General features: G+C 53.9%; 1 protein-coding gene across 5 annotated transcripts; it reads right to left on the minus strand.

The window, feature by feature from the left end:
- Positions 1–558: 558 nt before the first annotated feature.
- Positions 559–45,107, minus strand: LOC132835972 (volume-regulated anion channel subunit LRRC8D-like). Of its 5 annotated transcripts, none has more exons than XM_060855142.1 (4): positions 44,730–45,107; positions 17,135–17,365; positions 4,831–4,907; positions 559–3,415 (listed from the first exon to the last, which is right to left on the minus strand). In XM_060855142.1, the coding sequence occupies exon 4, from the start codon at positions 3,411–3,413 to the stop codon at positions 906–908; it is 2,508 nt and encodes an 835-aa protein (XP_060711125.1). In that variant the 5' UTR covers positions 3,414–3,415; positions 4,831–4,907; positions 17,135–17,365; positions 44,730–45,107; the 3' UTR covers positions 559–905. The 5 variants fall into 5 exon arrangements, with proteins under 5 accessions (XP_060711125.1, XP_060711127.1, XP_060711126.1 ...); XM_060855144.1 differs by lacking the exon at positions 44,730–45,107 and adding an exon at positions 21,274–21,515; XM_060855143.1 differs by lacking the exon at positions 17,135–17,365.
- Between the last annotated feature and the right edge of the window lie 25,647 nt (positions 45,108–70,754).

Here is a 70,754-nt window from a genome sequence, read left to right on the forward strand (position 1 = left end):
GGATCAGATGGGAACTTCACGGAAACACACTGACAGAGCTCTGGGAATGCAGCAGGGAGTTGGGATTGACAGGGCTGCCCTCCAGAGAGGCAGCACAGGCTCGTTGGGCCAAATGGCCTTGTTCTGTGTATTGTCTCTTTTTGACTGTGAGTGAGTGTGAGTGTGAGTGTGAGTGAGTGTGAGTGAGTGTGAGTGTGAGTGAGTGTGAGTGAGTGTGAGTGAGTGTGAGTGTGTGAGTGAGGGTGAGCGAGGGAAGGAGGATATGATTCAAACTGTCGGCTCTGGCAGGAATCCCCAAATTCATCCCCATCGTCCTGTCCCAGAATCTGGATTCTAACCCCCTCCCCAACATCCACTCCGTCCCCTCAGAGTCAGGATTACCCCCAGCAGCCCAGTTCCCCCCCTTCCCCACTCCCCCCACCCTCCACAACACCCTCCCAGGATCAGCATTCCCTCTCTCCCCCCTTCCTCAGAATCAACATTCCCTTCCCCCCCCTCTCCAGGATCAGAATTCCCCCTCCCCCCCAAGGATCAGGATTCCCCCCCCCCTCGGGGGTCTCAGTGAGTCAGAATCCCCTCTCTCCCACCCCCCCCGGATGTGGTCTGGAGGGTCTGTAAGATTTCCCAGATCCACACGTGAATTCCCACCTCAGACTATCCTACGATGAAGCCTCTAACTAACGCTCCGAGGTAAGTGTTGGCTGGAATCACCGGCCGGATATATACATCGAGAAGACCATTGGAAGTGCCGACGTGTTGGAACCCACCCTGAGAGAACTTCAGGAGATGGGAAGCTGTCCTGTCACCCAGCCTGAGGAGAAGCCTGACTTATTGTGAGGTCTGTCCTGGTACAACACAGGGACCTCTGGGCCCCACTGAGAGGAGGCCCAGACTCCCAGCGGAGGTCAGACAATGGAGGTAAAGTCTTGCTCGGTGAAGTGCTCTTTGACCTCAGTGGGGAGGTGATCGAACAGAAGGTCTTCAACGATCAGACTGTTCTTTCTGAGCAACAGGCAGCTGCCGATCTCGGGAGGAATCCTCTCCAGGTGGTTCCCTTTCAGCTCGAGGTAGGTGAGCTGTGATAACTGTCCGATCTCTGGGGGGATGTGGGCGATACAGTTCTGACCCAGCTGCAAGGACCTCAGCTTGAGGCAGCTGAAGAGTTGGAGGGACAGGGTCTCCACCTTGTTCTTGGTGATGGAGAAGTGTTGCAGGTTCTGGAGCAGGTGGATGTCAGGCGGCACAGCCGTCAGCAGGTTGTGGCTGAGGTCCAGGTATCGCAGCTTCCTCAGGGTGAACAGGGCAGCGGGCAGGGTCTCCAGCTTGTTGTTGGACAGGTACAGCTGCTCGAGGTTCCTGATCAGACCGATGGTGGCGGGGATGCACGAGATGGCGTTGTGCCACAGTCTGAGGCAGGAGAGCCTCTTGAGGTGCTGGAAGCTGACGATCTCCTCGATGCTCTGGATGCCGTTGGCTTTGAGGTCCAGCTTCTGGAGGTTGCTGAGGCTGAAGATGGCGTGCGGGATCCTGCCGAGCTCGCAGTTCTGCAGCTCCAACTCCGAGAGGCTGGTCAACTTCTTCAGGTTGTTGAGGACCAGGAGTCTCGTCCCGTCGTTCTGGATGACCAGCCTGGACAAGTGCGTGGCCAGCTCCATCACGTTCGAGGGGATCTTGGAGAGGTTGCTCTTGACGATGAGGACTTTGAGGTGCCGCAGCTCCTTGAGGGACTCCAGGCCAATGGCCTTGTTGGTCTCCGAGTTGAGGTTGCCCGAGAGGTGCAGCTCCACCAGGTTCTTGAGGGAGTACACCCAGAGGGGGATCTCCCCGATGTCGGTGAACTTGACGTGCAGGATGTGGAGGTGCTCCCGCAGGAAGTTGAAGGCGATTTGGTCCACCTTCGCCGGGCAGTGGTAGAGGTAGAGCTCCCTCAGCCCCACCATCTGGGACATCTTGGCCGGCAGCCGGACATCCGGGATCAACTCCAGCTTCAGCACCTCCAGGTCGCTCATGTCGAAGACCGCCTTGGGGATGCCGGACAGCATGAACAGCTGCAGCTCCAGCTTCCCCTGAGCGTTCTTGGAGACGTGCTGCCGCAGCTTCTCGTATGTCCACTCGTGGTTGAGGTTCATCTCCAGCAGCTTGCTCTCGCAGCCCTCGGACAGGAAGATGGCGAAACGCTTCGAGTAGAGCTGGTCGTACTGGTCCACCATGTGCAGCAGGAAGGCAAAGTCGTTTTTGACGTCAGGGATGTCGCTGAAGTTGCTCTCCTCGCGCACCTTCTCAAAGGAGTACTCCTTCAGTGACCCTCGGAACAGCCAGAAGAGGGTATAGAGGCAGACCAGGCCGTACAAGGCGATCAGGATGATGTAGGTGATGAGCAGTTTCTTCAGCATGTAGGCCATGCTGTGGGTGCAGAAAAAGACGGAGTAACCCGTGACGTTCTTAATCTTGGGCTTGCAGACGTGCTCAAAGGTGATGGAGTCGACAAAGGTGAAGGTGTAGCACAGGATGACCAGGAACTTGAGGGCTTTCACCACTGTCTGACCGACGTAGAACTTGTAGATCAGGTCCCCGTCCTCTGTGTGAGCCCGAAACCTGCGCACCTTCTCGAAGAGAGCCTTGGCTTGCTCTCCGTCCTGCTTGTCCAAGATGTTCATCGAAGGTGAGCCACTGACCGCCGGCTCAAAGGTCACCTCGGGGTGAGAGGTCAGCGAGGAGCCGGTCTCCGAGATCTCGCTGGGCTCCAGGGTGGCCGACTTGAACATCTTGGTCCGGTTCTGGCTGTTTTCCGAATCCTCGTTGGCGGTCTCAGAGACAGCCTTGGTGGTCCATGGCGACTCGAAACACTTGCCCAGGATCGCGACAAAATGCTCGACTTTGGAGGAGGTCTTTGGGAACTTAAACCAGAAGTTGCCGCCGGCCAACAGGATGATGGTGTGCACCAGGGCGATGTACGGGAAATACTTGGAGTACCAGGGCAGGGCTTTCTGGTAGCACACCTGACTGATGTAGACGTACTGCTGGAAATCCAGGTTGGTTTTGTAACCTCCGGCCCTCAGTCTCCGAGCGGAGGATGGCGATTTGGATCCTGCTGGCCCCAGCTGGTCTCCCGCAGCTCCTGACGGACGCCTGCTCCCACAGTCGGATGTCTCCTGCCCCTCAGGGGGGTGAGGACGGGGTGGTGGGGGCACCGCGCCAGCGGAGGAACTCCGAGGCGTGGCGTTCAGAGCCCGTACGTGGTCGCAGGGCAGGCAGACCACCTTGTCCTGGGAAATGAGCAGGGTGGCAGACAGGAGGGATACCATCAGCATCACCAGCACCAGGTAGTCCATCAGCACGTCCCACCAGGGCTTCAGCAGGCGATGGGTGGGCTGTGTGTCAGAGAGGGTGGCCAGCTCCATCAGGGTGATCATCCCTGCAGAGAGCGACAGGAACACAGTCAGGGGGGGAACACAGTCGGGGGGGGGGGAAACACAGTCGGGGGGGGAACACAGTCGGGGGGTGAACACAGTCAGGGGGGGGGAACACAGTCAGGGGGGGGAACACAGTCAGGGGGGGAACACAGTCAGGGGGGGGGAACACAGTCAGGGGGGGGAACACAGTCAGGGGGGGAACACAGTCGGGGGGGGAACACAGTCGGGGGGGAACACAGTCAGGGGGGGAGAACACAGTCGGGGGGGGAACACAGTCGGGGGGGAGGCTGGGGGGGAACACAGTCAGGGGGGAACACAGTCAGGGGAGGGGAACACAGTCAGGGGGGAACACAGTCGGGGGAGGGGAACACAGTCAGGGGAGGGGAACACAGTCAGGGGGGAGAGGCTGGGGGGGAACACAGTCAGGGGGGAACACAGTTGGGGGGGAACACAGTCGGGGGGGGAACACAGTCGGGGGGGGAACACAGTCAGGGGGGAACACAGTCGGGGGGGCGGGGGGGGAACACAGTCACCAGAACCTGCACTGCACCAACGCAACCACCCCCACCCCATCGCCCCCTGACCCCACCCCATCGCCCGCTGACCCCACCGCCTTCATCCCCTGACCCCACCCCATCACCCCTGACCCCACCCCATCGCCCCCTGACCCCACCGCCTTCATCCCCTGACCCCACCCCATCGTCCCCTGACCCCACCCCATCGTCCCTTGACCCCACCCCATCGTCCCCTGACCCCATCCCATCGTCCCTTGACCCCACCCCATCGCCCCCTAACCTCACTGCCATCATCCCCTAACCCCACCCCATCGCCCCACCCCATCGCATCATCCCCTAACCCCACCCCATCACCCCCTAACCCCACCCCATCACCCCCTAACCCCACTGCCATCACCCCCTAACCCCACCCCATTGCCCCGTAACCCCACCACCCCCTAACCCCACCCCATCACCCCCTAACCCCACCCCATCACCCCCTAACCCCACCCCATCGCCCCCAACCCCACCGCCATCATCCCCTAACCCCACCCCATCGCCCCCTAACCCCACCGCCATCATCCCCTAACCCCACCCCATCGCCCCCTAACCCCACTACCCCCTAACCCCACCCCATCACTCCCTAACCCCACCACCATCGCCCCACCCCATCACCCCCTAACCCCACCGCCATCGCCCCACCCCATCACCCCCTAACCCCACCCCATCACCCCTTAACCCCCCCCTTCCTGTACCACACCCCCCTCCCCAGGGCCGGCCTGATCTAGTTGGAAGCTCCAAGGTTGACTGGTTGATAAATGTGATGTTCGGACAGCCGCGGGACTCTCGGGGTTTGATTTCAGTCCCGTTCAGTTCCTCAATACAAACCCCAGGAGAAACGTGGAGTTAGCCCCAGCACAGACCTGCTGCAACGCTGAGCTTCCGGAATGTTCCAGGTCAAACCTCCACTCGGAGCGGTGACCCCAGCCCAGGGGATTACCTACAGGAGGCAAGTGACCGAGTTAATGTGCTGAATACACCCCTCCACCTCCCTCGCCCCCTCCACCTCCCTCGCCCCTCCATCTCCCCCACCCCCACCCCCACCTCCACCCCCACCCTCACTGAACCAGCTGGAGTCCTTGTCTTTGCGTCTTCTGTCCATCTCAGTCCCTTCGTCGGGAGAATTCTCACCAATTTCTGCCTGGAAACATTGCAATGTTTTGGCCCCGACCACTGGCTGGGACAGAATTCTACAGGCTCCCCCCCCTCCACCCCACCCCTACCCCTACCCCTAACCCCACCTCTACCACCCACCCCTACTCCCCACCCCTACCACCCACCCCTACCACCCACCCCTACTCCCCCTTTCTCTTGGTGACACATTGACCAACCAAAACTGCGCTCCTTTAGTAAAGATGAAAGATTTAACAGCGCGGTTTGTTCAATATTATCGTTTCAGTGTATGATACGGTGATTTAAACTCCGGGTCCCGTGATCCTGCTCTACAATTACTTGATGGAGGAGCAGCGCTCCGAAAGCTAGTGCTTCCTGTTGGACCATCAGCTGGTGTTGTGGGATTTTTCACTTTCTCCCTGGGCGGAGACATTTATCCCCATCTCCGTTCCCAATTGCCCACTGCTGCAGTTTTAGACACTGACCCCTAGTTCCCCAGCTCTCAGGAAAGCCTTGCCTGGAGATAACGTCTCTCTCAAAGTGAGGTACAGGGGTAACGTCTCGGAACACAGGGCTATGCCATCTATCCCTCTGTCCTGAAAATACTCCAGGACTGCAGGGTGGTCAGCAGAGAGAATTTCATACCCTCACCACCCACCAAGTCTCTGTCCTAACCGGCTCACCCGTTATCCTGAGTCTGTGTCCCCAGGCCAGGGAGGGGAGCGTCCGTTCGGCAGGGGCCCTGGATACACTTCAGCAAGATAACCCTGTCAGTCTTCACAACAGGACAGAAACCAGAGTTACTTCCTGGGCCAAGGGTGGAAAGGACAGTTCATGTGGTCTCGGATTGTATTACTCTGAGCAGAGAGGATCAAGAGGGGGGTTCCTAATCAAAGAGTTTAACGATGGAACCGCAGTTTGCAAAGAGAGGTCACAGCTGTGAATGCGGTCTGTGTGTGTGTGTCTCTTTCTGTCTGTCTCTCTGTCTGTCTCTCTCTCTCTCTGTCTCTTTCTCTCCCTGTCTGTCTGTCTGTCTCTTTCTCTCTCACTCTCTGTCTGTCTGTGTCTGTCTGTTACTCTGTCGCTTTCTCTCTCTCTCTCGCTGTGTCTGTCTGTCTCTTTCTCTCTGTCTGTCTGTCTGTCACTCTGTCTGTCTCTTTCTCTCTCTGTCTGTGTCTGTCTGTTACTCTGTCTGTCGCTTTCTCTCTCTCTCTCGCTCTGTGTCTGTCTGTCTCTTTCTCTCTGTCTGTCTGTCTGTCTGTCTGTCTCTCTCTCTGTGTCTCTCTCTCTGTGTGTCTGTCTGTCTCTTTCTCTTTCTCTCTGTCTGTGTCTCTCTCTCTCTCTCTGTCTCCCCTCTTTTCCAGCATGTCTAAGACATGGAGCAGCTGCAGGATTTCACTGTCAATAAAATGGAGCAGGAAAGTGGCCCTGAGCGCGGGAGAAAGGCCCTGACCTGAAATACCCACTCTCCCGCTCCTCGGATGCTGTGTTTTCCCAGCACGATGTCTCATTGACTGGATTTCCACCGTCTGCATTCCTCACCTTCCCCAAGCTCTGGGATTTCTCTCAGTATCCCAGGCTGGCAAATCTGAGTGGGATTTTGTTAAATGGATTGGGGGATTGGGTTTCACTGGTGATTATCCCCTTAAGGGCAGGTAAGAGTCAACCACATCCACGAAGGCTAGAACACTCCCCTCCTGAGAGATGGGAGCGAGCTCTCCGGGTTTTTACAACAAGCAGCAGTGGCTACATCAGGGGGGCGGGCAGCAGATTCAAGCCAGTGTCCCCCGGATCACTGGGTGACCGTTCGGGATGACCTCCTGGAACTGACCAGGAACCATGGAGTTTTGTGGGGACGTGCTGGATCAGGGAGTGAAATCAGATTTCTGTTTCCCGAGGGACAGGAACTTTACGCTGGAATATTCTTTCCCAACGCCTCACCCCAAGGTGTCGAATCAGGAGTAGGCCAATCAGCCCATTCAGTGAGAGTCTGATCATCCTTAATCCCATCTTCCCACACCTCCCAGAGAAAGGCTCTCTCTCTGGTCCCCATCCCAACCCCCGTCAACTCCTTCAGTCCCTATGTTAAACTCTTCAATTAGTAACATCCCTCGCTGCTCAGAGTACTCCAACCCCAGACCACAAACTGTCCCAAAATTTAATGATTCAGGGCAGCACGGTGGCACAGTGGTTAGCACTGTGTTCAATTCCAGCCTCAGGCGACTGACTGTGTGGAGTTTGCACGTTCTCCCCGTGTCTGCGTGGGTTTCCTCCGGGTGCTCCGGTTTCCTCCCACAGTCCAAAGATGTGCGGGTCAGGTGAATTGGCCATGCTAAATTGCCCGTAGTGTTAGGTAAGGGGTAAATGTAGGGGTATGGGTGGGTTGCGCTTCGGCGGGTCGGTGTGGACTTGTTGGGCCGAAGGGCCTGTTTCCACACTGTAAGTAATCTAATCTAAGCTCAATTTTGCGATCTGACCCATCCTTTCTTCCCCTTGGTAGCGAGCAGTCTGTCACCCCTCCTTCACAAACATTCACAGCCTCTGCTTCCACCAGGGTTAGAGGGAGAGAGAGTTCCAAAGATGCAAAAGTAGAAACAGTCTGTTTCACATGAGATTCAATCACGGTCTCAAAAACGATTCCCAATTTCAGATTCTCCCAGAAGAGGAAGTATCCTTTCCACATCCACCCTGTCCACATCCCTCAGGGATTGGATCCATTCCAGGGAAGTGATCCTGTAAAATCCTCACAAACAAATCCACTCCTCACAAACATTCCTCAGAACACAATCTGCCCACTCTCTGCAACTGGACCCTCAGTTTCCTGACTCACCGTCCACAATCAGTGAAGATTGGGGACAATATTTCATCCTGACTAACACACAACACTGGAGCCCCCCCCCAGGGGTGTGTACTCAGCCCCCTACTGTACTCACTGTATACCCATGGCTGCATCGCCAAATACCAGACTCATGCCATTTACAATGTCGCTGATGATACCACCATAGTCGGTCGAATCTCAGATGGTAACGAAACAGGCTACAGACGGGAGGTGGAAGACCTAGAGAAATGGTGCATTGAGACCAACCGAGCTCTCAATGTGGGCAACACCAAGGAACTCATTATTGACTTTCAGGGGGATGTTACTCATGCCCCCTCCCACACATTAACAGCACAGAGGGGGGATGGGTGGAGAGGGTCAAGCTCCTGGGAGTGGTCATCCACAACAAGCTTTCTTGGAGTCTCCATGTGGACGCACTGGTTACAAAGGCCCAACAATGTCTCTTCCTCCTCAGGCAGCTGAGGGAATCTGGGGCATGACAGTGAACCCCCTCGCCAATTGTTACAGGTGCCCCATCGAGAGGATTCTGTCTGGGTGTATCACTGCCTGGGATGGGAACTGTACCGTTCAGGTTCGGAGACAGTTACAGAGAGTGGGGAACTCTGCATGGACAATCACTAAGGCCACCCTCCCATCGATAGACTCCATCTCCCAGGCCCACTGTCAGGGAAAGGCCACCAGCATTCTCAAAGATCCACCCCACCCTGGCAATGTTTCTCTACACCCTCTACCATCGGGGAGACGGTACAGCAGCCTGAACACACACACCAGCCGGTTTCATAACAGTTTCTACCCCACTGTTGTTGTTAGATACTGAATGGCCTCACAAACTCTTAACACTCACCTGTCCCTGGGTTTTGGTTTTTGCTGCTGTTTATCTGTTATTTCCGTAACTCTGTACCTGCTCGCAAGACAAAGCTTGTCTCGGTAAACTCAACTCAACTCAGTTCAGAGAGTGAACCGTCTCGGAACGGTGTCTAATGCATTTATGTAGTGCCTTAAATCAGGTGATGAGGACAGTGTTTAGTACTCCTGTTGGAGACACTCAGTCCCCCGTCCAGCTGAAGTAAGAAAATCACAGCGATATGATATAACTGGTGATTAACCACGGACCAACTGTACCCCATCCCGGACCATCCATTACTGCCTGAACACTGCACAGTGCAGCCTGTCCCTACCGAACGAGAGGCTCTGGTTTCAGATCGCTGACCAGGAAAGCCCCCTGCTTCTCACTGATCATCCAGGCCTGGCTGGGGACCACAGCAAGGAACTCCAGGTCCAGAGGCAGCGACACTACCCACTGCCCCACCAACCTATCACACAGCTGTGTGATCACAGAACGTGACGGCCGATTCCAGCTTCCTCACACTGAGGGGGGAGGGGGCAGGGACCCCCACACGGGGCTGAGGGAGGGAGGGAGGGAGGGAGGTCATCATCACGTGGGGACTGAAGCCAGCAGCACCACCGCCCCCCACCCCCCACCCTAAGGGCACAGCGTTTGGAGAGACAGTGGGGACATTATCGGGGGACAGGGGGCAGAGTGGGGAAGGTATAGGGGGGCAGGGGGGTGTGGGGGAATGTTACTGAGGGAAAGGGGGCATTATTGGGGAGGGGCCATTATTGGGGGGGAGGGGTGTTATTGGGTGGAAGGGGGCATTATTGGGGAGAGGGGGGCTTTATTGGGGGAATGGGGTGTTATTGGGGGTAATGGGGCATTATTGGGGGAGGGGCCATTATTGGGGGTAATGGGGTGTTATTGGGGGGAGGGGGGAGGGGGGAGTGTGAAATGCAGGTTTGAGGTTACAGTCTACAGATGGATGTTTGGGAATGGTGTCCCGGAAAATCCCTGTTCTGCCGGGAATGTGTAACCACAGGGGGCCTTGTTGGGGAGGAGGGTCAGCCCCCTCCCTCCCTCCCTCCCTCTGTCCCTCTCTCTCCCCCCCCCACCACCCCCGCTCCAGGAGCTGCTGGGTTCAGGAAGGGAGCTCCATCACGTGCCCAACGATGGTGTCTCTGGGAGGGAAGGGCAGGTACGGGCCCTCCCTGTGACTGATCGAAGGCCCCTCACAAACCCCCTCCCCCAGGGTCACGGCTCAGTGGGTGACACGGGAGGGTCCCCTGGGAACAGAGCCAGGGGCCAGGGGCAACTGGCCAAAGGTGAAGGGCCAGAGGCAGTGACCACAGCAGAGATACTGACCCTCCCTGCCCCATGGGCCAGAGCTCCACCACCTTGACCATTCCCCACAGGGAGCTGCTGGGACTGGGCCACAGCCCAGGGCTAGGGGAAGGAACAGTACCACCAGGAACTGACCCTCCTCCAATCAGCTTTATACCAAACCTCGCACACGCTCAGTGCAGGAAAGGGGTGTGGCCATGGGGGGGGGAGGGGAACATTCCAGAGGGATTTCCCCACATTCCCCAGGGGGGTGGGGCAAGACTGTGCTCAGAGGAGAGCAACAGTTTTCAGACAATCCCAGTAGGTGTGGTGCTCTGCTGGTGTGTGTGTGAGAGAGGAGGGTCTCTGCTGGGGACAGGCACAGGGAAAGATCTACATTAACCAGCAGAGACACAGACCCCACACTGTCACTACCAGCAGAGACACAGGCCCCCACACTGTTATTACCAGCAGAGACACAGCCCCACACTGTCACTACCAGCAGAGACACAGGCCCCCACACTGTCATTACCAGCAGAGACACAGGCCCCCCCCACACTGTCATTACCAGCAGAGACACAGGCCCCACGCTGTCATTACCAGCAGAGACACACGCCCACCCCCCCACACTGTCATTACCAGCAGAGACACAGGCCCCACACTGTCATTACCAGCAGAGACACAGGCTCCCACACTGTCATTACCAGCAGAGACACAGGCCCCCACACTGTCATTACCAGCAGAGACACAGACCCCACACTGTCACTACCAGCAGAGAGACAGGCTCCCACACTGTCATTACCAGCAGAGACACACGCTCCCACACTGTCATTACCAGCAGAGACACAGGCCCCACACTGTCATTACCAGCAGAGACACAGACCCCTACATTGTTATTACCAGCAGAGACACAGACCCCACACTGTCTTTACCAGCAGAGACACAGCACCCCACACTATCATTACCAGCAGAGACTCAGGCCCCACACTGTCATTACCAGCAGAGACACAGACCCCCACACTGTCATTACCAGCAGAGACACAGCCCCCACACTGTCATTACCAGCAGAGAAACATGCCCCCACACTGTCATTACCAGCAGAGACACACGCCCCCACACTGTCATTACCAGCAGAGACACAGGCTCCCACACTGTCATTACCAGCAGAGACACAGGCCCCCACGCTGTCATTACCAGCAGAGATACACGCCCCCCCCCCCACACTGTCATTACCAGCAGAGACACAGGCCCCACACTGTCATTACCAGCAGAGACACAGGCTCCCACACTGTCATTACCAGCAGAGACACACGCTCCCACACTGTCATTACCAGCAGAGACACAGGCCCCACACTGTCATTACCAGCAGAGACACAGGCCCCACACTGTCACTACCAGCAGAGACACAGCACCCCACACTATCATTACCAGCAGAGACTCAGGCCCCACACTGTTATTACCAGCAGAGACACACGCCCCACACTGTCATTACCAGCAGAGACACAGACCCCCACACTGTCATTACCAGCAGAGACACAGCCCCCACACTGTCATTACCAGCAGAGAAACATGCCCCCACACTGTCATTACCAACAGAGACACACGCCCCCACACTGTCATTACCAGCAGAGACACAGGCTCCCACACTGTCATTACCAGCAGAGACACAGGCCCCCACACTGTCATTACCAGCAGAGACACACGCCCCCCCCACACTGTCATTACCAGCAGAGACACAGGCCCCACACTGTCATTACCAGCAGAGACACAGGCTCCCACACTGTCATTACCAGCAGAGACACAGCCCCCACACTGTCACTACCAGCAAAGACACAGCCCCCACACTGTCATTACCAGGAGAGACACAGGCCCCCACACTGTCATTACCAGCAGAGACACACGCCCCCCCACACTGTCATTACCAGCAGAGACACAGGCTCCCACACTGTCATTACCAGCAGAGACACAGGCCCCCACACTGTCATTACCAGCAGAGACACAGCCCCCACACTGTCACTACCAGCAGAGACACAGCCCCCACACTGTCATTACCAGCAGAGACACAGACCCCACACTGTCACTACCAGCAGAGAGACAGGCTCCCACACTGTCATTACCAGCAGAGACACACGCTCCCACACTGTCATTACCAGCAGAGACACAGGCCCCACACTGTCATTACCAGCAGAGACACAGACCCCTACATTGTTATTACCAGCAGAGACACAGGCCCCACACTGTCTTTACCAGCAGAGACACAGCACCCCACACTATCATTACCAGCAGAGACTCAGGCCCCACACTGTCATTACCAGCAGAGACACAGACCCCCACACTGTCATTACCAGCAGAGACACAGCCCCCACACTGTCATTACCAGCAGAGAAACACGCCCCCACACTGTCATTACCAGCAGAGACACAGGCCCCCACGCTGTCATTACCAGCAGAGACACACGCCCCCCCCACACTGTCATTACCAGCAGAGACACAGGCCCCCACACTGTCATTACCAGCAGAGACACAGACCCCCACACTGTCATTACCAGCAGAGACACAGCCCCCACACTGTCATTACCAGCAGAGAAACACGCCCCCACACTGTCATTACCAGCAGAGACACAGGCCCCCACGCTGTCATTACCAGCAGAGACACACGCCCTTCCCACACTGTCATTACCAGCTGAGACACAGGCTCCCACACTGTCATTACCAGCAGAGACACAGGCCCCCACACACTGTCATTACCAGCAGAGACACAGCCCCCACACTGTCATTACCAGCAGAGACACAGACCCCCACACTGTCATTACCAGCAGAGAAACACGCCCCCACACTGTCATTACCAGCAGAGACACAGGCCCCCACGCTGTCATTACCAGCAGAGACACACGCCCCCCCCACACTGTCATTACCAGCAGAGACACAGGCCCCCACACTGTCATTACCAGCAGAGACACAGCCCCCACACTGTCATTACCAGCAGAGACACAGACCCCCACACTGTCATTACCAGCAGAGACTCAGGCCCCACACTGTCATTACCAGCAGAGACACAGACCCCCACACTGTCATTACCAGCAGAGACACAGCCCCCACACTGTCATTACCAGCAGAGAAACACGCCCCCACACTGTCATTACCAGCAGAGACACAGGCCCCCACGCTGTCATTACCAGCAGAGACACACGCCCTTCCCACACTGTCATTACCAGCTGAGACACAGGCTCCCACACTGTCATTACCAGCAGAGACACAGGCCCCCACACACTGTCATTACCAGCAGAGACACAGCCCCCACACTGTCATTACCAGCAGAGACACAGACCCCCACACTGTCATTACCAGCAGAGACACAGACCCCCACACTGTCATTACCAGCAGAGACACAGGCCCCACACTGTTATTACCAGCAGAGACACACGCCCCACACTGTCATTACCAGCAGAGACACAGACTCCACACTGTCATTACCAGCAGAGACACACGCCCCCACACTGTCATTACCAGCTGAGACACAGACCCCACACTGTCATTACCAGCAGAGACACAGCCCCCACACTGTCATTACCAGCAGAGACACAGGCCCCACACTGTCATTACCAGCAGAGACACACGCCCCCACACTGTCATTACCAGCAGAGACACAGGCCCCCACACTGTCTTTACCAGCAGAGACACAGTCCCCACACTGTCATTACCAGCAGAGACACAGCCCCCATACTGTCATTACCAGCAGAGACACAGACCCCACACTGTCATTACCAGCAGAGACACAGGCCCCACACTGTCATTACCAGCAGAGACACAGGCCCCCACACACTGTCATTACCAGCAGAGACACAGGCCCCCACACACTGTCATTACCAGCAGAGACACAGGCCCCCACACTGTCATTACCAGCAGAGAGACACACCCCCACACGTCATTACCAGCTGAGACACAGACCCCACACTGTCATTACCAGCAGAGACAGACGCCCCCACACTGTCATTACCAGCAGAGACACAGGCCCCCACACACTGTCATTACCAGCAGAGACACAGGCCCCACACTGTCATTACCAGCAGAGACACAGACCCCCACACTGTCATTACCAGCAGAGACACAGGCCCCACACTGTCATTACCAGCTGAGACACAGACCCCACACTGTCATTACCAGCAGAGACACACGCCCCCACACTGTTATTACCAGCAGAGACACAGACCCCACACTGTCATTACCAGCAGAGACACACGCTCCCACACTGTCATTACCAGCAGAGACACACGCCCCCACACACTGTCACTACCAGCAGAGACACAGGCCCCACACTGTCATTACCAGCAGAGACACATGCCCCCACACTGTCATTACCAGCAGAGACACAGGCCCCACACTGTCATTACCAGCAGAGACACACGTCCCCACACTGCCATTACCAGCAGAGACACAGGCCCCCACACTGTCATTACCAGCAGAGACACACGCCCCCACACTGTCATTACCAGCAGAGACACAGACCCCTACACTGTTATTACCAGCAGAGTCACAGCCCCCACACTGTCATTACCAGCAGAGACACAGACCCCACACTGTCATTACCAGCAGAGACACAGGCCCCACACTGTCATTACCAGCAGAGACACAGGCCCCCCACACCGTCATTACCAGCAGAGACACAGACCCCACACTGTCATTACCAGCAGAGACACAGGCCCCACACTATCATTACCAGCAGAGACACAGGCCCCCCACACTGTCATTACCAGCAGAGACACAGCCCCCACACTGCCATTACCAGCAGAGACACACGCCCCCACACTGTCATTACCAGCAGAGACACAGGCTCCCACACTGTCATTACCAGCTGAGACACAGACCCCTACACTGTTATTACCAGCAGAGACACAGCCCCCACACGGTCATTACCAGCAGAGACACACGCCCCCCCCACACTGTCATTACCAGCAGAGACACAGACCCCACACTGTCATTACCAGCAGAGACACAGGCTCGCACACTGTCATTACCAGCAGAGACACAGACCCCTACACTGTTATTACCAGCAGAGACACAGCCCCCACACTGTCATTACCAGCAGGGACACAGGCCCCACACTGTCATTACCAGCAGAGACACAGGCTCCCACACTGTCATTACCAGCAGAGACACACGCCCCCACACTGTCATTACCAGCAGAGACACAGACCCCACACTGTCATTACCAGCAGAGACACAGGCTCCCACACTGTCATTACCAGCAGAGACACACGCCCCCCCCACACTGTCATTACCAGCAGAGACACAGACCCCACACTGTCATTACCAGCAGAGACACAGGCTCCCACACTGTCATTACCAGCAGAGATACAGGCCCCACACTGTCATTACCAGCAGAGACACAGGCCCCACACTGTCATTACCAGCAGAGACACAGGCCCCCACGCTGTCATTACCAGCAGAGACACAGGCCTTCACTCCCTTGTCTCCAGCAGAGTCTGTGCTATTCCGCAGCTCTGGGACAGCTTCCAGTGGTTGGCGTGTTGTGAAAGGTGATCCTGTCACTGACAACAACAACCTGCATTTCCATATCCCCTTGAATGTGACAAAACGTCCCGGTCAGCTGATTCACGGAATGGTCATGGTTGAGTGTCCGATGAAATGGGGTTACACTGGGGGGATAATGTGGCCTGGTGCCCTGGAGCCTGGTCAGAGGTCAGCCCTCAAGGAGTATTCCATCGGGGGTCGTGAAGGAGCGAGGCGGAGCAGGGTGGAACGGGGATTCCGGAACATTCCGGCTGTTGAACCGAAGCTGCAGGAGCAGTTGCCATGGCAGCGTGTTGTTGGGCCCGGGGTGTGGAGGTGGGAGCAGGGGGTCAGTGGTACTCAGGGAACGGTGGGATTTGGAAACCAGAATGGGAATTTAAATATCCGGGGGACAGCGCACCCTTCACGATCTCAGGGGGTCATGGCCGTCTGGGAACTGAAGAGAGTTGGGGACAATTGCTACAGAGGTTAGGTGCAGAGATAATGGGGGAGCGGGGAGGGGTGTGGGTGGGCAGTAAAGAGAGACTCTGTGTGGAAGGACAGGAGGGTAAATTGTGGGGGTCTAGCTCAGTGTGGAGGGAGTGTTTCTTAAAAAAGTTATTGGTGGGACGTGGGGGTCACTGGCTGGGCCCAGTATTTATTACCCTGTCCCCAGTTGCCCCTTGAGAAGGTGGGGGTCACTGACTGGGCCCAGTATTTATTACCCTGTCCCTAGTTGCCCCTTGAGAAGGTGGGGGTCACTGACTGGGCCCAGTATTTATTACCCTGTCCCTAGTTGCCCCTTGAGAAGGTGGGGGTCGCTGGCTGGGCCCAGTATTTATTACCCTGTCCCTAGTTGCCCCTTGAGAAGGTGGGGGTCACTGGCTGGGCCCAGTATTTATTACCCTGTCCCTAGTTGCCCCTTGAGAAGGTGGGGGGTGGGGTTGAGCTGCCTTCCTGAATCACTGCAGCCCCGACGCTGTAGGGTAGACCCACAATGTCCTGGGGGAAGGGAATTCCAGGATTCTGACCCAGAGATGGGGAGGGGCTCAGTGGGGAACTTGCAGGGGGTGGTATTCCCAAATACCTGCTGCCCTTGTCCTTCTCGATGGAAGTGGGTGTGGGTCTGGAAGGTGCTGTCTGAGGATGTGGGGTGAATTTCTTGTCAATGCTGCACACTGCTGCTCCTGAGCGTGGGTGGGGGGGGGGGAGGGTGGGGGTGTTTGTGAGTGTGGTACCAATGGAGCTACTTGAGTGGTGTTGGAGCTGCACCCATCTAGGGGCGTGGGGAGGACTCCATCCCACTCCTGCCCTGTGTCTCGGAGGATGTGGGAGTCAGGAGTTGGCTTACACAACGCAGTGTTCCTCGCCCCTCTCCTGGTCATGTCTCCAGCGTGTGGTGAGTCCTGTTGAGTTTCTGGTCAATGATAACCCCCAAGATAGGGGTTGAAAGTGGGTGAGCCAGTGATGGCAGTACCACTGAATGCCAAGGGGCTGTGGTTAGATTGTCTCGTACTGGAGATAGCCATAACCTGGCGAATGTTACTCACCCCTCGTCAGCCCAAGCCTGGATATTATCCAGATCTTGTTACGTTTGGAGACGGACTGTTTCAGGATCTGAGGGTCCGTGAATGGAGCTGAACGTTTTGCAAAATAAACGTTGCCACATTCAGAAGAAAAGATCGCGTCAAAGTCCAACTTGGCTCCAGTGAATATCCAGTTCGGGAAATTTGGAGGCAGTGCAGGAATTGAACTGGTCAATCTTTATTTTCTTCGTCCATCTGAAAAGTTTGAAATTCTTTAGTTGTGGAATTTATTTTACTGCTCGGAGTATAAGGAGTGAGGGCAGATGGGTTTAGGGTCCAGGTTAGCACGTGGGACTGCGTGTGGTCGCCATTACAGAGACTCGGTTGAGGGAACAGCAGGACCGACAGCTTCATTTTCCAGGATTCCGATGTCTCAGGCGAGACGGAGGGGGATGGGGAAGGGGTGCAGGAGTTACATCCCTGATTACAGACATTTTGGAGGGCTCAACTCGGGAGGGCATATGGGTGCGGAGGAGGTGCCCCAGGAAGTTGCCTGGTTCGGAGGGTGCCTCGCTATGAGGAGAGGTTGAGCAGATTAGGATTATTTTCACTAAAACGACACGAAGCTGAGAGGGGACTGGATTGAGGCTGACAAAATCATAACGGGTGGAGACAGGGTCAATAGTGAGAAGTATTTTCCCCCAGAGTGAGGGACTCAGTTACTAGGGGGAAGGGGTCACGTGGTTAAGGTGAGAGGGGAAGGTTTAAGGGGAATATGCATGGAAAGGTCTTTACACAGAGGGTGATGGGTGCCTGGAGCACGTTGCCAGCGAGGTGGTAGAGCTGGGCACAATAGTGTTATTTCAGATGTATCTAGACAGATATCCGAATGAGCAGGGAGCAGAGAGATACAGATCCTTAGAAAATAGGTGACAGATTTAGATAGAGGATCTGGGTCAGCACAGGCTTGGAGGGCCGAAGGGCCTGTTCCTGTGCTGTAATTTTCTTTATTCTTTTTAGTTTTGTCCTTTGAAAGATGCGATCACTCGGATAGGATAATCCCGCCCAATCGCCTGTGGGAATTCCCAGTGGAGATATGATCCCTAGGAACAGACCCGTGAGCAGATCATGGAACGATATTGAAACAACAGGGTGGTTGCCGAGGGTGATTTCACCTCCCCCAACAGTTACTGGGACTCCCGGAGTGCCAGGAGTACCCGGATTTGAGAGGTGCGTTCAGGAGGGATTATTAAAACATTACGGAAATAATCCATCCAACTCCAGAAGGAGCTATATTCGGGTTTGGATGGGGAATGACGGTGGCTCAGTCAGCCAAGTTTCAGAGGGGGAGCATTTTCGGTACACTGGTCCGGATTCCACAAGGTTTAACATCACGATAGGAAAGGAATGCAGGGGAAGGTGCCGGGGGTGGAGGTTGGGTTGGTGGGGGGTGTGGACCTGACGAGGGAGTCACGAAGGGAGTGGTCTTTTCGGAACGCTGACAGGGGAGGGGAGGAAAATATATCCTTGGTGGTGGGGTCCGTTTGGAGGTGGCGGAAATGGCGGCGGATGATACGTTGTATGCGGAGTTTGGTGGGGTGGTAGGTGAGAACCAGTGGGGTTCTGTCTTGGTGGCGGTTGGAGGAGCGGAGCTCAAGGGCGGAGGAGCGGGAAGTGGAGGAGATGCGGTGGAGGGCATCGTCGATCACGTCTGGGGGGAATCTGCGGTCCTTGAAGAAGGAGGCCATCTGGGCTGTGCGGTGTTGGAACTGGTCCTCCTGGGAGCAGATGCGGTGGAGACGAAGGAATTGGGAATATGGGATGGCGTTTTTACAGGGGGCAGGGTGGGAGGAGGTGTAGTCCAGGTAGCTGTGGGAGTCAGTCGGTTTATAGTAGATGTCTGTGTTGAGTCGGTCGCCGAGATAGAGATGAAACCCTCCAACCACAAGGAATGAACTCAGATTTCTCCAGCTTCCTCATTTCCCCTCCCCCCCACCTTGTCTCAGTCGATTCCCTTGAACTCAGCACCGCCCTCCTAACCTGCAATCTTCTTCCTGACCTCTCCGCCCCCACCCCACTCCGGCCTATCACCCTCACCTTGACCTCCTTCCACCTATCCCACCTCCATCGCCCCTCCCCCAAGTCCCTCCTCCCTACCTTTTATCTTAGCCTGCCTGGCACCCTCTCCACATTCCTGATGAAGGGCTTATGCCCAAAACGTCGAATCTCCTGTTCCTTGGATGCTGCCTGACCTGCTGTGCTTTTCCAGCAACACATTTTCAGCTCTGATCTCCAGCATCTGCAGACCTCATTTTCTCCAAAAAGACTTTGACTGTCCATCTGATCCAAGCAGGGACAATTACAACACAAAACTGACATTTGGATGGGTACATGGATAGGAAACGTTTGGAATAATATGGACCAATCGCGGGCAAGTTCAGTTCAGGAAACCGAGTTGGCATGGACAAGTTAGAACCAGAGGGTCTGTCTCTGTGTCTCTGTGTCTCTGTGTGTCCGTGTGTGTCCGTGTGGCTGTGATTGTGTGTGTCTGTCTGTCTCTCTGTCACTGTGTGAGTGTGTGTCTGTGTGACTGTTTGTGTGTGTCTCTGTGTGGCTGTGACTGTGTGTCTCTGTGACTCTGTGTCTGTTTGACTCTGTGTCTATGTGTGTCTGTGTCTATGTGTGTCTGTGACTGTGTGTCTGTGTGTCTCTTTGTCTCTGACTCTGTGTGTCTGTGTGTCTCTGACTCTGTGTGTCTCTGACTGTGTCTGTGTGTGTGTGTCTGTGTGTGTATGTGTCTGTGTGTGTGTCTCTGACTCTGCGTGTGTCTGTTTGTCTGTGTGTGTGTGTCTCTCTGTGTCTCTGACTGTGTGACTGTGTGTCTGTGTGACTGTCTGTGTGTGTCTCTGTGACTCTGTGTCTGTGTCTCTGACTCTGTGTGACTCTATGTGTCTGTGTGTCTCTGACTCTGTGTGACTCTGTGACTGTGTCTCTGTGTCTCTGACTCTGTGTCTGTGTATCTCTTTGTCTCTGACTCTGTGTCTCTGTCTCTGTGACTCTGTGACTCTCTGTCCGTGACTCTGTGTGTCCCTGTGTCCCCGTGTGTTGTATGTTGATAAACCTGACGGTAGATAAATCCCAGGACCTGATGGATTCCTCCCAATAGTTTGAAGGCGGCAGGAAGGAAACTGCTGGGTCTTGTACAAAGTGTTTGTATTCTCTCTCTCCCCAGGTGAGGTTCCTGGAGACCGAGAACCGTTTAAGAAGGGAAACAGGGCCAATCCAGGATATTAAAGGCTGCTGAGCCTTATATCAGTGGGAGGGAAGTTATTGCCGAAGATTGTGAGGGAGAGGATTTACTCACATTTGGAGAAGGATGTGCTGATCAGGGAGAGTCAGCATGACTTCATTCAGGGAGGACTTGTCTCTCAAACTGGACTGAGGTTTTTCAGAGGAAGTGACCAAGATAATTTTGGGGATAGAGAGCGGGGACGTTGTGGATTTGGACTTTACTGAGGCCAGGCAGCTGATGGTAGGCTGGGCCCGAAAATCTAACTCCATGGAATCCATGCTGACTTGGCAGGTTGGATATTTATTCTGGATTAGTGGTGCTAGAAGAGCACAGCAGGTCAGGCAGCATCCAAGGAGCAGGAGAGTCGGCGTTTCATCAGGATTGAGGTAGGGCTGTTTGGAGCACTGATGTCCAGAGGGATCTTGGGATCCATGACCATAGCTCCATGAAAATGACAGCACAGTGGATAAGATGGCCTACAGCGTGTTTGCCTCCAACAGTCAGGGCACTGAGTGTGAACCTTGGCAGGTCCTGCTGCAACTAAACAAAACTTTAGTCAGTCCATATTTGGAGTATTATGCGCAGTTCTGGTCACCACACTATAGGCAGGATGTGGGCGCTTTGGAGAGGGTGTGTAAGTGCATTACTGGGATAATACCTGGACAAGAGGATGTCAGCTATAAGGCCAGGTTAGACAAACTTAAATAGGACACTGAGGAGCAACCTGACAGATGGATATAAAGCTATGATGGGCATGGATGGGATAGACAGTCACAGTCTCTTTCCCAGGGTCAAAATTGTAAATATTAGGAGGGAAAGGTTTACAGTGAGATGAGAGAGGTAGGTTTTGTAAACAGAGGTTAGCAGGTACCTGGATTACTCTCCCAGTGAAGGGAGTAGACGCAGATATAACAATCATGTTGAAGTAGTAGTTTGGAGAATGTGAGGACTGCAGATGCTGGGTCTTTCTCTGAGAAGATTTTAACCAACTGCGAATCCTCTTGCAAGGATGTCGTCCTTGAAGAAGCTGTCTTCCTCCAAAGGGATCAGACCTGAAACGTAGATTCTCCTGCTCCTTGGATGCTGCCTGACCTGCTGCGCTTTTCCAGCAACACATTTTCAGCTCTGAGGTAGTTAGACAGACAATGGACAGGCAGAGTATAGGGGGATATGGACCATGTGAAGCAGATGGGATTACTTTCAAACAGCATCACATTTGACACAGTCATAGAGTCACAGATGTACAGCACGGAAACAGACCCTTCGGTCCAACCCGTCCATGCCGACCAGATATCCCAACCCAATCTAGTCCCACCTGCCAGCACCCGGCCCACATCCCTCCAAACCCTTCCTATTCATATACCCATCCAAATGCCTCTTAAATTGTACCAGCCTCCACCACTTCCTCTGGCAGCTCATTCCATACACGAACCACCTCTGCATGAAATCGTTGCCCCTTAAGTCTCTTTTATATCTTTCCCCTCTCACCCTAAACCTATGCCCTCTAGTTCTGGATTCCCCCACCCCAGGGAAAAGACTTTGCCTATTTACCCTATCCATGCCCCTCATGATTATATAAATCTCTATAAGGTCACCCCTCAGCCTCCGACGCTCCAGGGAAAACAGCCCCAGCCTGTTCAGCCTCTCCCTGTAGCTCAGACCCTCCAACCCTGGCAACATCCTTGTAAATCTTTTCTGAATCCTTTCAAGTTTCACAACATTCTTCCAAGTTCTGTTTGTGTGCTGTACTGTTTTGAATTAGCGGTGAGAGTCATTCCCAGCTCACTATACCGCAGCTACCATCGGCTCATGGTTTGGATGGTATTATTGATGTGATGAAGAGGACCCCAGCGTAAAACGGTCCCGTGACAGAGACGCTGGTTCAATGGCTGCTGACTGTCTAACGTCGGGCACTTTCAGATTGAAGGTAAATGGGGGAAATATTTACAGGTTACAAACTAAAACACCAGTAGGAACGTTTACAAATCAGATTCAGAACTAAATAAAGTGGCAATACAAGGCCCAGGCACTCCCAGGTCACCAGGAGACCGTGAGGACAGCAGGTGCTGGAGGTCAGAGTGGAGAGTGTGGTGCTGGAAAAGCACAGCAGGTCAGGCAGCATCCGAGGAGCAGGAGAATCGACGTTTCGGGCAGGAGCCCTTTAGTCCAGCTCACTGACACATCGCAGCATTCAAAGCTCAGAATCTAGCTCTTTGGCTCTGAGCCTGAGCTCATCCAACAACCAACACGTGCTGCAGATGTGGTCCCTATGAACCTGAACGGGATCCTCCCAGACCCATTCCCCTCCCCTGTTATCCTACCTATACCCATGGCCAATCCACCCTACCCTGCACATCCCGGAACACTATGGGACAATTTCCCATGGCCAGTTCCCCCTAACCTGCACACCATTGGACTATGGGAGGGAACAGGAGCACCCGGAGGAATCCCACGCAGACACGGGGAGAACGTGCAACCTCCACACAGTCAGGTACATTAATGTTCTGGATGAATGAAGGAATTGGGAGCATTGTTGCTAATTTCACAGATGACACAAGCTAGGTGGAGGGACAGGTAATGTTGAATAAGAAACTGGGAGATTGCAGAAGGTCTTGGATGGGCTGGGAGAGTGAGCAATGAAACGACAGATGGACTGCAATGTGGGAAAATTATGAGCTAATGTTTAGGGTAGCTCAGGTTGGGGTTTAGGGTGTAGGTTTGTAGCTCAGGTTGGGGTTTAGGGTGTGGGTGTGTAGCTCAGGTTGGGGTTTAGGGTGTGGGTGTGTAGCTCAGGTTGGGGTTTAGGGTGTGGGTGTGTAGCTCAGGTTGGGGTTTAGGGTGTAGGTGTGTAGCTCAGGTTGGGGTTTAGGGTGTGGGTGTGTAGCTCAGGTTGGGGTTTAGGGTGTGGGTGTGTAGCTCAGGTTGGGGTTTACGGTGTAGGTGTGTAGCTCAGGTTGGGGTTTAGGGTGTAGGTGTGTAGCTCAGGTTGGGGTTTAGGGTGTAGGTTTGTAGCTCAGGTTGGGGTTTAGGGTGTAGGTGTGTAGATCAGGTTGGGGTTTAGGGTGTGGGTGTGTAGCTCAGGTTGGGGTTTAGGGTGTGGGTGTGTAGCTCAGGTTGGGGTTTAGGGTGTAGGTGTGCAGCTCAGGTTGGGGTTTAGGGTGTAGGTGTGTAGCTCAGGTTGGGGTTTAGGGTGTGGGTGTGTAGCTCAGGTTGGGGTTTAGGGTGTGGGTGTGTAGCTCAGGTTGGGGTTTACGGTGTAGGTGTGTAGCTCAGGTTGGGGTTTAGGGTGTAGGTGTGTAGCTCAGGTTGGGGTTTAGGGTGTAGGTTTGTAGCTCAGGTTGGGGTTTAGGGTGTAGGTGTGTAGCTCAGGTTGGGGTTTAGGGTGTAGGTTTGTAGCTCAGGTTGAGGTTTAGGGTGTGGGTGTGTAGCTCAGGTTGGGGTTTAGGGTGTAGGTTTGTAGCTCAGGTTGGGGTTTAGGGTGTGGGTGTGTAGCTCAGGTTGGGGTTTAGGGTGTAGGTGTGCAGCTCAGGTTGGGGTTTAGGGTGTAGGTGTGTAGCTCAGGTTGGGGTTTAGGGTGTGGGTGAGTAGCTCAGGTTGGGGTTTAGGGTGTAGGTGTGTAGCTCAGGTTGGGGTTTAGGGTGTAGGTTTGTAGCTCAGGTTGAGGTTTAGGGTGTGGGTGTGTAGCTCAGGTTGGGGTTTAGGGTGTGGGTGTGTAGCTCAGGTTGGGGTTTAGGGTGTAGGTTTGTAGCTCAGGTTGGGGTTTAGGGTGTGGGTGTGTAGCTCAGGTTGGGGTTTAGGGTGTAGGTGTGTAGCTCAGGTTGGGGTTTAGGGTGTAGGTTTGTAGCTCAGGTTGGGGTTTAGGGTTTGGGTGTGTAGCTCAGGTTGGGGTTTAGGGTGTAGGTTTGTAGCTCAGGTTGGGGTTTAGGGTGTAGGTTTGTAGCTCAGGTTGAGGTTTAGGGTGTGGGTGTGTAGCTCAGGTTGTGGTTTAGGGTGTGGGTGTGTAGCTCAGGTTGGGGTTTAGGGTGTAGGTTTGTAGCTCAGGTTGGGTTTTAGGGGGTAGGTTTGTAGCTCAGGTTGGGGTTTAGGGTGTAGGTTTGTAGCTCAGGTTGAGGTTTAGGGTGTGGGTGTGTAGCTCAGGTTGGGGTTTAGGGTGTGGGTGTGTAGCTCAGGTTGGGGTTTACGGTGTAGGTGTGTAGCTCAGGTTGGGGTTTAGGGTGTAGGTGTGTAGCTCAGGTTGGGGTTTAGGGTGTAGGTTTGTAGCTCAGGTTGGGGTTTAGGGTGTAGGTGTGTAGCTCAGGTTGGGGTTTAGGGTGTAGGTTTGTAGCTCAGGTTGAGGTTTAGGGTGTGGGTGTGTAGCTCAGGTTGGGGTTTAGGGTGTAGGTTTGTAGCTCAGGTTGGGGTTTAGGGTGTGGGTGTGTAGCTCAGGTTGGGGTTTAGGGTGTAGGTGTGCAGCTCAGGTTGGGGTTTAGGGTGTAGGTGTGTAGCTCAGGTTGGGGTTTAGGGTGTGGGTGTGTAGCTCAGGTTGGGGTTTAGGGTGTAGGTGTGTAGCTCAGGTTGGGGTTTAGGGTGTAGGTTTGTAGCTCAGGTTGAGGTTTAGGGTGTGGGTGTGTAGCTCAGGTTGGGGTTTAGGGTGTGGGTGTGTAGCTCAGGTTGGGGTTTAGGGTGTAGGTTTGTAGCTCAGGTTGGGGTTTAGGGTGTGGGTGTGTAGCTCAGGTTGGGGTTTAGGGTGTAGGTGTGTAGCTCAGGTTGGGGTTTAGGGTGTAGGTTTGTAGCTCAGGTTGGGGTTTAGGGTTTGGGTGTGTAGCTCAGGTTGGGGTTTAGGGTGTAGGTTTGTAGCTCAGGTTGGGGTTTAGGGTGTAGGTTTGTAGCTCAGGTTGAGGTTTAGGGTGTGGGTGTGTAGCTCAGGTTGTGGTTTAGGGTGTGGGTGTGTAGCTCAGGTTGGGGTTTAGGGTGTAGGTTTGTAGCTCAGGTTGGGGTTTAGGGTGTAGGTTTGTAGCTCAGGTTGAGGTTTAGGGAGTAGGTTTGTAGCTCAGGTTGGGGTTTAGGGAGTAGGTGTGTAGCTCAGGTTGGGGTTTAGGGTGTGGGTTTGTAGCTCAGGTTGGGGTTTAGGCTGTAGGTGTGTAGCTCAGGTTGGGGTTTAGGGTGTAGGTGTGTAGCTCAGGTTGGGGTTTAGGGTGTGGGTGTGTAGCTCAGGTTGGGGTTTAGGGTGTGGGTGTGTAGCTCAGGTTGGGGTTTAGGGTGTAGGTGTGTAGCTCAGGTTGAGGTTTAGGGTGTAGGTGTGTAGCTCAGGTTGGGGTTTAGGGTGTGGGTTTGTAGCTCAGGTTGGGGTTTAGGGTGTAGGTGTGTAGCTCAGGTTGAGGTTTAGGGTGTGGGTGTGTAGCTCAGGTTGTGGTTTAGGGTGTGGGTTTGTAGCTCAGGTTGGGGTTTAGGGTGTGGGTGTGTAGCTCAGGTTGGGGTTTAGGGTGTAGGTGTGTAGCTCAGGTTGAGGTTTAGGGTGTGGGTGTGTAGCTCAGGTTGTGGTTTAGGGTGTAGGTGTGTAGCTCAGGTTGGGGTTTAGGGTGTAGGTTTGTAGCTCAGGTTGGGGTTTAGGGTGTAGGTGTGTAGCTCAGGTTGAGGTTTAGGGTGTGGGTGTGTAGCTCAGGTTGTGGTTTAGGGTGTAGGTGTGTAGCTCAGGTTGAGGTTTAGTGGGTAGGTGTGTAGCTCAGGTTGGGGTTTAGGGTGTAGGTTTGTAGCTCAGGTTGGGGTTTAGGGTGTGGGTGTGTAGCTCAGGTTGGGGTTTAGGGTGTAGGTGTGTAGCTCAGGTTGGGGTTTAGGGTGTAGGTTTGTAGCTCAGGTTGAGGTTTAGTGGGTAGGTGTGTAGCTCAGGTTGGGGTTTAGGGTGTAGGTTTGTAGCTCAGGTTGGGGTTTAGGGTGTAGGTGTGTAGCTCAGGTTGATGTTTAGGGTGTAGGTGTGTAGCTCAGGTTGGGGTTTAGGGTGTAGGTGTGTAGCTCAGGTTGGGGTTTAGGGTGTGGGTTTGTAGCTCAGGTTGGGGTTTAGGGTGTAGGTGTGTAGCTCAGGTTGGGGTTTAGGGTGTGGGTTTGTAGCTCAGGTTGGGGTTTAGGGTGTAGGTGTGTAGCTCAGGTTGAGGTTTAGGGTGTGGGTGTGTAGCTCAGGTTGTGGTTTAGGGTGTAGGTGTGTAGCTCAGGTTGAGGTTTAGGGTGTAGGTGTGTAGCTCAGGTTGGGGTTTAGGGTGTAGGTTTGTAGCTCAGGTTGGGGTTTAGGGTGTAGGTGTGTAGCTCAGGTTGGGGTTTAGGGTGTGGGTGTGTAGCTCAGGTTGGGGTTTAGGGTGTGGGTTTGTAGCTCAGGTTGGGGTTTAGGGTGTGGGTGTGTAGCTCAGGTTGGGGTTTAGGGTGTAGGTGTGTAGCTCAGGTTGGGGTTTAGGGTGTAGGTTTGTAGCTCAGTTTGGGGTTTAGGGTGTAGGTGTGTAGCTCAGGTTGGGGTTTAGGGTGTGGGTGTGTAGCTCAGGTTGGGGTTTAGGGTGTGGGTTTGTAGCTCAGGTTGGGGTTTAGGGTGTAGGTGTGTAGCTCAGGTTGGGGTTTAGGGTGTAGGTTTGTAGCTCAGGTTGGGGTTTAGGGTGTGGGTGTGTAGCTCAGTTTGGGGTTAGGGTGTAGGTTTGTAGCTCAGGTTGGGGTTTAGGGTGTGGGTCTGTAGCTCAGGTTGGGGTTTAGGGTGTAGGTTTGTAGCTCAGGTTGGGGTTTAGGGAGTAGGTTTGTAGCTCAGGTTGGGGTTTAGGGTGTAGGTTTGTAGCTCAGGTTGGGGTTTAGGGTGTGGGTCTGTAGCTCAGGTTGGGGTTTAGGGTGTAGGTTTGTAGCTCAGGTTGGGGTTTAGGGAGTAGGTGTGTAGCTCAGGTTGGGGTTTAGGGTGTAGGTGTGTAGCTCAGGTTGGGGTTTAGGGTGTAGGTTTGTAGCTCAGGTTGGGGTTTAGGGTGTGGGTGTGTAGCTCAGGTTGGGGTTTAGGGAGTAGGTTTGTAGCTCAGGTTGGGGTTTAGGGTGTAGGTTTGTAGCTCAGGTTGGGGTTTAGGGGGTAGGTGTGTAGCTCAGGTTGGGGTTTAGGGTGTAGGTTTGTAGCTCAGGTTGGGGTTTAGGGTGTAGGTGTGTAGCTCAGGTTGGGGTTTAGGGTGTAGGTTTGTAGCTCAGGTTGGGGTTTAGGGTGTAGGTGTGTAGCTCAGGTTGGGGTTTTGGGAGTAGGTTTGTAGCTCAGGTTGGGGTTTAGGGTGTAGGTTTGTAGCTCAGGTTGGGGTTTAGGGGGTAGGTGTGTAGCTCAGGTTGGGGTTTAGGGTGTAGGTTTGTAGCTCAGGTTGGGGTTTAGGGTGTGGGTGTGTAGCTCAGGTTGGGGTTTAGGGTGTGGGTCTGTAGCTCAGGTTGGGGTTTAGGGTGTGGGTGTGTAGCTCAGGTTGGGGTTTAGGGTGTAGGTTTGTAGCTCAGGTTGGGGTTTAGGGTGTGGGTGTGTAGCTCAGGTTGGGGTTTAGGGTGTAGGTTTGTAGCTCAGGTTGGGGTTTAGGGTGTAGGTTTGTAGCTCAGGTTGGGGTTTAGGGTGTAGGTTTGTAGCTCAGGTTGGGGTTTAGGGTGTGGGTGTGTAGCTCAGGTTGGGGTTTAGGGTGTAGGTTTGTAGCTCAGGTTGGGGTTTAGGGTGTAGGTTTGTAGCTCAGGTTGGGGTTTAGGGAGTAGGTGTGTAGCTCAGGTTGAGGTTTTGGGTGTAGGTGTGTAGCTCAGGTTGGGGTTTAGGATGTAGGTTTGCTCGCTGAGCTGTAGGTTTGATATCCAGACGTTTTATTACCTGGCTAGGTAACATCATCAGTGGCGACCTCCAAGTGAAGCGAAGCTGTTGTCTCCTGCTTTCTATTTATATCTTTCTCCTGGATGGGGCTCCTGGGGTTTGTGGTGATGTCATTTCCTGTTTGTTTTCTGAGGGGTTGAGAGATGGCATCTAGATCTATGTGTTTATTTATGGCGTTGTGGTTGGAGTGCCAGGCCTCGAGGAATTCTCTGGCATGTCTTTGCTTAGCCTGTTGCAGGGTAGATGTGCTGTCCTAGTCGAAATGGTGGTTTTTTTCCTCCATGTGTAGGGCTACGAGGGAGAGATGGTTGTGTCTTTTTGTGGCTAGCTGGTGTTCATGTATCCTTTCTACATGTTTGTCCTACGTAGTGTTTGTGGCAGTCCTTGCATGGAATTTTGTAGACCATGTTGGTTTTGTCCATGGGTTGTACTGGGTCTTTTACATTTGTTAGTTTTTGTTTGAGAGTGTTGGTGGGTTTGTATGCTACTAGGATTCGGAGGGGTCGTAGTAGTCTGGCTGTCATTTCTGAAACTTCTTTGATGTATGGTAAGGTGGTTAAGGTTTCTGGTGTGTCTGGTCTGCTTGTCGTGGTTTGTTCTTGAGGAATCTGCGGACTGTATTTTTTGAGTATCCGTCCTTCTTGAATACAGCGTATAGGTAGTTCTCCTCTGTTTTCTGAAGTCCGTCTGTGCTGCAGTGTGAGGTGGCTCATTGGAATAGTGTTCTGATACAGCTTCATTTGTGTGTGTTGGGATGGTTGCTGGTGTAGTTAAGTATTTGGTCAGTGTTTGTCGGTTTTCTGTATACGTAGGTTTGGAGTTCTCCGTTGCCCGTTCTTTCGACTGTGACATCCAGGAATGCGAGTTTGTTGTCGGTTTCTTCATCCTTGGTGAACTTTATGCCTGTGAGGGTGTTGTTGATGATGTTAAATGTCTTGTTTCATTTTGTGATGACAAAGGTGTCATCTACATAGCGGACCCAGATTTTTGGTTTGATGGTTGGTAGGGCTGTTTGTTCTAGTCTTTGCATTACCGCTTCTGCTATGAATCCTGATAGCGGAGATCCCATGGGTGTGCCATTGGTTTGTTTGTAGATTATGTTGTTGAAGGTGAAGTGGGTGGTGAGGCACGGGTCCACTAGCTTCATGGTGTTTCCGTTGGTAATGTGATTGATGGTGGTTGGGGTGTGTGTGATGGTCTGTTCTAAAAGTGTGGTCAGTATTTCCTTTGCCTGGTCGATGTTGATGGAGGTGAACAGTGCTTAGACTTAGACTTAGACTTACAGTGTGGAAACAGGCCCTTCGGCCCAACAAGTCCACACCGACCCGCCGAAGCGCAACCCACCCATACCCCTACCCCTACATTTACCCCTTACCTAACACTATGGGCAATTTAGCTCGGCCAATTCACCTGACCCGCACATCTTTGTGACCGTGGGAGGAAACCGGAGCACCCGGAGGAAACCCACGCAGACACGGGGAGAACGTGCAAACTCCACACAGTCAGTCGCCTGAGTCGGGAATTGAACCCGGGTCTACAGGCGCTGTGAGGCAGCAGTGCTAACCACTGTGCCACCGTGCCGCCCGTGCTGTTACGTCGAATGAGATCATTGCTGCGTCTTCCTCTATTTTGGTGTTTTTGATGATTTTTAGGAATTCCTGGGTGGAGTGGATGGAGTGCTGTGACTCTGCTACTAGGTATTTCAGTCTTGTGTGTAGTTCCTTAGCCAGTCTGTAAGTTGGTGTTCCAGGGAGTGAGACTATGGGTCTGAGGGGGGCTCTTGGTTCATGGATTTTTGGTAGTCCGTACAATCGTGGGGTATTGGTCCCGTTGGGTTTCATTTTGTGGAATTCTGTCTTGTTTAATTGTCCGGAATTGTGTAATGTTTTTAGGAGATATGGAATTTTGTTTCCTAGTTGTGGGGTCGGGTCTAGCCCCACCTGTTGGTAGGTGTTGGTGTCTGTGAGTAGTGCATTGGCTTTCTCGATGTAGTCCCTTCTGTTCAGGATGACTGTGGGCCGACCTTTGTCTGCAGGTAATATAACCATGTTTCTGTCTTTTTTTGAGGTTTTCCACGGCTTTCCTTTCTTGTGTGGTCAGTTTGCTTCCTTCCCTCTTTCGGCTTTCAACTCATCAAAAAACGAACAGGAAATGACATCACCACAAACCCCAGGAACCCCATCCAGGAGAACGATATAAATAGAGAGCAGGAGACAACAGCTTCGCTTCACTTGGAGGTCCCCACTGATGATGTTACCTAGCCAGGTAATGAAACGTCTGGATATCAAACCTACAGCTCAGCGAGCAAACCTACACGCTAAACCTCAACCTGAGCTACACACCCACACCCTAAACCCCAACCTGAGCTACAAACCTACACCCTAAACCACAACCTGAGCTACACACCCACACCCTAAACCACAACCTGAGCTACACACCCACACCCTAAACCCCAACCTGAGCTACAAACCTACACCCTAAACCACAACCTGAGCTACACACCCACACCCTAAACCACAACCTGAGCTACACACCCACACCCTAAATCTCAACCTGAGCTACACACCCACACCCTAAACCACAACCTGAGCTACACACCCACACCCTAAACCTCAACCTGAGCTACACACCCACACCCTAAACCACAACCTGAGCTACACACCCACACCCTAAACCCCAACCTGAGCTACAAACCTACACCCTAAACCCCAACCTGAGCTACACACCCACACCCTAAACCCCAACCTGAGCTACAAACCTACACCCTAAACCCCAACCTGAGCTACACACCTACACCCTAAACCCCAACCTGAGCTACAAACCTACACCCTAAACCCCAACCTGAGCTACAAACCTACACACTAAACCCCAACCTGAGCTACAAACCTACACCCTAAACCCCAACCTGAGCTACAAACCTACATCCTAAACCCCAACCTGAGCTACAAACCTTGTATGAGGTTATGTACTTTGGTCAGGAGGATAGAAGCATTTCTGCTCCTATACCATATAGTCATGGAGTCATAGAGCCATACAGAACAGAAATAGACCCTTTGGTCCAAATCATCCCAGCTAGCACCCAGCCCATATCCCTCCAAACCCCTCCTATTCATATACCAATCCAAATGCCTCTTAAATGTTGGAATTGTACCAGTCTCCACCACTTCCTCTGGCAACTCATTCCATACACGCACCACCCTCTGTGTGAAAAAAATCTTATGGTCACTCATGAGGGAACATCCTCACTTTGGACTTTATGATGGGGAGGGGGGGAAGGTCATTGATGAAGCAGCTGAAGGTGGTTGGGGGCGAGGACACTACCCTGAGGGACTCCTGCAGAGATGTCCTGGAGATGAGCTGACTGACATTGTCCGTGTGGGATGACTCTGGGAGTGTGGCTGTCAGACTGTTGCCTGTGAGTGAGTTCTCCCAGTGTTGGATTGGTCAGTAGATGTCAGGGTGGAGAGGTTTGTTGGACTGTCAGAGCGGTTTTGTGCAGTTGTTGTGTCTGATGCCCTGTGTTGGTGTCGGGTGGTTGTTTAGATTGAGTGGCTGTAGTTCCTGTGGGAGTGGAATCACCCACAGATCTGACCGACGTTTGTAAACCAGATGGGGATTTTATTTAAACAATTGTCAGTGGGTTCACGGTGATCATTATGCTCCTGTTTCCAGAGATTTTAGTGAATTGATATCTGCCCGTGGTGGGATAGGAACCCAGGGTCTCCAGAACACTAACGCCCAGTTTCTTGTTTAACAGGTCTAGTGACAATCCCACTGAGGGTCATGTGAGGGTGTAACTGTGTGCGCAGGCAGTGGGGGTTGGGGCGGGGGAGAGGGGGGTCGGGGGAGAACTGGATGGCCTGGAATTTGTTCTCAGAGACCACCTGAAGACGTAAGGATTGGGGCAGACCCTGAGGGGAGTGGGTGTTGGAGCAGGTCATACACCAGTTTGATGATCAGGGGAGTGGGGACCACACAGCCCCTCTTTCTCCTCAGTCATTGAGCCACCTCCAACTCAGGCTGTCTGTCTGACCATCACCAGAATGTCAAAAGAAAACAATACATCACAGGAACAGGTCCTTCAGTCCATCAAGACTATCCCAACACCTGACTGCTTTCTACAAACCCTTCTCCACGGTTGGTATCCCTCTATTCCCTGGCTTTCTGTTATTCTATTAAGATGATCCTTTAATGTTTCTCTTATATCTGTCTCCACCAGTTCCCCTGGCAGCACGTTCCAGGGACTCCCCGCCCTCTGTGGAAAAAACCTGCCTCACACGTTTCGTTTAACCTTTCCCCCTTTAACCTGAAACCTATGTCCCTGAGTAATTGACGTTTCTACCCTGGGGAAAAAAGATTCCCACACTATCCGTTCTCCCCATGCCTCCCAGAATATTGTAAACCTCGAACGGGATAATTATTTTTCACCAGCTCTTAAGATTTAATTAACAATGTATTACCACATAAATAAGCCAAATTGTCAAATATATAGAGAAGGTGAACCTGAGAATACCAAGTCATGGTCTCCTCCTGCTCACCATATCCACAGCTCAAATGTTCCGGCTTATACAATTACTGACATGCAAGTTTCAGTGAAGGTCTTTCTGTAAATATTTATAACCCTGTGGAAATGTTTAGAGTTTGGGAGTGAGATCAGCTGGTTATCTCTGCACCTTGTTCAGGGTCTGAGTGGTGATGTTCCATGTGATAACCCTGTGGTTCAGTCAGGGTGAGGCTTGGGCCTAGCTGAGTTACCAGGCAACACACATCCTTGGGGACGGAAGTCAGGCCGGCCCAGCAGCCAGACACCCATCTGTTGCCGAGACACCGGTCCATGCTGGGACATAAATGGACCATATTGGGGGCGCGTGGGGGAAGGGTGAGGGGGTTGTTGGGAAGACAAGCCAGGAGATATTCCCATTGTTGCTCGGAATAATGGCTGGTCGGTCAGTCCGCAAAGTGGACGGAGGAGAACACTGAGATTCAGGGGCTGAATAAGCTCCAGGGACAAGGAATGGCAGTGAAATACATATCACAGTGTGACCAGGCCCCGATGGGAGATCGTCTGCAACATCATCACCACGGCATCCTCCACCATCTCCCACCCAATCTCCGCCTCCCCCAACACGTCATACAACCCCCCGGGGTAAATGAGAGGTAGTTAGGGGAGTCTGGACCCCTACCCAGACCAGGGGGTTTCCAACATTTCCCAGTGCCCTCGGCGAAAGACGATGGAGGGGCAGGGTAGGGGGTGATGGAGGGTCTGGGGGGTGTGTGAACAGACAGCACTGTGCTGTGTCTGGGTGTAGGGTCAGGGTCAGGGTGGGGGGGGTGATGGAGGGGCTGGGGTGTGTGTGTGTACAGACAGCACTGTGCTGTGTCTGGGTGTAGGGTCAGGGTCAGGGTGGGGGGTGATGGAGGGTCTGGAGTGTGTGTGTGTTTACAGACAGCACTGTGCTGTGTCTGGGTGCAGGGTCAGGGTCAGGGTGGGGGGTGATGGAGGGTCTGGGGGGTGTGTGTGTTTACAGACAGCACTGTGCTGTGTCTGGGTGCAGGGTCAGGGTCAGGGTGGGGGGTGATGGAGGGTCTGGGGGGTGTGTGAACAGACAGCACTGTGCTGTGTCTGGGTGCAGTGTCAGGGTCAGGGTGGGGGGTGATGGAGGGTCTGGGGGGTGTGTGTGTACAGACAGCACAGTGCTGTGTCTGGGTGTAGGGTCAGGGTCAGGGTGGGGGTGATGGAGGGGCTGGGGTGTGTGTGTACAGACAGCACTGTGCTGTGTCTGGGTGAAGGGTCAGGGTCAGGGTGGGGGGTGATGGAGGGCCTGGGGGGTGTGTGTGTACAGACAGCACTGTGCTGTGTCTGGGTGTAGGGTCAGGGTCAGGGTGGGGGGGGTGATGGAGGGGCTGGGGTGTGTGTGTGTACAGACAGCACTGTGCTGTGTCTGGGTGTAGGGTCAGGGTCAGGGTGGGGGGTGATGGAGGGTCTGGGGTGTGTGTGTGTACAGACAGCACTGTGCTGTGTCTGGGTGCAGGGTCAGGGTCAGGGTGGGGGGTGATGGAGGGTGTGGGGGGTGTGTGTGTACAGACAGCACTGTGCTGTGTCTGGGTGCAGGGTCAGGGTCAGGGTGGGGGGTGATGGAGGGTGTGGGGGGTGTGTGTGTACAGACAGCACTGTGCTGTGTCTGGGTGCAGGGTCAGGGTCAGGGTGGGGGTGATGGAGGGTCTGGGGTATGTGTGTACAGACAGCACTGTGCTGTGTCTGGGTGTAGGGTCAGGGTCAGGGTGGGGGGTGATGGAGGGTCTGGGGAGTGTGTGTACACACAGCACTGTGCTGTGTCTGGGTGCAGGGTCAGGGTGGGGGGTGATGGAGGGTCTGGGGGGTGTGTGTGTACAGACAGCACTGTGCTGTGTCTGGGTGTAGGGTCAGGGTCAGGGTGGGGGTTGATGGAGGGTCTGGGGGGGGGTGTGTGTACAGACAGCACTGTGCTGTGTCTGGGTGCAGGGTCAGGGTCAGGGTGGGGGGTGAGGGAGGGTCTGGGGGGTGTGTGTACAGACAGCACTGTGCTGTGTCTGGGTGTAGGGTCAGGGTCAGGGTGGGGGGTGATGGAGGGTGTGGGGGGTCTGTGAACAGACAGCACTGTGCAGTGTCTGGGTGTAGGGTCAGGGTCAGGGTCAGGGTGGGGGGTGAGGGAGGGTCTGGGGGGTGTGTGTACAGACAGCACTGTGCTGTGTCTGGGTGTAGGGTCAGGGTCAGGGTGGGGGGTGATGGAGGGTCTGGGGGTGTGTGTGTGTACAGACAGCACTGTGCAATGTCTGGGTGCAGGGTCAGGGTCAGGGTGGGGGGAGGATGGAGGGTCTGGGGGTGTGTGTGCACAGACAGCACTGTGCTGTGTCTGGGTGTAGGGTCAGGGTCAGGGTTGGGGGTGTGATGGAGGGTCTGGGTGGGGTGTGTTTACAAACAGCACTGTGCTGTGCCTGGGTGCAGGGTCAGGGTCAGGGTGGGGGTGATGGAGGGTCGGGGGCTGTGTGTACAGACAGCACTGTGCTGTGTCTGGGTGTAGGGTCAGGGTCACGGTCAGGGTGGGGGTGATGGAGGGTCTGGGGGGTGTGTGTACAGACAGCACTGTGCTGTGTCTGGGTGTAGGGTCAGGGTCAGGGTAGAGGGTGATGGAGGGTCTGGGGGGTGTGTGTACAGATAGCACTGTGCTGTGTCTGGGTGTAGGGTCTGGGTGTGGGGTGATGGAGGGTCTGAGGGGTGTGTGTACAGACAGCACTGTGCTGTGTCTGGGTGCAGGGTCAGGGTCAGGGTGGGGGTGATGGAGGGTCTGGGGGTGTGTGTGTGTGAACAGACAGCACTGTGCTGTGTCTGGGTGTAGGGTCAGGATCAGGGTAGGGGGTGATGGAGGGTCTGGGGGGTGTGTGTACAGATAGCACTGTGCTGTGTCTGGGTGCAGGGTCAGGGTCAGGGTGGGGGGTGATGGAGGGTCTGGGGGGTGTGTGTGTACAGGCAGCACTGTGCTGTGTCTGGGTGTAGGGTGCAGGGTCAGGGTTGGGGTGATGGAGGGTCTGGGGGGTGTGTGTACAGCCAGCACTGTGCTGTGTCTGGGTGTAGGGTCAGGGTCAGGGTGGGGGGTGATGTAGGGTCTGGGGTTTGTGTACAGACAGCACTGTGCTGTGTCTGGGTGCAGGGTCAGGGTCTGGGTGGGGGATGATGGAGGGTCTGGGGGGTGTGTGTGTACAGACAGCACTGTGCTGTGTCTGGGTGTCGGGTCAGGGTCAGGGTGGGGGTGATGGAGGGGCTGGGGGTGTGTGTGTACAGACAGCACAGTGCTGTGTCTGGGTGCAGGGTCAGGGTCAGGGTGGGGGGTGATGGAGGGTCTGGGGGTGTGTGTGTGTACAGACAGCACTGTGCTGTGTCTGGGTGCAGGGTCAGGGTCAGGGTGGGGGGTGATGGTGGGTCTGGGGGGTGTGTGTGTACAGACAGCACTGTGCTGTGTCTGGGTGCAGGGTCAGGGTCAGGGTGTGGGGTGATGGAGGGTCTGGGGGTGTGTGTGTACAGACAGCACTGTGCTGTGTCTGGGTGTAGGGTCAGGGTCAGGGTGGGGGGTGATGGAGGGTGTGGGGTGTGTGTACAGCCAGCACTGTGCTGTGTCTGGGTGTAGGGTCAGGGTCAGGGTGGGGGGTGATGGAGGGTCTGGGGTGTGTGTACAGACAGCACTGTGCTGTGTCTGGGTGCAGGGTCAGGGTCAGGGTGGGGGGTGATGGGGGGTGTGGGGGGTGTGTGTGTACAGACAGCACTGTGCTGTGTCTGGGTGTCGGGTCAGGGTCAGCGTGGGGGTGATGGTGGGGCTGGGGGTGTGTGTGTACAGACAGCACTGTGCTGTGTCTGGGTGTAGGGTCTGGATGTGGGGTGATGGAGGGTCTGGGGGGTGTGTGTACAGACAGCACTGTGCTGTGTCTGGGTGCAGGGTCAGGGTCAGGCTGTGGGGTGATGGAGGGTCTGGGGTGTGTGTGTACAGACAGCACTGTGCTGTGTCTGGGTGTAGGGTCAGGGTCAGGGTGGGGGGTGATGGAGGGTCTGGGGGGTGTGTGTACAGACAGCACTGTGCTGCGTCTGGGTGCAGGGTCAGGGTCAGGGTGGTGGGTGATGGAGGGTCTGGGGGGTGTGTGTACAGACAGCACTGTGCTGTGTCTGGGTGTAGGGTCAGGGTCAGGGTGGTGGGTGATGGAGGGTGTGGGGGGTGTGTGTGTACAGACAGCACTGTGCTGTGTCTGGGTGCAGGGTCAGGGTCAGGGTGTGGGGTGATGGAGGGTCTGGGGGGTGTCTGTGAACAGACAGCACTGTGCTGTGTCTGGGTGTAGGGTCAGGGTCAGGGTGGGGGGTGATGGAGGGTCTGGGGGGTGTGTGTTTACAGCCAGCACTCTGCTGCGTCTGGGTGTAGGGTCAGGGTCAGGGTGGGGGGTGATGGAGGGTCTTGGGGTGTGTGTGTACAGATTGCACTGTGCTGTGTCTGGGTGTAGGGTCAGGGTCAGGGTGGGGGGTGATGGAGGGTGTGGGGGGTGTGTGTGTACAGACAGCACTGTGCTGTGTCTGGGTGTCGGGTCAGGGTCAGGGTGGGGGTGATGGAGGGGCTGGGGGTGTGTGTGTACAGACAGCACAGTGCTGTGTCTGGGTGTAGGGTCTGGGTGTGGGGTGATGGAGGGTCTAGGGGGTGTGTGTACAGACAGCACTGTGCTGTGTCTGGGTGCAGGGTCAGGGTCAGGCTGTGGGGTGATGGAGGGTCTGGGGTGTGTGTGTACAGACAGCACTGTGCTGTGTCTGGGTGTAGGGTCAGGGTCAGGGTGGGGGGTGATGGAGGGTCTGGGGGGTGTGTGTACAGACAGCACTGTGCTGCGTCTGGGTGCAGGGTCAGGGTCAGGGTGGGGGGTGATGGAGGGTCTGGGGGGTGTGTGTACAGACAGCACTGTGCTGTGTCTGGGTGTAGGGTCAGGGTCAGGGTGGGGGGTGATGGAGGGTCTGGGGGGCGTCTGTGAACAGACAGCACTGTGCTGTGTCTGGGTGTAGTGTCAGGGTCAGGGTGGGGGGTGATGGAGGGTCTGGGGGGTGTGTGTTTACAGCCAGCACTGTGCTGCGTCTGGGTGTAGGGTCAGGGTCAGGGTGGGGGGTGATGGAGGGTCTTGGGGGGTGTGTGTACAGATTGCACTGTGCTGTGTCTGGGTGTAGGGTCAGGGCCAGGGTGGGGGGTGATGGAGGGTCTGGGGGGTGTGTGTACAGACAGCACTGTGCTGTATCTGGGTGTAGGGTCGGGGTCAGGGTGGGGGTGATGGAGGGTCTGGGGGGTGTGTGTACAGACAGCACTGTGCTGTGTCTGGGTGCAGGGTCAGGGTCAGGGTGGGGGTTATCGAGGGTGTGGGGGGTGTGTGTGAACAGACATCACTGTGCTGTGTCTGGGTGCAGGGTCAGGGTCAATGTGGGGGGTGATGGAGGGTCTGGGGGGTGTGTGTACAGACAGCACTGTGCTGTGTCTGGGGGCAGGGTCAGGGTCAGGGTTGGGGTGATGGAGGGTCTGAGGGGTGTGTGTGTACAGACAGCACTGTGCTGTGTCTGGGTGCAGGGTCAGGGTCAGGGTGGGGGTGATGGAGGGGCTGGGGGTGTGTGTGTACAGACAGCACTGTGCTGTGTCTGGGTGCAGGGTCAGGGTCAGGGTCGGGGTGATGGAGGGTCTGGGGGTGTGTGTGTGTACAGACAGCACTGTGCTGTGTCTGGGTGTAGGGTCAGGGTCAGGGTGGGGGTGATGGAGGGTCTGGGGGTGTGTGTGTGTACAGACAGCACTGTGCTGTGTCTGGGTGTAGGGTCAGGGTCAGGATGGGGGGTGATGGTGGGTCTGGGGGGTGTGTGTACAGACAGCACTGTGCTGTGTCTGGGTGCAGGGTCAGGGTCAGGGTGGGGGGTGATGGAGGGTCTGGGGGTGTGTGAACAGGCAGCACTGTGCTGCGTCTGGGTGCAGGGTCAGGGTCAGGGTGGGGGTTGATGGAGGGTCTGGGGGTGTGTGTGTGTACAGACAGCACTGTGCTGTGTCTGGGTGTAGGGTCAGGGTCAGGGTGGGGGGTGATGGAGGGGCTGGGGGGTGTGTACAGACAGCACAGTGCTGTGTCTGAGTGCAGGTCAGGGTCAGGGTGTGGGGTGATGGAGGGTCTGGGGGTGTGTGTGTGTATAGACAGCACTGTGCTGTGTCTGGGTGCAGTGTCAGGGTCAGGGCGGGGGGTGATGGAGGGTCTGGGGGTGTGTGTGTGTACAGACAGCACTGTGCTGTGTCTGGGTGTAGGGTCAGGGTCAGGGTGGGGGGTGATGGAGGGTCTGGGGGTGTGTGTGTGTACAGACAGCACTGTGCAATGTCTGGGTGCAGGGTCAGGGTCAGGGTGGGGGGTGATGGAGGGTGTGGGGGGGGTGTGTGTACAGACAGCACTGTGCTGTGTCTGGGTGTAGGGTCAGGGTCAGGGTGGGGGGTGATGGAGGGTCTGGGGGTGTGTGTGTGTACAGACAGCACTGTGCAATGTCTGGGTGCAGGGTCAGGGTCAGGGTGGGGGGTGATGGAGGGTGTGGGGGGGTGTGTGTGTACAGACAGCACTGTGCTGTGTCTGGGGGCAGGGGCAGGGTCAGGGTGGGGGGTGATGGAGGGTCTGGGGTGTGTGTACAGACAGCACTGTGCTGTGTCTGGGTGCAGGGTCAGGGTCAGGGTGGGGGTGATGGTGGGGCTGGGGGTGTGTGTGTACAGACAGCACTGTGCTGTGTCTGGGTGTAGGGTCTGGGTGTGGGGTGATGGAGGGTCTGGGGGGTGTGTTTACAGACAGCACTGTGCTGTGTCTGGGTGCAGGGTCAGGGTCAGGCTGTGGGGTGATGGAGGGTCTGGGGTGTGTGTGTACAGACAGCACTGTGCTGTGTCTGGGTGTAGGGTCAGGGTCAGGGTGGGGGGTGATGGAGGGTCTGGGGGGTGTGTGTACAGACAGCACTGTGCTGCGTCTGGGTGCAGGGTCAGGGTCAGGGTGGGGGGTGATGGAGGGTCTGGGGGGTGTGTGTACAGACAGCACTGTGCTGTGTCTGGGTGCAGGGTCAGGGTCAGGGTGGGGGGTGATGGAGGGTCTGGGGGGTGTCTGTGAAGAGACAGCACTGTGCTGTGTCTGGGTGCAGGGTCAGGGTCAGGGTGGGGCGTGATGGAGGGTCTGGGGGGTGTCTGTGAACAGACAGCACTGTGCTGTGTCTGGGTGTAGGGTCAGGGTCAGGGTGGGGGGTGATGGAGGGTCTGGGGGGTGTGTGTTTACAGCCAGCACTGTGCTGCGTCTGGGTGTAGGGTCAGGGTCAGGGTGGGGGGTGATGGAGGGTCTGGGGGGTGTGTGTGTACAGACAGCACTGTGCTGTGTCTGGGTGTAGGGTCAGGGTCAGGGTGGGGGGTGATGGAGGGTGTGGGGGGTGTGTGTGTACAGACAGCACTGTGCTGTGTCTGGGTGTCGGGTCAGGGTCAGGGTGGGGGTGATGGAGGGGCTGGGGGAGTGTGTGTACAGACAGCACTGTGCTGTGTCTGGGTGTCGGGTCAGGGTCAGGGTGGGGGTGATGGTGGGGCTGGGGGTGTGTGTGTACAGACAGCACAGTGCTGTGTCTGGGTGTAGGGTCTGGGTGTGGGGTGATGGAGGGTCTGGGGGGTGTGTGTACAGACAGCACTGTGCTGTGTCTGGGTGCAGGGTCAGGGTCAGGCTGTGGGGTGATGGAGGGTCTGGGGTGTGTGTGTACAGACAGCACTGTGCTGTGTCTGGGTGTAGGGTCAGGGTCAGGGTGGGGGGTGATGGAGGGTCTGGGGGGTGTGTGTACAAACAGCACTGTGCTGCGTCTGGGTGCAGGGTCAGGGTCAGGGTGGGGGTTGATGGAGGGTCTGGGTGTGTGTGTGTGTACAGACAGCACTGTGCTGTGTCTGGGTGTAGGGTCAGGGTCAGGGTGGGGGGTGATGGAGGGTCTGGGGGTGTGTGTGTGTACAGACAGCACTGTGCTGTGTCTGGGTGTAGGGTCAGGGTCAGGGTGGGGGGTGATGGAGGGTCTGGGGGTGTGTGTGTGTACAGACAGCACTGTGCAATGTCTGGGTGCAGGGTCAGGGTCAGGGTGGGGGGTGATGGAGGGTGTGGGGGGTGTGTGTGTACAGACAGCACTGTGCTGTGTCTGGGTGTAGGGTCAGGGTCAGGGTGGGGGGTGATGGAGGGTCTGTGGGTGTGTGTGTGTACAGACAGCACTGTGCAATGTCTGGGTGCAGGGTCAGGGTCAGGGTGGGGGGTGATGGAGGGTGTGGGGGGTGTGTGTGTACAGACAGCACTGTGCTGTGTCTGGGGGCAGGGGCAGGGTCAGGGTGGGGGGTGATGGAGGGTCTGGGGTGTGTGTACAGACAGCACTGTGCTGTGTCTGGGTGCAGGGTCAGGGTCAGGGTGGGGCGTGATGGAGGGTGTGGGGGGTGTGTGTGTACAGACAGCACTGTGCTGTATCTGGGTGTCGGGTCAGGGTCAGGGTGGGGGTGATGGTGGGGCTGGGGGTGTGTGTGTACAGACAGCACTGTGCTGTGTCTGGGTGTAGGGTCTGGGTGTGGGGTGATGGAGGGTCTGGGGGGTGTGTTTACAGACAGCACTGTGCTGTGTCTGGGTGCAGGGTCAGGGTCAGGCTGTGGGATGATGGAGGGTCTGGGGTGTGTGTGTACAGACAGCACTGTGCTGTGTCTGGGTGTAGGGTCAGGGTCAGGGTGGGGGGTGATGGAGGGCCTGGGGGGTGTGTGTACAGACAGCACTGTGCTGCGTCTGGGTGCAGGGTCAGGGTCAGGGTGGTGGGTGATGGAGGGTCTGGGGGGTGTGTGTACAGACAGCACTGTGCTGTGTCTGGGTGCAGGGTCAGGGTAAGGGTGGGGGGTGATGGAGGGTCTGGGGGGTGTCTGTGAAGAGACAGCACTGTGCTGTGTCTGGGTGCAGGGTCAGGGTCAGGGTGGGGCGTGATGGAGGGTCTGGGGGGTGTCTGTGAACAGACAGCACTGTGCTGTGTCTGGGTGTAGGGTCAGGGTCAGGGTGGGGGGTGATGGAGGGTCTGGGGGGTGTGTGTTTACAGCCAGCACTGTGCTGCGTCTGGGTGTAGGGTCAGGGTCAGGGTGGGGGGTGATGGAGGGTCTGGGGGGTGTGTGTGTACAGACAGCACTGTGCTGTGTCTGGGTGTAGGGTCAGGGTCAGGGTGGGGGGTGATGGAGGGTGTGGGGGGTGTGTGTGTACAGACAGCACTGTGCTGTGTCTGGGTGTCGGGTCAGGGTCAGGGTGGGGGTGATGGAGGGGCTGGGGGAGTGTGTGTACAGACAGCACTGTGCTGTGTCTGGGTGTCGGGTCAGGGTCAGGGTGGGGGTGATGGTGGGGCTGGGGGTGTGTGTGTACAGACAGCACAGTGCTGTGTCTGGGTGTAGGGTCTGGGTGTGGGGTGATGGAGGGTCTGGGGTGTGTGTGTGTACAGACAGCACTGTGCTGTGTCTGGGTGCAGGGTCAGGGTCAGGCTGTGGGGTGATGGAGGGTCTGGGGTGTGTGTGTACAGACAGCACTGTGCTGTGTCTGGGTGTAGGGTCAGGGTCAGGGTGGGGGGTGATGGAGGGTCTGGGGGGTGTGTGTACAAACAGCACTGTGCTGCGTCTGGGTGCAGGGTCAGGGTCAGGGTGGTGGGTGATGGAGTGTCTGGGGGGTGTCTGTGAACAGACAGCACTGTGCTGTGTCTGGGTGTAGGGTCAGGGTCAGGGTGGGGGTTGATGGAGGGTCTTGGGGGTGTGTGTACAGATTGCACTGTGCTGTGTCTGGGTGTAGGGTCAGGGCCAGGGTGGGGGGTGATGGAGGGTCTGGGGGGTGTGTGTACAGACAGCACTGTGCTGTGTCTGGGGGCAGGGTCAGGGTCAGGGTTGGGGTGATGGAGGGTCTGAGGGGTGTGTGTACAGACAGCACTGTGCTGTGTCTGGGTGCAGGGTCAGGGTCAGGGTCGGGGTGATGGAGGGTCTGGGGGTGTGTGTGTGTACAGACAGCACTGTGCTGTGTCTGGGTGTAGGGTCAGGGTCAGGGTGGGGGGTGATGGTGGGTCTGGGGGGTGTGTGTACAGACAGCACTGTGCTGTGTCTGGGTGCAGGGTCAGGGTCAGGGTGGGGGTGATGGAGGGTCTGGGGGTGTGTGTGTGTACAGACAGCACTGTGCTGTGTCTGGGTGTAGGGTCAGGGTCAGGATGGGGGGTGATGGTGGGTCTGGGGGGTGTGTGTACAGACAGCACTGTGCTGCGTCTGAGTGCAGGGTCAGGGTCAGGGTGTGGGGTGATGGAGGGTCTGGGGGTGTGTGTGTGTACAGACAGCACTGTGCTGTGTCTGGGTGCAGTGTCAGGGTCAGGGTGGGGGGTGATGGAGGGTCTGGGGGTGTGTGTGTACAGACAGCACTGTGCTGTGTCTGGGTGTAGGGTCAGGGTCAGGGTGGGGGGTGATGGAGGGTCTGGGGGTGTGTGTGTGTACAGACAGCACTGTGCTGTGTCTGGGTGTAGGGTCAGGGTCAGGGTGGGGGGTGATGGAGGGTCTGGGGTGTGTGTGTGTACTGACAGCACTGTGCTGTGTCTGGGTTATAGGGTCAGGGTCAGGGTGGGGGTGATGGAGGGTCTGGGGTGTGTGTGTGTACAGACAGCACTGTGCTGTGTCTGGGTTACAGGGTCAGGGTCAGGGTGGGGGTGATGGAGGGTCTGGGGTGTGTGTGTGTACAGACAGCACTGTGCTGTGTCTGGGTTACAGGGTCAGGGCCAGGGTGGGGGTGATGGAGGGTCTGGGGTGTGTGTGTGTACAGACAGCACTGTGCTGTGTCTGGGTGTCGGGTCAGGGTCAGGGTGGGGGGTGATGGAGGGTCTGGGGTGTGTGTGTGTACAGACAGCACTGTGCTGTGTCTGGGTGTCGGGTCAGGGTCAGGGTGGGGGTGATGGAGGGTCTGGGGTGTGTGTGTGTACAGACAGCACTGTGCTGTGTCTGGGTGTCGGGTCAGGGTCAGGGTGGGGGGTGATGGAGGGTCTGGGGTGTGTGTGTGTACAGACAGCACTGTGCTGTGTCTGGGTTATAGGGTCAGGGTCAGGGTGGGGGTGATGGAGGGTCTGGGGTGTGTGTGTGTACAGACAGCACTGTGCTGTGTCTGGGTGTCGGGTCAGGGTCAGGGTGGGGGGTGATGGTGGGTCTCGGGGGTGTGTGTACAGACAGCACTGTGCTGTGTCTGGGTGTCGGGTCAGGGTCAGGGTGGGGGGTGATGGAGGGTCTCGGGGGTGTGTGTGTGTACAGACAGCACTGTGCTGTGTCTGGGTGTAGGGTCAGGGTCAGGGTGGGGGTGATGGTGGGTCTCGTGGGTGTGTGTACAGACAGCACTGTGCTGTGTCTGGGTGTAGGGTCAGGGTCAGGGTGGGGGGTGATGGTGGGTCTCGGGGGTGTGTGTACAGACAGCACTGTGCTGTGTCTGGGTGTCGGGTCAGGGTCAGGGTGGGGGGTGATGGAGGGTCTCGGGGGTGTGTGTACAGACAGCACTGTGCTGTGTCTGGGTGTAGGGTCAGGGTCAGGGTGGGGGTGATGGTGGGTCTCGTGGGTGTGTGTACAGACAGCACTGTGCTGTGTCTGGGTGTCGGGTCAGGGTCAGGGTGGGGGGTGATGGTGGGTCTCGTGGGTGTGTGTACAGACAGCACTGTGCTGTGTCTGGGTGTCGGGTCAGGGTCAGGGTGGGGGGTGATGGAGGGTCTGGGGTGTGTGTGTGTACAGACAGCACTGTGCTGTGTCTGGGTGTCGGGTCAGGGTCAGGGTGGGGGGTGATGGTGGGTCTCGGGGGTGTGTGTACAGACAGCACTGTGCTGTATCTGGGTGCAGGGTGGCGATGAACACTGACTGTCCTCTCGCGAGCTCTCAGTTGGTGTGTGTGAGATCCACTTCCCCTGTCAGAGGATGAACAGCTGTACTTACTGTGAACAGGCGGTGTCACTAACGGAGGACTTCCCAGCGACACAGGCCTTAGCGATCGCTCCCTGTCACTCACAAAGTACTCTGGAGAGCCCTCCGTCTGCTCTCGGGTCTTGGTCTAACCTTCCATCTCTCCTCCGCCCACCCCCACTGTCGCTCCTTCCTTGTTTCCTCCAATGTTGCTGCCTTTTCTTCTGCCTTTCTCTCCTTCCACCTCTCATTCGTCTCTCCTCCCCCACCCTGCCCTCCCTGCCCTTCCCTGTACACTCTCTCTCTCTTTCCTTCCCCCACTGCCAGCTGCTTCCCTCTCTCTCTCTCTCTCTCACTTTGCCTCTCTCTCTCTCTCTCTCTCTCTCTCCCTCTTCCCCCCCCTCCCCCCTACCCCGGCCTTCTCTCTAAAGTTAGCCGGCAAACTCCATTTTGTTCTTTGAGCTCTCTCTGATAGTCCCTCCTGCTCTCAGCTCTCCAGCTGCCACGTGATCCCTGTTCTTTGTGGCCAGTTGCTATAGCGACCGTAGTTTGCCTCTTAGTAGTTTGGCCGAACTCTCACAGGACGGCCGTGTCTTGTCCCGGAACCCCTCCCTGCTCCTTCACCTGGAGAGGGAGGGGAAGGGGTCAGGAGAGGGAGAGGTGTGTGGGGTACAGACGGGTCAAACAGAGGGGAAAGACGCGAGGGACGGCCAGAGGCAAGGAGGTACAGGGAAGGAGGGAGGGGAGGATAGAGGGAGGGAGGGAGGGGGCCGCTGTGTCGGCTGGTCGGACTGACCACAGAGGAGCACCGAGTGGCGTGTGCGGAGACACTGGTCAGCACAATGTGAGCGTTAATGCAGGATGCAATAGGATCCACACAACAGAGGAGTATCCAACAATAAGACCGTACTGAGATAGCAGCTGAAAATGTGTTGCTGGAAAAGCACAGCAGGTCAGGCAGCATCCGAGGAGCAGGAAATTCGACGTTTCGGGCACAAGCCCTTCATCAGGAATGATCAGGAAGGGCTTGTACCCGAAACGTCGATTCTCCTGCTCCTTGGATGCTGCCTGACCTGCTGCGCTTTTCCAGCATCACATTTTCAGCTCTGATCTCCAGCATCTGCAGACCTCACTTTCTCCCCGTACTGAGATAGGAGCAGGCTCAGGCCGTTCGGCCCTTTGAGTCTGCTCCTCCATTCGATGAGTGATGTGCTTCCCATTCTCTGCCTTCACCTCCCCCCCCCCAACAATAACCCTTTGTCCCTTTAACAATCTCAAACCTGTCCATTTCGGTCTTAAACCCACTCTATGACCTGCCCTCCGTAACCCTCTGCGGTCGTTACTTCCACAGATTCCTCACCCTCGGGCTGAAGAAATTCCCCCTCATCTCGGATGTAAAGAGTCGCCCCTTCGCCCTGAGGCTGTGCCGTCGGGTTCCCAGTATCTCCCGCCCGTGGCAACATCTTCCCCATGTCCCCTCTATCCAGGCCTCTCAGTAAAGTTTCAGTTAGACTCTTCCCCCCCCCTCCCATCGTTCCAAACTCCATCGAGTCCAGACCAAGAGTCCCCAGTCACTCCTCATGTGACACGTCCTTTGCTCCCGAGGTCATTCTTATCAGACTCTTTGAGAACCTGCCCTCCAACATGAGCACATTCTTCCTCAGATACAGGGCCCACAGTATTCCCACTGCAGTCTGACCAGAGCCTCATACAGCCTCAGCAGTACACCCCCGGCCTTGTATTCTCCATATGGATGGCACCTGAACCCTGAGAGAAGCTTGAACTCAGGCTCCGAAGACCCTTTGTGACTCAGATCTCCCCGTTCAGAAAATATTCTATTCCACCAACCTTCCAACCAAAGTGTGTAACCTCACACTACCCCACCTCGTATCCCATCTCCCCCTCCTTGCCTGAATCCTCTGCAGTTCTCCCCAGTTCCTCAGCACTCCCTGTCTCTCCAGCTGTCCTTGAGTCATCTGCAAACCCCGTTCACTCACCCAGCTCGTTCGGGTATCACCTGAATAATGGTGGTCCCAACACTGACCCCCTGTGGAACTCACAGCCTCCCCATCCAGAAGAAAGACCCCTTTATCCCCACTCTCTGCCTGCGGCCAGTCAGCCCACCCTCGATCCATACCGGTACCTTGCCCCTAACACCATGAGCAGGCCCCTGTGCAGCAACTTGTCAAAGGCCTTCTGGGTATCCACACAGATCACATCCACTTGCTTGTTATCTCCTCAAAGAATTCTTATCAGGTTTGTCAGACTTGACCTCCCCTTGACCCCCTGATGAAGGGCCTATGCCCAAAACGTCGATTCTCCTGCTCCTCGGATGCTGCCTGACCTGCTGGGCTTTTCCAGTGCCACACTTTCCCACTCTCCTTTCCGAAGGTGTGCTGACTCAGCCTTGCACTTCCAAGTATTTTTCAATCTCGTCCTTAAAAATGGCCTCCTAAACCTTCCCAAAGACTGAGGTCCGGGTAATCAGCTGGGGGTTTCCTGTCTTCTCTCTCGCTCCATTCTTAACCAGGTCATAGAGGAATGGAAACAGACCCTTCGGTCCAACCCATCCATGCTGACCAGATATCCCAACCCAATCTAGTCCCACCTGCCAGCACCCGGCCCATATCCCTCCAAACCCTTCCTGTTCATATACCCATCCAGATGCCTTTTAAATGTTGCAATTGTACCAGCCTCCACCACTTCCTCTGGCAGCTCATTCCACACACGTACCACCCTCTGTGTGAAAAAGTTATCCCTTAGGTCTCTTTTATATCTTTCCCCTCTCACCCTAAACCTATGCCCTCTAGTTCTGGACTCCCCCACCCCAGGGAAAGGACCTTGTTACATCAGCCTCTGGGACCCTCCCTGACACCAATGGTTCCTGAAAGATAACCACTAATGCCTCTGCAATTTCCTCAGCTATCTCCTTCCGAACCCTGGGATGTAGTCCGTCTGGTCTGGGTGATTTATCCACAGTCAGATCTTTCCGCTTCCCCAGCACCTTATCCTGAGTGTTGGACACTACACTCACCTCTGCCACAATTCCCTTGAAGGTCTGGTAGGTTAATAATGTCTATGGCCGTGAAAACTGATGCAAACAAATGACTCAGTTCCTCTGCCAGTCCTTTGTTTCCTGTTACAACTTCTCTAGTCTCATTTTCCAGTGGGCCAATATCCACTCTGATCTTTTAGATACCCCCCAAAAAACCCCTGCCATTTTCCTTGATCTTACTAGATAGTCAAATCTCACTTTTCATCTCCTGTCAACTCATCGATTTGTTTTTTGTAAGTTATCCTCTTGCTGGTTATGAAAGGATCGCCAACACTCTGGCTTCCCTCTCATCTTCACCACATTGTATGTTTCTCCTTTGATCTTTATTCTGTCCCTGAATTCACTCACCCTCTGTAGTTGCCTCATCCTACCCCGAGTATGTTTTTCGACTTTGGGATGAATTTCTGGTGTGCCTCCCGAATTATCCCCCAGAAACTCCCGCTATTGCTGCTCCACTCACTTCCATGCTGCAGTCCCCTTCCAACAAGTTGTGACCAGCTCTCCCCTCATGTCTCGGGAGGTGACCTGTACTCAGTTGTAAGATCGGATTCCAGCTTCTCCCTCTCAAACTGCAGGGTCAATTCCATCGTATCGTGGTCACTGATGCTGAGAGGTTCCTAATCAAGTCTGCCTCTTTCCCCATCACCAAATCCAAACTTGCCCCTAATGGGCTCTAACACAAGCTGCCCCCCAAAAACATCCATCTCATAGAGATTCTCAGAATTGTGCTATCAGCCGGATTTCCCAAGACCATCTGCATATTGAAGGCCCCCCTGGTATTTGTAATGGGACCTGTCCGACTATTCCCTGGCCTGAGTTATTTTCTTACCCACACCGTGACGACTGCTTGAGGGCCATCACACAACTCCCATTCAACACAAATATTTGTTGCTGTTTTTCAAATCCACCCTCAAAAAATTCCAACCCCTCCTGATTTTACATCACATATTGACATTGTTTTGATATAATTTCATACAAATACGGCAAGATCGCCCATTCCCAAATGTGATATCATACCTGCCATTATAACATGTCCCTGTTATACCTGTAATATCATATCCGCCATTATAACATGCCCCTGTTATACCTGTGATATCATACCTGTCATTATAACATGTCCCTGTTATACCTGTAATATCGTACCCGTCATTATAACATGCCCCTGTTATACCTGTAATATCATACCTGTCATTATAACATGTCCCTGTTATACCTGTAATATCGTACCCGCCATTATAACATGCCCCTGTTATACCTGTAATATCATACCTGCCATTATAACATGTCCCTGTTATACCTGTAATATCGTACCCGTCATTATAACATGCCCCTGTTATACCTGTAATATCATACCTGTCATTATAACATGTCCCTGTTATACCTGTAATATCATACCTGCTATTATAACATGTCCCTGTTATACCTGTAATATCATACCCGCCATTATAACATGCCCCTGTTATACCTGTAATATCAGACCTGCCATTATAACATGGCCCTGTTATACCTGTAATATCATACCTGTCATTATAACATGTCCCTGTTATACCTGTAATATCATACCCGCCATTATAACATGTCCCTGTTATACCTGTAATATCATACCTGCTATTATAACATGTCCCTGTTATACCTGTAATATCATACCCGCCATTATAACATGCCCCTGTTATACCTGTAATATCATACCCGCCATTATAACATGTCCCTGTTATACCTGTAATATCATACCTGCCATTATAACATGTCCCTGATATACCTGTAATATCATACCCGCCATTATAACATGCCCCTGTTATACCTGTAATATCATACCTGCCATTATAACATGTCCCTGTTATACCTGTAATATCATACCCGCCATTATAACATGCCCCTGTTATACCTGTAATATCATACCTGCCATTATAACATGTCCCTGTTACACCTGTAATATCATACCTGCCATTATAACATGCCCCTGTTACACCTGTAGGATCAGACCTGCCATTATAACATTGGCCTGTTGAAGGTTGATAAGTCCCCAGGGTCTGATGGTCTACATCCCAGGGTACTGAAGGAGGTGGCTCAGGAAATCGTGGATGCGTTGGTAATTATTTTCCAGAATTCGATAGATTCGGGATTGGTACCTGAGGATTGGAGAGTGGCTAATGTTATACCACTTTTGAAGAAAGGTGGGAGAGAGGAAGCAGGAAATTATAGACCAGTTAGTCTGACCTCAGTGGTGGGAAAGATGCTGGAGTCTATTATAAAGGATGAGATTACAGCACATCTGGATAGTAGTAACAGGATAGGACAGAGTCAGCATGGATTTATGAAGGGGAAATTGTGCTTGACTAATCTTCTGGAGTTTTTTGAGGATGTAACTCTGAAGATGGACGAGGGAGATCCAGTAGATGTAGTGTACCTGGACTTTCAGAAAGCTTCTGATAAAGTCCCACGTAGGAGGTTAGTGAGTAAACTTAGGGCGCATGGTATTGGGGACAAAGTACTAGATTGGATTGAAAATTGGTTGGCTGATAGGAAACAAAGGGTAGTGATAAACGGCTCCATTTTGGAATGGCAGGCAGTGACCAGTGGGGTACCGCAGGGATCAGTGCTGGGACCGCAGCTTTTTACAATGTATGTTAATGATATAGAAGATGGTATTAGTAATAACATTAGCAAATTTGCTGATGATACAAAGCTGGGTGGCAGGGTGAAATGTGATGAGGATGTTAGGAGATTACAGGGTGACCTGGACAAGTTAGGTGAGTGGGCAGATGCATGGCAGATGAAGTTTAATGTGGATAACTGTATGGTTATCCACTTTGGTGGCAAGAACAGGAAGGCAGATTACTACCTCAATGGAATTAATTTAGGTAAAGGGACAGTACAGAGAGATCTGGGTGTTCTTGTACACCAGTCAATGAAGGCAAGCATGCAGGTACAGCAGGTAGTGAAGAAGGCTAATAGCATGCTGGCCTTCATAACAAGAGGGATTGAGTATAGAAGCAAAGAGGTGCTTCTGCAGCTGTACAGGGCCCTGGTGAGACCACACCTGGAGTACTGTGTGCAGTTCTGGTCTCCAATTTGAGGAAAGACATTCTGGCTATTGAGGGAGTGCAGCATAGTTCACGAGGTCAATTCCTGGAATGGCAGGATTACCTTACGCTGAAAGACTGAAGCGACTGGGCTTGTATATCCTTGAGTTTAGAAGACTGAGAGGGTATCTGATTGAGACATATAAGATTATGAAAGGATTGGGCACTCTGGAGGCAGGAATCATGTTTCTGCTGATGGGTGAGGCCCGAGCCAGAGGACATAGCTTAAAAATACAGGGTAGACCATTTAGGACAGAGATGAGGAGAAACTTCTTCACCCAGAGAGTTATGGCTGTGTGGAATGCTCTGTCCCAGAGGGCAGTGGAGGCCCAGTCTCTGGATTCATTTAAGAAAGAGTTGGATAGAACTCTCAAAGATAGTGGAATCAAGGGTTATGGAGATAAGGCAGGAACAGGATACTGATTAGGAATGATCAGCCATGATCATATTGAATGGTGGTGCAGGCTCAAAGGGCAGAATGGCCTACTCCTGCACCTATTGTCTTTTGTCTACCTGTAATATCATACCCGCCATTATAACATGCCCCTGTTATACCTGTAATATCATACCCGCCATTCTAACATGCCCCTGTTATACCTGTAATATCATACCTACCATTATAACATGCCCCTGTTACACCTGTAATATCATACCCGCCATTATAACATGCCCCTGTTATACCTGTAATATCATACCTGCTATTATAACATGCCCCTGTTATACCTGTAATATCATACCTGCCATTATAACATGCCCCTGTTATACCTGTAATATCATACCTGCTATTATAACATGTCCCTGTTATACCTGTAATATCATACCTGCCATTATAACATGCCCCTGTTATACCTGTAATATCATACCTGCCATTATAACATGCCCCTGTTATACCTGTAATATCATACCCGCCATTATAACATGCCCCTGTTATACCTGTAATATCATACCTGCTATTATAACATACCCCTGTTATACCTGTAATATCATACCCGCCATTATAACATAGAACATAGAACATAGAAAAATACAGCACAGTACAGGCCCTTCGGCCCTCGATGTTGCGCCGATCCAAGCCCACCTAACCTACACTAGCCCACTATCCTCCATATGCCTATCCAATGCCCGTTTAAATGCCCATAAAGAGGGAGAGTCCACCACTGCTACTGGCAGGGCATTCCATGAACTCACGACTCACTGAGTAAAGAATCTATCCCTAACACCTGTCCGATACCTACCACCCCTTAATTTAAAGCTATGCCCCTTCGTAACAGCTGACTCCATACGTGGAAAAAGGTTCTCATGGTCAACCCTATCTAAACCCTGAATCATCTTGTACACCTCTATCAAGTCACCCCTAAACCTTCTTTTCTCCAATGAGAACAGCCCTAAGTGCCTCGGCCTTTCCTCTTATGATCTTTCTACCATACCAGGCAACATCCTGGTAAACCTCCTCTGCACCCGTTCCAATGCCTCCACATCCTTCCTATAGTATGGCGACCAAAACTGCACACAATACCCCAGATGCGGCCGCACCAGAGTCTTATACAACTGCAACATGACCCCAGGACTCCGGAACTCAATTCCTCTCCCAATAAAGCCCAGTACACCATATGCCTTCCTCACAGCACTATTTACCTGGGTGGCAACTTTCAGAGATCTGTGTACATGGACACCAAGATCCCTCTGCTCATCCACACTACCAAGTATCCGACCATTAGCCCAGTACCCCATCTTCTTGTTACTCTTACCAAAGTGAATCACTTCACACTTAGCTACATTGAACTCCATTTGCCACCTTTCTGCCCAGCTCTGCAGCTTATCTAAATCCCGCTGTAACCTGCCACATCCTTCCTCACTGTCAACAATTCCACCGACTTTCGTATCATCCGCAAACTTGCTCACCCAACCTTCTAGCCCCTCCTCCAGGTCATTTATAAAAATGACAAACAGCAATGGTCCTAAAACGGATCCTTGCGGAACACCGCTAGTAACTGCACTCCAAGATGAACCTTTACCATCAACTATTACCCTCTGTCTCCTTCCAGCCAGCCAATTCCTAATCCAAACCTCCAACTCACCCTCAATGCCATACCTCTGTATTTTTTGCAGTAGCCTACCATGGGGAACCTTATCAAACCCCTTACTAAAATCCATATACACTACATCTACTGCTTTACCCTCGTCCACCTCCTTAGTCACCTTCTCAAAGAATTCAATAAGGTTTGTGAGGCACGACCTGCCCTTCACAAAACCATGCTGACTATCCTTGATCACATTATTCCTATCCAGATGTTCATAAATCCTATCCCTTACAATTCTCTCTAAGACTTTGCCCACAACAGAAGTGAGACTCACCGGCCTATAGTTACTAGGGTTATCCCTACTTCCCTTCTTGAACAAGGGAACCACATTTGCTATCCTCCAGTCTTCTGGCACTATTCCTGTAGACAACGAGGACATAAAAATCAAGGCCAATGGCTCTGCAATCTCCTCCCTTGCTTCCCAGAGAATCCTAGGATAAATGCCATCAGGCCCAGGGGACTTAACTATTTTCACCCCTTCCAGAATTTCCAACACCTCTTCCCTACATACCTCAAAGCCATCCATTCTAATTAATTGTGACTCAATATTCACATCAGCCACAATGTCCTGTTCCTGAGTGAATACTGACGAAAAGTATTCATTCAGTGTCTCTCCAATCTCTTCAGCCTCCACACACAACTTCCCACTACTATCCTTGACTGGACCTATTCCTACCCTAGTCATTCTTTTATTCCTGACATACAATAGAAAGCCTTTGGGTTTTCCCTAATCCTACCAACTGAGGACTTTTCATGTCCCCTCCTTGCTGCTCTTAGCTCTCTCTTTAGATCCTTCCTGGCTACCTTATAACTCTCAATCGCCCCAATTGAACCTTCACGCCTCATCTTTACATAGGCCGACCTCTTCCCTTTAACAAGGGATTCCAATTCCTTATTAAACCACGGCTCCCTCACACAACCTTTTCCTCCCTGCCTGACAGGTACATACTTATCAAGGACACTCAGTAGCTGCTCCTTGAACAAGCTCCACATATTTTTCCAAGCCACGCATCCTAAGCCATGCCTCACTGCATCATAATTTCCCTGCCCCCAGCTATAACCCTTGCCCTGCAGTGCACACTTATCCCTCTCCATCACTAGAGTAAAAGTCACCGAGTTGTGGTCACTGTCCCCAAAGTGCTCACCTACCTCCAAGTCTAACACCTGGCCTGGTTCGTTACCCAGAACCAAATCCAGAATGGCCTCACCTCTTGTTGGCCTGTCTACATATTGTGTCAGGAAACCCTCCTGCACACATTGGACAAACACCGACCCATCTAACGTACTCGAGCTATAGCTCTCCCAGTCAATATCTGGGAAGTTAAAGTCCCCCATAACAACCACCCGATTACTTTCACTCTTCTCCTGAATCATCCTCGCAATCCTTTCTTCTACGTCTCTAGGACTATTAGGAGGCCTGTAGGAAACTCCTAACAGGGTGACCTCACCTTTCCTATTTCTAACCTCAGCCCAAACTACCTCAGATGGCGAGTCTTCATCCATCATCCTTTCCACCGCTGTAATACTATCTTTGACAAGCAATGCCACACCTCCCCCTCTTTTACCCCCAGCTCTGACCCTACTAAAACATTTAAACCCTGGAACCTGCAACAGCCAATCCTGTCCCTGTTCTACCCATGTCTCTGTAATGGCCACGACATCGAAGTCCCAGGTACCAACCCACGCTGCAAGTTCACCTACCTTATTTCGCATACTTCTAGCATTGAAGTATACACACTTCAAGCCACCTTCCTGTTTACAGGCACCCTCCTTCGAGATCGATGCCATGTTCCTAACCTCCCTACACTCCAGGTCCTGCACCCTAAAGCTACAGTCTAGGTTCCCATGCCCCTGCAGTGTTAGTTTAAACCCTCCCAAAGAGCACTAGCAAACCTCCCCCCAAGGATACTGGTGCCCCTCAGGTTCAGATGTAGACCATCCTGTTTATAGAGGTCCCACCTTCCCCAGAAAGAACCCCAGTTGTCCAGAAACCGGAATCCCCCCTCCTGCACCATCCCTGTAGCCACGCATTTAATTGTTCTCTCTCCCTATTCCTCGACTCTCTATCACGGGGCACGGGTAACAAACCAGAGACAACAACTCTGTTCGTTCTAACTCTGAGCTTCCAACCTAGCTCCCTGAAAGCCTGCCTGACATCCTCATCCCTCTTCCTACCTATGTCGTTGGTGCCAACGTGGACCACGATCTGGGGCTGCTCCCCCTTAAGGACCCGGAAAACACGATCAGAGACGTCACGTACTCTTGCACCTGGGAGGCAACATACCAATCGTGAGTCTCTGTCGCCCCCACAAAACCGCCTATCTGTGTCCCGTACTATCGAGTCCCCAAGAACTATTGCTCTACCTTTCTCCACCCTTCCCTTCTGTGGAACGGGGATAGGCTCCGTGCCAGAGGCCTGAACCTCGTTGCTTACCCCTGGTAAGTCATCCCTCCCACAAGTATCCAAAACGGTATACTTGTTCTTGAGGGGAATGGCCACAGGGGGTCCCTGCACTGGCTGGTTCCTCCCACTCCCCCTCACTGTCTCCCATCCGTCTACAATCTTTGGAGTTACTACTTCCCTAAAGCTCTGATCTATGACCCCCTCTGCCTCCCGAATGATCCTAAGTTCATCCAACTCCAGCTCCAGTTCCCTAACACGGTCTTGGAGGAGCTGGAGATGGGTGCACTTCCTGCAAGTGTAATCAACAGGGACGAATATGGCATCCCTCACCTCAAACATGTTGCAAGAGGAACATTGCACTGCCCTCACTGCCATCCCTCTATCGTACATGTCCCTGTTACCCCCGTAATATCAGACCTGCCATTATAACGTGTCCCTGTTATACCTGTAACACCATTCTGTCCCGTTTCATTCTGCACTACAGGCCTATTTACCTTGTGTTGTGTACTGTATTCATTTTAATGCAACACCTTCAGTCCTACGTTGAGTGCCCCCAATCTCCCAGTTGTCTCCTTAACTTTCATGAAGTTAGATTCCTGACTCAGTTCCGCTCTTTATATTGTATTCCTTGTTCAGGAAACTTTAATAACCTCTGCTGAACCTCCACCCCCCCATCCTCCTCCCCACCTCCCCACCCCCACCAGCCCCCTTTAAACTTTTCCGCGATTTTCCATGTAACTGAGACATGTTGGTGATAAGTTCCCACCTGGTTCTCCTCAGCTCTCGTGACACGACTCCCCATGATCCTAGTCCCAGGCTGATTCGGGATGTGCCCCTCCCATTGGAACACTCTCTCCTTTCAATGTCCCATGAGTTGAAGCCATTTCTCCCTGAGCCCCACAGTTCCTGCTTTCATCTCCTTCACCCTGTGCTAATTTGCTCAAGAGGCAGGTGGTAAACCAGAGACGATTATCTCTCAGGTTCCACGCTTTTTAAATGGAGCCCCTTGTTCTCCTGTTCCCCTCAGCAGCATCTCTTAGTCAGATGTGCAGAGGAATCTGTGCAGATTATTATAATACTGAGTAATGCGGGCTGGAATGATACAATGCAGAGTGATATGGTGGGGAATGATAGTGTGGGGTGACACGGGTATAGAGCCCCCATCCCTCTCCCCTCACTCCTTGATCACTGTCCAGGAATCTGTCCACCTGAGCCTCTCTCTGAACTTGGTAGTTCAGTATTGGTGGTGAATAACCCAGTCGTGCTCCACAGTAACCAATCTCTCCCCCCTCGGTGCAGGAAGCTGAGCAAAGCCATTTTGCTGTGGTCTACGGTGAACCCCCCGTGGTTGGGTGGGGTGGGAGGTGGCTGCAGCATGGTGTCATGTATCGTCCTGATGCTCTGGCCCTCTGTCCCCTCTCCAATCCCACCTCCCCCTCCTCCTGCTAGACTCACGAGGGTCTCTGTGAGCTTTCAGACCCCCATGACTGTGGAGTGATTGTGAGACCTACCACAGAGCAGGCAAGTGGAGGGCTGTGGGACAGCTCTGACCGACACAACTTGTCGCTGGTCCCGACCAAGCACAGGCCCAGACCCAGTGAACAGTAGAAGGATGACAATGTGGGTCATCGAGGCGACTGCACCGTTCAGTATAATCGGGGGCTGATTGTAGAGTTTCAGCGACACCCTCCTGCTTGGTCTCCACATTCTCTCAGTCCAGCCTTAAACATTATCTACAATGGAGTAAAGGGGACCCTCTGGGACAGAGGCTCCTGGAGATCTCCAACTCTCTGAGTGAAGTTATTTCCTCTCCTAGAGTCATGGAAAATAAACCATTTTGCCCATGGAGCCTGTGCTGGTGAAGAACAACCACCGACCTGTTTTAACCCCATGTGTGGGCTGCTCTGTGTGAGTGCAATTAATGTGTGAGTGCCCTGTGGGAGGGGGGTACCTCACACCTTCTGTACATTACCCTGGGCTGGCATGACATTAATTGTTAAAGTTCACCTGAGAATGTAACTTTTAAAAATGTTTTACGAGTTACATTTGAAAGAGTTGAAACCAGCGTGGTCATTCTCAAAGATGAGAGACTTAACAAACAATCCAGGTCTTTTTTAATGTATAATTTCAATTACATCACACTGTAAACTTTTGTTATAAATTCTGTGTATTTACAATCTTATTCTCCACAACCATCTGATGAAGGAGCGTCGCTCCGAAAGCTAGTGCTTCCAATTAGCCCTGTTGGATTATAACCTGGTGTTGTGGGGTTTTTAATTTATCACAGTACCCCAGCTGTTGTTGAAACAACATTTTTATACAGTTTCTGCAAAGCCTCCCTGATCTTAAACCCTCTGCCTTGCCTTACAGAAGGAGAAAGTGAGGACTGCAGATGCTGGAGATCACAGCTGAAAATGTGTTGCTGGAAAAGCGCAGCAGGTCAGGCAGCATCCGAGGAACAGGAGAGTCGACATTTCGGGCATGAGCCCTTCATCTTGCCTTACAGAGACAAGTATAGCATCTGCCTGCTAAATCACTAAATCCACCTGTCCTGATACCTTAAGGGACTGGTGTAGATACACCCGCAGGCATGTCTGACCCTTCCTGAGTGCTTCCCAGGGTCCTCCTGCTCATCATGTCTTCCCTTGACATGTTAGTCCTGCCTCACATTTATCAAGATTGAAATCCATTTGCCACTGAGGAGCCTGTCCATATCCCCTTGTAGATGATGGTTATCCTCCTCATTATTTACTGCATCATTGTCTCAGCTGTGAATTTACTGAACAACCCTCTTATATTTAAGTCTAAGTCATTTATATCATCTCAAACAGGAAGGGACCCAACACTGACCTCTGTGCGACCCCACTCTGTCCACAAAAGCTCCCGATCACTCTCTGCTTTCCTGTGGATCCAGTTTGTAAAATTTCCTTGGATCCCATGTGCTTTCACCTTTGCTGTTTCCCATGTGGGACTTTAGCAAAAAACTTACTGAAGACGAAGTAGACTACATCAAAGCATTGCCCTCATCTACACACCTGGCTACCTCTTCAAAATATTCTATCAATTTCCCTGGGGTCAGGGAGTCCAGAACTAGAGGGGCATAGGTTTAGGGTGAGAGGGGAAAGGTATAAAAGAGCACTAAGGGGCAACTTTTTCATGCAGAGGGTGGTACGTGTATGGAATGAGCTGCCAGAGGATGTGGAGGAGGCTGGTACAATTACAACATTTAAGAGGCATTTGGATGGGTATATGAATAGGAAGGGTTTGGAGGGATATGGGCCAGGTGCTGGCAGGTGGGACTAGATTGGGTTGGGATGGATAGGTTGGACCGAAGGGTCTGTTTCCGTGCGGTACATCTCTATGACTCGAAGTTGGTCGAATGTTGACCTCCCCCGAACAAACCCGTGCTACCTGTTGTTGATTAGTTCCTGCCTCTCCAAATGCAGGTAAAATCTGTGCCTCGGAACTGTTTCCGATAGTTTTCCCAGCCCCGAGGTCAGACTGATTGGCCCATAGTTTCCTGAGTTAGCCCTTGCTGCCTTTCGTGAAGAACACTCTCGGTCCAGTGTGTGACAGTAACTCCAACCCATCCAGGACCAATCAAACAGTCAGCGTTGACCCTGTCACAGATCTCCAAAGTCTTCAATGTTTCTGTGAGATCTCTCCACACCCTCGTCAACACCAAAGAATATTCATCCAATGTCCTCATGGAAGACTCTCACTGAGCAACACAAGCAAAGCATTCAGGTAGTGATATCTTTTAGACATCGTTCAACTTTCTCTCAACTGTCACTTCCATTTGAAGGATCAAAAGGCAGAAGATCTATTAAAAAAAACATGAAACTCGAAAATGTTGATGAAAGAACATAACACATCGGCAACAAAAATCACTGGTCAGTGTTTTGAGAACAATTTACTGTTCCTTCAGGACTGAAGTGGCAATGTTTTAAACCGTGGGGGGATCAAGTGAGAAGGGGCAGCTGAGCAAATCAGGGGAATGTGAGAAGGTGATGGAGATTCGAGATCATGGAGCGAGAGGCAAAGGGAGTCTTAATGGATGTAGAGGGGAGAGTGAGATCCAGAGTAGGCGTTAATGACAGAACACAAGTCAGTCAGGGAGGTTAGCTCGCAGGGGCATCAAACAGTGAGGGAGGCAAATCTGAGTTCTGATTGTAAAGTGATTAAAGTAGAAACGCCAGGAGATCTTGCTGCAATGTCCGGCTGCTCAGTGAGAGCAGGCTGATCGTTCTGTATGGTCACATCCATGGTCTCCACATCGAAGGAAGGATATCTCGCAAGGACAGGGTGTTTTCACTGGATGGCGAATAGAATAGACAATAGGTGCAGGAGTAGGCCATTCTGCCCTTCGAGCCTGCACCACCATTCAATATGATCATGGCTGATCATCCTTAATCAGTATCCTGTTCCTGCCTTATCTCCATAACCCTTGATCCCACTATCCTTGAGAGCACTATCCAACTCTTTCTTAAATGAATCCAGAGACTGGGCCTCCACTGCCCTCTGGGGCAGAGCATTCCACACAGCCACCACACTCTGGGTGAAGAAGTTTCCCCTCATCTCTGTCCTAAATGGTCTACCCCGTATTTTTAAGCTGTGTCCTCTGGTTCAGCACTCGCCCATCAGCGGAAACATGTTTCCTGCCGCCAGAGTGTCCAATCCTTTCATAATCTTATATGTCTCAATCAGATCCCCTCTCAGTCTTCTAAACTCAAGGGTATACAAGCCCAGTCGCTCCAGTCTTTCAGTGTAAGGTAGTCCCGCCATTCCAGGAATTGACCTCGTGAACCTACGCTGCACTCCCTCAATAGCCAGAATGTCTTTCCTCAAATTTGGAGACCAGAACTGCACACAATACTCCAGGTGTGGTCTCACCAGGGCCCTGTATAGCTGCAGAAGGACCTTGTTGCTTCTATACTCAATCCCTCTTGTTCTGAAGGCCAGCATGCTATTAGCCGCCTTCACTGCCTTGCTCTGAGTGGTCAGTGAAACTGGAGCTTCAGCCCCTGGAGTTCAGGAGAATACCTGGGAATCTTGTGGAATCATAACAGAAGGTAGTGAAGGGTTTTAATTGGATAGCCCCTGGGAGATTCTCTCCCCCGGCTGGGGAATCAAAAACAGGAAGTTCACACCGGGAAGGGGAACGAGTTGAAAGTTTTTACTTGGTGGGGAGGGAGAGTTAAGGGCCAACATGCTGAAGGGGCTGAATGGTCCCCTTGTCATCCTCGTTCTGAGTGGGAGCCTTTGCAGTTCTGGAAAGTCTTTCCATTTCCACGTGGGCTCTAACCCTTCCTGAGCCAGCTCACTGACTCGAAACATTAACTCTCTCTCTCTCTCTGTGTCTCTCTCTGTACAGATGCTGCAGACCAACTGAGTTTCTTCAGCATTGCCAGTTTGTTGATAGTGCTTATACTTGCTCCATTCCTGAAGAAGGGCTCATGCCCGAAACGTCGACTCTCCTGCTCCTCGGATGCTGCCTGGCCTGCTGTGCTTTTCCAGCAACACCCTCTCAGCTCTGATCTCCAGCGCCTGCAGCCCTCGCTTTCTCCTAGTTTGCTCATACTGTCAGATAGTGGCTCCTTGTGTCCCTGGGGCTGGAGGGTGGGGGGTGGGGGGTTGGGAGGGTGGGAGGGTGGGGGGCCGGGGAGGGTGGGGGGATGGGGGGATGGGGGTGTGGGGGGATGGGGGGATGGGGGGATGGGAGGGTGGGGGTGTGGGAGGGTGGGAGGGTGGGGGGATGGGGGTGTGGGGGGTGGCTGTTAAGTCAGAAGGACCACAAGTGTCTTGGAAACCACTGAACGTGACCAGACCTCAGCAGCTGCCAATGTCCTTGTGATGGGCAGAGCAGAGGAGAGGTGCAGCCTCCTGTAGTTCATCAGCACTTGTGACAGAAACAGAAACCCCAGCAGCAGTAGTTGCTTTACCCTTCACTGTGTTGTCACCTTCGGGTTAATGCAGGGCATTATTGATGAAGTAATATTTAGGATAGCTTCTGGGACATAATGTTGAAAGTTTCCTTACAGCTCCTGGTATCTCCATGTACTCGGGACACGGACATCAATGTCTGAGTTATTCAGCTACAGACATTAACATGTCACACTGGAACAGGTGACTGAGACCGCTACACCCTCAGGTCACATGATACAGTGAAGATACCATGGCCGACTCTCTTCAAGGTCCACTGACACACAGCGAAACAGATGACAATATCTCTGCACAGCCTGCATTTATCTAGCGCCAGTAATTCTCTCGGAGAAAGTGAGGACCGCAGATGCTGGAGGTCAGAGTGTGGTGCTGGAAAAGCGCAGCAGGTCAGGCGGCATCCGAGGATCAGGAGAGTCGACGTTTCGGGAAGGAAGACCCGAAGCTATTCCTGGAGTGACTCCGCCCTGAGCTTCCCACGACTGCAGCGTGAAATTCAGGGGGGTTCCGTTGGAGCAGGAGTTGTTGAGCTGGGGAGGGGACGATCTCCGGATGCCCAGTGGGATTGTGGGGCGCGTGGTTGAGTGTGGGTTAGAAGGCTTTCCACAACAGAACCTTTGTCACGGCCTTTATTTTTGCATCGGCGTTGGGGCCTGTCCTGTAGGCCTTGCCCACACTGAGAGAGAAAGTGAGGATTTCGAGGGGGCCTGACAGCTGACAGCATTTCACTCTGACAATCCATGGGACCCTCACAGCTTGTAGCCCCAACCTATAGTCTCGTAAACCCCCTCCCCACCCACAGGAACACAGGCCTAGCCTCAAAGGGGGTGATATTCTCAGCACAGGGTCCACAGGTCAAAGGTCAGCCCTCTCCGGCTCTCTCCTGCAGTGGGAGTTTATGAACAGTTCCAGCCTCTCGGAGGAAGACCCTCTGGTCACCTGTAGACCTCGGTCTCCAAGGTGACCACAGCCCTCGATTCCTCCATGTTGTTCTCTGTCCTGGGTACGAGGAGGATCCCGCAGCCTGAGGCCTTTGCAGTTGAGGGCAGCGTAACCATGGAGACTGTCGACATTACCCCTGTCGAAGGCTGAGTGGGTCACCAGACTGATGCTGCCTGCCTTGCTGTGTTCCCCCAGCCTCCTGCCTGTCCCTCCTGATGCTGCCTGCCTTGCTGTGTTCCCCCAGCCTCCTGCCTGTCCCTCCTGATGCTGCCTGCCTTGCTGTGTTCCCCCAGCCTCCTGCCTGTCCCCCCTGATGCTGCCTGCCTTGCTGTGTTCCCCCAGCCTCCTGCCTGTCCCTCCTGATGCTGCCTGCCTTGCTGTGTTCTCCCAGCCTCCTGCCTGTCCCTCCTGATGCTGCCTGCCTTGCTGTGTTCCCCCAGCCTCCTGCCTGTCCCTCCTGATGCTGCCTGCCTTGCTGTGTTCCCCCAGCCTCCTGCCTGTCCCCCCTGATGCTGCCTGCCTTGCTGTGTTCCCCCAGCCTCCTGCCTGTCCCTCCTGATGCTGCCTGCCTTGCTGTGTTCTCCCAGCCTCCTGCCTGTCCCTCCTGATGCTGCCTGCCTTGCTGTGTTCCCCCAGCCTCCTGCCTGTCCCTCCTGATGCTGCCTGCCTTGCTGTGTTCCCCCAGCCTCCTGCCTGTCCCTCCTGATGCTGCCTGCCTTGCTGTGTTCCCTCAGCCTCCTGCCTCTCCCCCCTGATGCTGCCTGCCTTGCTGTGTTCCCCCAGCCTCCTGCCTGTCCCCCTGATGCTGCCTGCCTTGCTGTGTACCCCCAGCCTCCTGCCTGTCCCCCCTGATGCTGCCTGCCTTGCTGTGTACCCCCAGCCTCCTGCCTGTCCCCCCTGATGCTGCCTGCCTTGCTGTGTCCCCAGCCTCCTGCCTGTCCCTCCTGATGCTGCCTGCCTTGCTGTGTTCTCCCAGCCTCCTGCCTGTCCCTCCTGATGCTGCCTGCCTTGCTGTGTTCCCCCAGCCTCCTGCCTGTCCCTCCTGATGCTGCCTGCCTTGCTGTGTTCCCTCAGCCTCCTGCCTCTCCCCCCTGATGCTGCCTGCCTTGCTGTGTTCCCCCAGCCTCCTGCCTGTCCCTCCTGATGCTGCCTGCCTTGCTGTGTTCCCCCAGCCTCCTGCCTGTCCCCCCTGATGCTGCCTGCCTTGCTGTGATCCCCCAGCCTCCTGCCTGTCCATCTTTAGATTCCAGCATCTGCAGGGTTGTGTGCCTGTAACCATGATTAAATAGCAGGGCTGATTGGCCGAATTTCTGCTCCGATATCTTATGGTCTGAAAGGTGACCTGGCTCAAGGAGGGGTCGGACCAGGTGTTAAATCAACGCAGTTACCCAGCGTTCGGGAAGACAGAAAGGCAAGGATAGGGCTGGGGACAGCATGATTAAGGAAAGCATGGGGGTGCTGGAAAAAAGGGTCTACCAGAGAAAACGGGAACATATTCTATTTGACTCGTGTTCATATCTAGGAAGGACACAATTACAATGCTCAGTGTGGAGAGGAGTCCACCAGCTCATCGGATGGATGAGGGAGGAACAAATTCAGAAAGAAATTACAGACAGAAGCAAAGATATGGAGTATATACAATGAGGGGAGCTTTAAATATTCCAAATACAGACCGAGAAAGGCAGAGAGCGATGGAAGAGTGAAGAGGGGCAGGTTTAACCAGCACACACATCCCGTGTAATGGGACTGACAGCTCGCGTTGTTGGTCATGACCTGGACTCAGTCACCATCACATCTCAAAGCCGGAATGGAGAAAGCCCAATCCAGTACAAATCAGAGTGGGTCAGGCTCAGACCACCTGGAATCAAATAAATGCAGCAAAACTGTACCTGAGCAATGGGGCTACCTGTCAGCAATGGGCTACCTGTGAGCAATGGGGCTACCTGTGAGCAGTGGGGCTACCTGAGAGCAATGGGGCTACCTGAGAGCAATGGGGCTACCTGTGAGCAGTGGGGCTACCTGTGAGCAATGGGGCTTCCTGTGAGCAATGGGGCTACCTGTGAACAATGGGGCTACCTGTGACCAATGGGGCTTCCTGTGAGCAATGGCGCTACCTGTGATCAATGGGGCTACCTGTGAACAATGGGGCTACCTGTGATCAATGGGGCTACCTGTGAGCAAGGGTCTACCTGTGAGCAATGGGGCTACCTGTGATCAATGGGGCTACCTGTGAGCAATGAGGCTACCTGTGAGCAATGGGGCTACCTGTGATCAATGGGGCTACCTGTGAGCAAGGGTCGACCTGTGAGCAACGGGGCTACCTGTGAGCAATGGGCTACCTGTGAACAAAGGGGCTACCTGTGAGCCATGGGGCTTCCTGTGAGCAACAGGGCTAGCTGTGAGCAAGGGGGCTACCTGTGATCAATGGGGTTACCTGTGAGCCAAGGGGCTTCCTGTGAGCAATGGCGCTACCTGTGAGCAATGGAGCTACCTGTGAGCAATGGGGCTACCTGTGAACAATGGGACTACCTGTGAGCAATGGGGTTACCTGTGATCAATGGGGTTACCTGTGAGCAAGGGGGCTACCTGTGAGCAAGGGGGCTACCTGTGAGCAATGGGGCTTCCTGTGAGCAATGGGCTACCTGTGAACAAAGGGGCTACCTGTGAGCAAGGGGCTACCTGTGAGCAAGGGGGCTACCTGTGAGCAAGGGGGCTACCTGTGAGCAACGGGGCTCCCTGTGAGCAATGGGCTACCTGTGAACAAAGGGGCTACCTGTGAGCAAGGGGCTACCTGTGAACAATGGGGCTACCTGTGAGCAAGGGGGCTAGCTGTGAGCAATAGGGCTACCTGTGAGCAATGGGGCTAGCTGTGATCAATGGGGTTACCTGTGAGCAATGGGGCTACCTGTGAGCAACAGGGCTACCTGAGAGCAATAGGGCTAGCTGTGAGCAAGGGGGCTACCTGTGATCAATGGGGTTACCTGTGAGCCAAGGGGCTTCCTGTGATCAATGGGGCTATCAGTGAACAACGGGGCTACCTGTGAACAATGTGGCTATCTGTGAGAAATGGGGCTACCTGGGAGCAAGGCGGCTACCTGCGAGCAATGGGGCTACCTGTGAACAATGGGCTACCTGTGAACAAAGGGGCTACCTGTGAGCAATTGGACTACCTGTGAACAATGGGGCTACCTGGGAGCAAGGGGGCTACCTGTGAGCAAGGGGGCTACCTGTGAACAATGGGGCTACCTGGGAGCAAGGCGGCTACCTGTGAGCAATGGGGCTACCTGTGAACAATGGGGCTACCTGTGATCAATGGGGTTACCTGTGAGCCATGGGGCTTCCTGTGAGCAATGGGGCTACCTGTGAGCAATGGGGCTACCTGTGAGCAACAGGGCTACCTGTGAGCCATGGGGCTTCCTGTGAGCCATGGGGCTACCTGTGAGCAATGGGCTACCTGTGAGCAACAGGGCTAGCTGTGAGCAAGGGGGCTACCTGTGATCAATGGGGTTACCTGTGAGCCAAGGGGCTTCCTGTGAGCAATGAGGCTATCTGTGAGCAATTGGACTACCTGTGAGCAATGGGGCTACCTGTGAGAAATGGGGCTACCTGTGAGAAATGGGGCTACCTGTGAGCAAGGGGGCTACCTGTGAACAATGGGGCTACCTGGGAGCAAGGCGGCTACCTGTGAGCAATGGGGCTACCTGTGAACAATGGGGCTACCTGTGATCAATGGGGTTACCTGTGAGCCATGGGGCTTCCTGTGAGCAATGGGGCTACCTGTGAGCAATGGGGCTACCTGTGAGCAACAGGGCTACCTGTGAGCCATGGGGCTTCCTGTGAGCCATGGGGCTACCTGTGAGCAATGGGCTACCTGTGAGCAACAGGGCTAGCTGTGAGCAAGGGGGCTACCTGTGATCAATGGGGTTACCTGTGAGCCAAGGGGCTTCCTGTGAGCAATGAGGCTATCTGTGAGCAATTGGACTACCTGTGAGCAATGGGGCTACCTGTGAGAAATGGGGCTACCTGTGAGAAATGGGGCTACCTGTGAACAATTGGACTACCTGTGAGCAAGGGGGCTACCTGTGAACAATGGGCTACCTGTGAACAAAGGGGCTACCTGTGAGCAAGGGGGCTACCTGTGAACAATGGGTCTACCTGTGAGCAAGGGGGCTACCTGTGAGCAAGGGGGCTACCTGTGAACAATGGGGATACCTGGGAGCAAGGGGCTACCTGTGAGCAAGGGGGCTACCTGTGAACAATGGGGCTACCTGGGAGCAAGGGGGCTCCCTGTGAGCAATGGGGCTACCTGAGAGCATGGGGGCTACCTGTGAGCAAGGGGCTACCTGTGAGCAAGGGGGCTACCTGTGAACAATGGGGCTACCTGTGAGCAAGGGGGCTACCTGGGAGCATGGGGGCTACCTGTGAGCAATGGGCTGCCTGTGAAAAAAGGGGCTACCTGTGAGCAATGGGACTACCTGTGAACAATGGGCTACCTGTGAACAACGGGCTACCTGTGAACAATGGGGCTACCTGGGAGCAAGGGGGCTACCTGTGAGCAAGGGGGCTACCTGTGATCAATGGGGTTACCTGTGAGCCATGGGGCTTCCTGTGATCAATGGGGCTACCTGTGAACAATGGAGCTACCTGTGATCAATGGGGCTACCTGTGAGCAATGGGCTACCTGTGAGCAATGGGCTACCTGTGAGCAATGGGGCTACTTGGGAGCAATGGGGGCTACCTGTGAGTAACATGGCGACCTGTGAGCATTGGGGCTACCTGTGATCAATGGGGTTACCTGTGAGCAATGGGGCTACCTGTGAACAATGGGGCTACCTGTGAGCAATGGGGCTACCTGTGAGCAATAGGGCTACCTGTGAACAATGGGGCTACCTGTGAGCCATAGGGTTACCTGTGAGCAATGGGGCTACCAGTGAGCAATAGGGTTACCTGTGAGCAATGGGGCTACCTGTGAGCAATAGGGCTACCTGTGAGCAATGGGGCTACCTGTGAGCAATAGGGTTACCTGTGAGCAAGTGGCTACCTGTGAGCAAGTGGCTACCTGTGAACAATGGGGCTACCTGTGACCAATGGGGCTACCTGTGACCAATGGAGCTACCTGTGATCAATGGGGCTACCTGTGAGCAATGGGCTACCTGTGAGCAATGGGGCTACTTGGGAGCAATGGGGCTACCTGTGAGCAATGGGGCTACTTGGGAGCAATGGGGGCTACCTGTGAGTAACATGGCGACCTATGAGCATTGGGCTACCTGTGATCAATGGGGTTACCTGTGAGCAATGGGGCTACCTGTGAGCTACAGGGCTACCTGTGAGCCATGGGGCTTCCTGTGAGCCATGGGGCTACCTGTGAGCAATGGGCTACCTGTGAGCAACAGGGCTAGCTGTGAGCAAGGGGGCTACCTGTGATCAATGGGGTTACCTGTGAGCCAAGGGGCTTCCTGTGAGCAATGAGGCTATCTGTGAGAAATGGGGCTATCTGTGAGCAATTGGACTACCTGTGAGCAATGGGGCTACCTGTGAGAAATGGGGCTACCTGTGAACAATTGGACTACCTGTGAGCAAGGGGGCTACCTGTGAACAATGGGCTACCTGTGAACAAAGGGGCTACCTGTGAGCAAGGGGGCTACCTGTGAACAATGGGTCTACCTGTGAGCAAGGGGGCTACCTGTGAGCAAGGGGGCTACCTGTGAACAATGGGGATACCTGGGAGCAAGGGGCTACCTGTGAGCAAGGGGGCTACCTGTGAACAATGGGGCTACCTGGGAGCAAGGGGGCTACCTGTGAGCAAGGGGGCTACCTGTGAACAATGGGGATACCTGGGAGCAAGGGGCTACCTGTGAGCAAGGGGGCTACCTGTGAAGAATGGGGGCTACCTGGGAGCATGGGGGATACCTGTGAGCAATGGGCTACCTGTGAGCAATGGGCTACCTGTGAACAACGGGCTACCTGTGAACAATGGGGCTACCTGTGAGCAAGGGGGCTACCTGGGAGCATGGGGGCTACCTGTGAGCAATGGGCTACCTGTGAAAAAAGGGGCTACCTGTGAGCAATGGGACTACCTGTGAACAATGGGCTACCTGTGAACAACGGGCTACCTGTGAACAATGGGGCTACCTGGGAGCAAGGGGGCTACCTGTGAGCAAGGGGGCTACCTGTGAACAATGGAGCTACCTGTGATCAATGGGGCTACCTGTGAGCAATGGGCTACCTGTGAGCAATGGGCTACCTGTGAGCAATGGGGCTACTTGGGAGCAATGGGGGCTACCTGTGAGTAACATGGCGACCTGTGAGCATTGGGGCTACCTGTGATCAATGGGGTTACCTGTGAACAATGGGGCTACCTGTGAGCAATGGGGTTACCTGTGAGCAATGGGGCTACCTGTGAACAATGGAGCTACCTGTGATCAATGGGGCTACCTGTGAGCAATGGGGCTACTTGGGAGCAATGGGGGCTACCTGTGAGTAACATGGCGACCTGTGAGCATTGGGGCTACCTGTGATCAATGGGGTTACCTGTGAACAATGGGGCTACCTGTGAGCAATGGGGCTACTTGGGAGCAATGGGGGCTACCTGTGAGTAACATGGCGACCTGTGAGCATTGGGGCTACCTGTGATCAATGGGGTTACCTGTGAGCAATGGGGCTACCTGTGAGCAATGGGGTTACCTGTGAACAATGGGGCTACCTGTGACCAATGGAGCTACCTGTGATCAATGGGGCTACCTGTGACCAATGGAGCTACCTGTGATCAATGGGGCTACCTGTGAGCAATGGGCTACCTGTGAGCAATGGGCTACCTGTGAGCAATGGGGCTACTTGGGAGCAATGGGGGCGACCTGTGAGTAACATGGCGACCTGTGAGCATTGGGGCTACCTGTGAACAATGGGGTTACCTGTGAGCAATGGGGCTACCTGTGAACAATGGGGCTACCTGTGAGCAATGGGGCTACCTGTGAGCAATAGGGCTATCTGTGAACAATGGGGCTACCTGTGAGCAATAGGGTTACCTGTGAGCAATGGGGCTACCTGTGAGCAATAGGGCTACCTGTGAGCAATGGGGCTACCTGTGAGCAATAGGGTTACCTGTGAGCAAGTGGCTACCTGTGAGCAAGTGGCTACCTGTGAACAATAGGGCTACCTGTGAGCAATGGGGCTACCTGTGAGCAATAGGGTTACCTGTGAGCAAGTGGCTACCTGTGAGCAAGTGGCTACCTGCGAGCAATGGGGCTACCTGTGAGCAATAGGGTTACCTGTGAGCAAGTGGCTACCTGTGAGCAAGTGGCTACCTGTGAACAATGGGGCTACCTGTGACCAATGGGGCTACCTGTGAGCAATGGGGCTACCTGTGAGCAATGGGGCTATCGGTGAGCAATGGGGCTATCGGTGAGCAATGGGGCTATCGGTGAGCAAGGGGTTACCTGTGAGCAATGGGGCCGTTCAGCACAGTCTGAGTAATCTTCCACAGCAGGCAAAGAAATCTCGAGCTCCCTGTGTGACAAACACAGACAGGGACTGAAGTGAAGCTGAACAGTGTGTGCTGATGACAGATGTTAGCTCGATTCCACAACTGTGAATCTAGAAAGGTCAAGGGAATTTGAAAATGCAGATGAAGGGAGCAAAAAGTGATTGTAAAAAGACACCAGCAGTTAATACAACATGAATCCTATATCTCCCATTGGCAAATACTGGGAATATTACCCACCTGGTTCAAAAAAATGGAATGAGAACTTCTCAAAACATAAAAGGATATTTATCCAAAGACCACAGCTCTTGTTTTAAATTAATATTTTGCACCTGCCTTTCCCAAGCTTAAGATTAAACAGTGGTAGTTCAGGCACTTGAAGTGTTTCAAATTGAGGAAGAGGAAGGATTGGAGAAATTGTCAGAACGTAGAGTTGGGAAGGTTCTGGATGGGATGCATCCCCGGATACAACAGGAAGTGAGAGTGGAAATTATGGAGAGGATAGCCATCATGTTATAGTTTTCCAGAGATTCCCAGGTGGTAGAGGATTGGAGATAGTATGCTCCTGGTCAAAAAAAAACGTATAAAGTTATTACCCAGCAACTATAGGACACTTAGTTTAACCTCAGTGCTGGGAAAACGTACGAGAATATCAATAATAATTTCCACTTGGGTTAATTAAGGATATGTGACATGGAATCCCTTCGAGAAAATCATGTTAATTTACCTTCTTTAAAAGAGGTCACAGAGAGGGTTGATCAGGGGGATTTTGTTGATGTCGTGAACGTAGACCTTCAATACAACAAAATAATCAAGGAAAGTTATCAGTCATGGAATAAAGGGGTCAGGAACAATGTGAGGAGAACGTTGTCTGAGGGATGGGAAGCTGAGAGAAGAGGTTCTGGATATTGTTCAGTCCAGAGAAAGTGGAGATCCTGAGGAATCGATCTTGCTTTCCACTGTGTATATTAATCATAGAATCATAGAGATGTACCGCACAGAAACAGACCCTTCGGTCCAACCTGTCCATGCCGACCAGATATCCCAACCTAACCTAGTCCCACCTGCCAGCA

Source organism: Hemiscyllium ocellatum, chromosome 45 (assembly GCF_020745735.1).
Source record: "Hemiscyllium ocellatum isolate sHemOce1 chromosome 45, sHemOce1.pat.X.cur, whole genome shotgun sequence".
Classification (NCBI taxonomy): Eukaryota; Metazoa; Chordata; class Chondrichthyes; order Orectolobiformes; family Hemiscylliidae; genus Hemiscyllium; species Hemiscyllium ocellatum.

What these genes read in the sequence shown, in the direction of transcription:
- LOC132835972 (XM_060855141.1), bottom strand. Translation starts at nt 21,321, where the DNA reads ATGATTGTTATATCTGCGTCTACTCCCTTCACTGGGAGAGTAATCCAG. An exon ending in TCACTGGGAGAGTAATCCAG is followed by an intron (nt 4,908 to 21,273) that starts GTACCTGCTAAC and finishes TGCCTCCTGTAG; the next exon opens with GTAATCCCCTGGGCTGGGGT. An exon ending in AACTCCACGTTTCTCCTGGG is followed by an intron (nt 3,416 to 4,795) that starts GTTTGTATTGAG and finishes CGCTCTCTGCAG; the next exon opens with GGATGATCACCCTGATGGAG.